The following is a 72089-nucleotide window of genomic DNA, read 5'->3' on the forward strand; positions in this document are numbered from 1 at the left end:
AGAACTAGGTCATTATGGCAGCTTTCAATGCATCGTTCAACTGTCAAGACATCTTGCTCATGAACACATAATAGTGTAACAGACAGATCCCAGTCTGTTCTTGCTCTGCCGTCACCTTAATGAACAATATGTATAAGTCAGTCACTACACACAACCTTCAGGAGAGTAACATTTAAATAGGTGACAACGACCGAATTTCTACTATTTTTGTGGTGTATATAAATGTAATATTGAAGATACATTTGTTATAATATGAATGCTGTACACAATAGAATCTACAACAACTTACACCTATTTGACATTTCAGAATGCACAGTAGAGCAGTAGACCACACCTAAAATATAATAGGCACACAATAACTACGCCTACCTCGTAATAATGAAGACTCGTTTGTGAAATTACTTTACTCCTGAACTTGGCAGCTGGCAAGAAACAAGTCGTTTTTTTTTATTCTTCCAAGTCAATCATTGAACTAATCAGTTATTCAACTAAAGAAATGTATTAACCAATTAGCATGCCTCAACCTTGATTATAAAAAAAACAAAGCCAACCAAATACCTGCATTCGTAAAGCTAAACTATTGGTGGTTACATTGGGTATATATATATGGCATCACGGGACAGTCAGGCCACTCATTTCAATCACTTTCCCTCTCATGGTTTATCCAGAACCCCAGAATTCTGCTTGTTTCCACGTCTGCACTGGGACGATTCGCTCCAGCTGCACGAAACTATCCAGCCCTCCGAACAGAGTATCCTCCAGCCAAAACCACGTATTCACTTGAATAGACCACTCTGTCCAGATTTCCACCAGCCCACATCGGCAATAGTGCGATGATCCCAACCATGGCCAGCCAACGCCATCCAGCTTCACCAGGCAATGCCAACGCCTCTCCAGCCATATCCTCAGAGCAAACCAAGAAGCTAGCCCGTCTGGTTAAACCAGATCTTTATTCCACATCAGTCAGCAAGCTACCACCCAAAACCACTTAGAGAGGGAGACACTGCCAAACTTGAATTGTGCGCACATAAGAAGTAACACGAACAAATTCCTCAAATTCACCTGCCTGCCCATTTACCTCCATGGCCTCCCGACCTTAGCCACATTTGACATCTTATTTAAAGACACAATCCTGAAGCTGTTTACCTCACTTGCGAAATACCCAAATTAGAAATAACCTCTGTGATCTTCATCCTGCTAGCTACTATTTTGTGTCTGGGGGGATGTTTAGGCTTGGGCAACAATAAGGCCCAAGGCAGAGACAGTAAGAACACTGTATGTCCCAACCATGCTCTTTCGTCTATGCCAAACTGATGTTGTATACGTACAGAATACGTATGTTGTACACGAAAGCCAGAACATTGGTTCATTGTGGGAAACAACCCGTCTGTCTAGAGAGATTATTAACCGAGTGACATTGTAGCACTTTGCTACAAAGAGTGCAAATTATTAACTTGTTTCATATTAAAGCTAAAATACATAAAATACATGATTTTACATGAAATTCCACATGTGAATTTATGTGAAGACATGTGTTTTTGGAACACTTCACATGTGATCACGTGTTCAAGTGTAGTTGAATGTTATCATATGTTGCTTTCCATACGTTGTCACACGTTATCACATTAACTTCACTAAAGATCACGTGTGTTCACATAAAAACATGTGTTTTTGGAACACTTCACATGTGTTCACATGAAATTCGTCTGGCTTGCCATAAGGGTTCAAACGCAGGCGGGAATTGTGCTGGTGTATAGCCAGGCCAAAAAGCAGATACGGCAGTGACGTTAAAGGTGACGTGCTTCCCATTTCCGACTCGTCTTCTCTGTCTCTGTCGCAACTGACGCCGGAACCCACTACAGACGTGTTAAGCTGGAGCACTGGTAAATTGCCCGGAAGCAACCCGTCTGTCACAGCAAGGGAAAAAAACATTTCCAGTGATGACATTGCCATTGGTAAGAGTAGGTCTACAGCCTCTGTGGGTTAAACATATTGATTTAGTGTTATGTTACAAGGTATCTTACCCCCCTTCGTCCACCCTAAATTTGCTACAATACCTAATGGGTCCTGATACAACAAAAACAAGCAATTGTTACATTTTTTTTTATTGTGTGGCAGTCTATAGGCTACTGCAGAAGAGTGTTTGCTAATATGCCATATAAAACAGACCCAAAACGTCTGAAAGACAGTCCACTGTCAGCAAACAGAAACACATTAATTAATCCTGATGTGAGAAGAGTAAACTCCAGATCGAGAGACGAAATAGTTTGGCTGCACATGTGATATATTTAGTGAAGCCATTGTTTGTTTTATTTAGGGAACGAATTGAGGATTTTGCCAGGCCCATAAACTGCAAGGCACATAACGTATTTTATCAGGTGTACCGTCCGGCCATGGGTTACTGTAACGGCTGTTGGTGGAAGAAGGTGAAGACCAAGGTGCGGCGTGGTACGTGTTCATCTTTTTTATTTGAACTGAACACTGAATAACAACAACAAAGAGAATGAACGAAACCGAAACAGTTCTGTCTGGTGCAGACACAAAAACAGAAAACAACTACCCACAAAACCCATGTGGGAAAAAGCTACCTAAGTATGGTTCTCAATCAGAGACAACGATAGACAGCTGCCTCTGATTGAGAACCATACTTAGGTAGCTCTTGCCCACATGGGTTTTGTGGGTAGTTAATTTCTGTTTTGTGTATTTCTGCACCTGACAGGACTGTTTCGGTTTTCGTTCATTCTCGTTGTTATTTTTGTATTTAGTGTTCAGTTTCAAATAAATAATATGAACACGTACCACGCTGCACCTTGGTCCTCACCTTCTTCCACCAACAGCCGTTACAGTTACACATTAGAGTTCTGAGGGGAATGTTGGTTGCCAATATATGCTGTAAAATGTTGTCGTATTTAGTACTTCATAAGACAGGGGAATGATTTGTTCTCTGAAAAAAGGGTCTGTGGACTATATGAGAATGTGAGAATATATTATTAGGCTTGTGGAAAGAGGAGGAAGGGAAGCGCTACTAAGGTACACAATAGTACATTTTGGTAGATAGAAGGTGCTCTTTGGTAAAAGGGGTAAATTGGTCATCAAAAAGAAAGGAGGACCAAGGCACTCTTCATATAATTGATGAAAATGCCTTTATTAGTATGGCATGTTCAATAGAAACAACGTTTTTTAAAAACCTACGCGTTTCGGTTGCATGGCCTTCGTCGGGGACGCGTCAGTTTTTAAAAACGTTGTTTCTATTGAACATGCCATAATAATAAAGGCATTGTAATCATATTATTAGGCTTATAGGGCAGCATGATGCATAAAAAGGAGCAAGGTAGGCTGAAGGGACGCTGTTTAGTGAAACCGTTAAAATTCATAAACCTCAGTCAAATGTATTAGTTCCAAGGTCTCTCGGCCTAATGCAAAAGTTTAATAAGTAGAAATGTTTGTTTTATATCCGAGCCATTAGCCGACTAACATGACTTGGCTATGTTTCGTTCTATAGCAATTTCTGTGTTTTATACACTGAGTATACAAAACATTAAGGACACCTCCCTAATATTGAGTTGAGCTAAAACAACAACAAAAGTGTTCCCTGTCCCAATACTTTTGGAGCTCACTGTATTTCCACACTATGAGGTTGTAACAACACTGTGAAATTGAGAAAATTATGATAATGCCCCGTTTAGTGTCAGAGCTGTTGAAAAAGACTGCCTGAAATTTCTGCCTGTTTTGGTGGGATGGGGTTTTGGCTTTCCATGTTGACATCACCAGGCGGTAAATTAGTTAATAGACCAATAAGAAAGATAGTTCCAAACCTCTCTACCAATTATAGCTATGTTTCAGTTTTTCTCTCTCCTCTCGAACCTCTCTCAGACAGTCCTTGCAACATTTTTGCTTGAGAAACTGCAAAAATCTTGCTAAGAAGCTGTTTTTGTTTATTTTTGACTGAAAACAATCACAGTAAGGTACTTAATTGTTACCCGGAAAGGATTTGATATTAAGATCATTTTTATTTTATTTTTATGGCTGCATTTGACCTTTTTTATGGCTGCATTTGACCTTAAAATTAAAACCTTGTTTCCCACTTTTATGTAACTTAAGCATTGCGATGATCATACCAGATGCATCATTATTTTACGAGACAACTTTATATGTGTTCCCCAAACTAGCACGTAGAGAGAACGTTTGGTAAATCCATCATTAGACCATGTGTCAAAACTGATAGGATCGAAGGAAAAGCAGCGCTGCTCTCGGATCAGCTTTCTCCATTCAAATCTTACCTTTAAACCCCCTTGAATCGATGTATGCACCTTGCATCAATCAATGAACATAATAAAAAAATCCACATCAAAAAATGTCTATTGAAGATAGAGATACAGTGTCTGATTTTTGTGTGGGCTACACCCACCTACGTCGGCCTTCCGCATCTGAGGTGGAAAGTGGCAGAGCTACAGCGTTGTTTGTCCGACCAGGATACATCCCACACATCTACAGAAAGATGAGACTCTCACAAACATGGCGGTGTTCTCGGTTTTGCTCTATGAACCCCCCCCCCACCAGCCCCACGGGACTCTTCTGACGTCGGTACCACCGATGTGCCAACTTCTGTCTGTAGCGTCCGAACTGTTTTGTCGACAAAGGGGAGACTCTCACAAACACAACGATGTTCTCCACAAGTGTATTGGGACTCGTCTGAAGGTAACCTGGTACTTGTTTTAAAAATGTATGGAAGTATGGAAGTAGTTTTGTTCCCCCCCCAAAAAAAGGGGTTAAATGTGTGTCAAATGTTTTTATAGAATTCCTGAGCTTTCTTGTATCTCCTAGATATTGGACGGACACTTAAAACCTTATTCCTTGTTATTAATTTTTTGACTGTCTGTTTTGCACATTTATTAATGTGTTATTCAATGTGTTTCTATGGGCTGTAGCAGTAAACACCAAATTCAATATTTTAACCCCAAAAAATATATATAATTCATAATCAAATAGCTAAATGATCCATGGAATGACCATCTTAAGACAATTCCATATGTTAGCTTAGTAGAACCCTGAATTACTTGTAGATGTGCGAAGGTTTTTAAAGGCCATTTTAGTAACGAAGGCTCTGGGAAACATCTCGGCTACTGAAGATACATCGATAAAAGGTTCTAACGATGATATTAATGCTACGAAGAATCTGGGAAACGAGGCCCTGTAACGTTGTGTGGGTGACTGGAGGTTGTGCTAAATGCCTTTAAAACACTGCCGCTGTGCTCCTAGTCAGCAAGGTGATTGCACTCTGCTAGTCAAGGTCAAGCAGATGCTGAAATTGTCCGCACAAGGCTTGTCACAGGCCTCTAGTCAAGAAGCCGTGTAGCCTCCCAGCTTGCACATTTTGTAATGTTCTGAAAACCATATATTTCTTAGTGCTTGGTGAGAGTGTGGTTGTCCGATGGTTATTTTTCATACAACCTTTCCACAACTTTCTGGGAATGGTGCAGGATAGTTGCTTGGCTTTGGAACATTCTCAGCACATACACTACGTGACCAAAAGTATGTGGACACCTGCTCGTCGAACATCTCATTCCAGAATCATAGGCATTCATGTGGAGTTTGTCCCCCCTTTGCTGCTATAACAGCCTTCACTCTTCCGGGAAGACTTTCCACTACATGTTGGAACATTGCTGTAGGGACTTGCTTCCATTCGGCCACAAGAACATTAGTGAGGTCGAGCACTGATGTTGGGCATTTATAGGCCTGGCTCCCAGTCGGCGTTCCAATTAATCCCAAAGGTGTTCCATGGGGTTAAGTTCAGGGCTCTGTGTAGGCCAGTCAAGTTCTTCCACACTGATCTTGACAAACCATTTCTGTATGGACATTGCTTTGTGCACAGGGACATTGTCATGCTGAAACAGGAAAGGGCCTTCCCCAAATTGTTGCCACAAACTTGTTGAAGTGTGATTCATCACTCCAGAGTACGAGTTTCCACTACTCCAGAGTTCAATATGTCGAGCTTTACACCATTCCAGCCAACGCTTGGCATTGTGCATGGTGATCTTAGGCTTGTGTGCGGCTGCTCGGCCATGGAAAACCATTTCATTAAGCTCCCAAAGAACAGTTATTGTGCTGATGTTGCTAACAGAAGTAGTTTGGAACTCGGTAGTGAGTGTTACAACTGAGGACAGACGATTGTTATGCGCAATGCGCTTCAGCACTCGGGGGTCTTGTTCTGTGAGCTTGTGTGGCCTACCACCTCGCGGTTGTCGCTCCTAGAAGTTTCCAATTCACAATAACAGCACTTACAGTTGTACGTGGCAGCTCTAGAAGAGCAGAAATTTCACAAACTGACTTGTTGGAAAGGTGGCACCCTATGACGGTGCCACATTGAAGGTTGCTGAGCTCTTCAGTAAGCCAACTCAACTGACAATGTTTGTGTATGCAGTTTGTATGGCTGTATGCGCAATTGTATACACCTGTCAGCAACGGTGGTGGCTGAAATAGCCGAATCAACTAATTTGAAGGGGTGTCCACACACTTTTGTATATATAGTGTATGAGGAACTTCACCAAAAAAATATATTTTCTTGGTATTTAAATACAATTCAATCACGGGTACATTAACCCCTTTTTTTGTTGGCACTAAACTACCTCCAATCTTCCATTCATTTTTTAAGTCGGTACCGGGTTACCTTCAGACGAGTCCTGTGACATTTGTGGGGGTTGTAGAGCAAAACAAAGATTGGGAATGTTCTCAAATCATTCAGAGAACGTTAAGAAACAACGTTTTCTGTGGCAATTTCAGTACTTCAGCATTATGTTTCCTACAGGATTCCACATGATACTATTTTATGTTTATGTTCTCAAATTGTTCCAAGAACATTCAGAAACAATGTTCTTCTGTGGGAATTTCAGTACTTCAGCATAACGTTTCCTAAAGGTTTCCTTGTGGTTCTATTTAAAGTGATGTTCTCAACTTGTTACGTGTTTTTTTTCTCCATAAAAATCACACGAAAACTTTAGAAATGTTCAGAGAACATGAATATTATTTAAAAACGTACAATCCATTCTCAGCATCAACAAAACTCTCTCTATCCTCTATGTTGTTAAGTGTGTTCAGGTGTGTTGGCCACGCCCACTAAAAGGGGCCCACTTGATCTTAATGAGTGCTTGTTTTCTTTTAAATGGGTTATGTTTGAATAGACAAAAATTAACAGCTTGTGTGCATTAAAAAAACATGGCAAGCTAGCTCCATCCTGCTGGTGCAGTGGACTAATTCCATGGGCTAAGAACAAAGGATTATAGGTTTGAATCTCACTGACATTGTGGCACAATAAAATAGAAATGTTTTTGCATGATGAATGCCTCAGGAAATACATTTCCATTTGTGCTTGGTGTTTCAAAGAAAAGTTGACAGAAAATTAGCTAGCAGTTTTATTTGAAACATTTATTTGAAAGTTTTAAGTAAGTTATTCAAAATCCTCCAAAATAACCTATAATTTCGGTTCTCAGGCCGTTAATAAAATCTCCCAGGCAAACTTTCCAGGAACCAGAGTAAAACGTTCTCAGAACCTCCCTGTAATCCCCCAAAAACGTTCCCGGAACAGTTGAAATTTTTCATTTCTGTTCTCAGAACGTTTAAAAAACATTTGCCGGTCAAGAAATGTATGGCTTCGTTCCCACAGCCAATGTGAAACCAAAAACATATGTTCCCACAACTTCCAAGGAACCATATATGCTACTGTAGCTGGGCGGCGAAAGAGACATCTACAGGTGGGAAAAGTTTAATGTTTCTGAGTCCCATCTTGCCGAAACACTATTTAAATGTTTACTTATAAAATGGGCCATTTGTCACTGCTGCACTCTAGACATCTCTTGACCAAATAACAAACCCAGCTTTGACCTTGTGCATAGGCTATGATTTTGCTGTGTCATTAATATGTAGGCCTATCGAGAATATATACATTTTTATAGTTGATTCCAATAGTGTGCTGATTTACCACTGCCAGAGTAATTTAATTGAAGAAGTACGTGTTCCTATTGTCAAGCACAGCTTTTTTGCAATGTTCAGACTTGTACCAAAGAATAATATTTAGATATTTGTTCATTAAAGTGTTAGAGAATAGGAACATTTTATGTTGAAAAAGCTCCCATCATTGCTCTGTGCTCCTGTTCTCCTGTGCTTTCTTTCTTTCTTTCTTTCTTTCTATTTCTCTCTCTCTCTCTCTCTCTCTCTCTCTCTCTCTCTCTCTCTCTCTCTCTCTCTCTCTCTCTCTCTCTCTCTCTCTCTCTCTCTCTCTCTCTCTCTCTGTAGGCTACATCACCAAGGAGAGGAAAGGGGTGGGGATTCCTGAATACTCAAATTTGCAATTAGAGACATAATATGCCCATAAAACAATAACAGCCAGGGACCCTACAGTACATCATGATTCAAGTATTTAGCAACACTAGCAAACAACTGATGTGAACACAAGAAGCATCACGAGTCTAGACCTATTCTGTAATAAAGGCATTTCAAAAAATGATGTTGCTAAGTTAACAGCTTGCGATATACAATCTTAATAAATGCCGCATGGAGAACATTTCAACGAAACCTTTTGAGCATCAATAACAACATAAGGGTCCACACTGAATATTTCATGCAATTCATAACCACGTGTGCGCGTGCATGCATAAACACTGTAAAACAAAATGTTAGGATCTGAACACATAACTTAACACTTTTCTGTAACACTTTTTAAAACGCCTCAAGGCATTTAGAACTTCAATGAAAACGCTTCACAGTGGTTAGATGTAAACACCAGTACATGTTTATTCACTGTACACTTTTTAAACACATTAACACATTTATTCAGTTCATTCAGCACAAGGCGTTTAGGTTATAAACACTAAATAATTGGGGATGTTATTTTAACAGAGAAGGGTGTAAAGCTGTATTTGCATATTTCCCAGCATGCCATTCCAGTGAATGTGAGAGATACCCACCCATTATTGTGTTTGTTAGTGACAGCGATAGGCCTGTTTCATTCAACGACTAATTTTCCTGATGCCTTATCCAACTGACTAACAAAGTAACTGTTTCAATTAAAACCAAACCATTTAATACCAAGAATTATACATTTCATAAAGCCTTTCATTATGGCCTAGTTATCCTTGTCATTGTGGTCTGAAAATCCTGGCTCATGGTCCACATCAAACCAGCAAGTCAAAAAATGATGGTTTATGAAATTATCAGTAAATAGTCATTCTTATCTGAATCCAGCTAGAGGGAGGATTTACCAGGAATTTTTATATCTTATCACCAACAACCTGCAATAGGAATTACTGCTTGGACTGAATTTTTTTTTTTTTTACCTAAACCATCTAAACTGGAACAACCATCTCAGTAATGGGAGCAATAAATCCAAACCCTTACATATTAGATTATTCTTGAAAAATGTATTTATCTTTGTATAGTATAAGATGAATCAATGTGCATGAGGAAACATAGATATTCAAACAAACTATTCTAAAACGCAACCTGCAACAAAGCATGCTGGGAAATATGATCATGATGCCCCTCACACATCTTTTTCACTTTGAGAGAGTTGAAGACTCACTATGCAAAAATCACTCCACCATTTCCTGGTTGCTAAAATTCTAATAGGTCGGCTAATTTCAGTTGATGTGACAAAACAACCAAGTAAAGTGTAGAGAGTCATTGTACTATCTAACCCCTGTGAAATATATTTTCCATAACCAAAAATATTGTATTTTCAGCTGTTTGTACAAAACCTTTAGTAAAAGACCAAAAGCTAAACGTAATATCAAAACTAAAATTCTTTGTGAATTTGGTCAGGGGTCGCCCCAAAAAATTACATATTGCAGCTTTAACGGAAATTAACTCAACACAGTCAAGTAACAACAACATGTGATTAAAATGATTTCTTGAATAAAATATCCTTTTGAGTTGAGATGAAATGTGCAGTGCATTTGTAAAGTATTCAGGCACCTTGACTTTTTCCACATTTTGTTACATTACAGCCTTAATCTAAAATGGATTGCATTATTTTTTTCCCCTCATCAATCAACGCACAATACCTCATAAAGACAAAGTGAAAACAGTTTTTTAGAAGTTTTAGCTAATTTATTACAAATGAAATACCTTATGTACATAAGTATTCAGACCCTTTGCTACGAGACTTGAAATTGAGCTCAGGTGCATCCTGTTTCCATTGATCATCTTTGAGCTGTTTCTACAACTTCATTGGAGTCCACCTGTGGTAAATTCAATTGATTGGACATGATTTGGAAAGGCACATACCTGTCTATATAAGGTCCCACAGTTGACAGGGCATGTCAGAGCAAAGACCAAGCCATGAAGTCTGTAGAGCTCTGAAAAAGGATTGTGTTGAGGCACAGATCTGGGGAAGGGTACCAAAACATTTCTGCAGCATTGAAAGTCCCCAAGAACACAGCTGCCTCCATCATTCTTAAATGGAAGATGTTTAGAACCGCCAAGAGCTGGTCGCCCGGCCAAACTGAACAATCAGGGAAGAAGGGCCTTGGTCAGAGTGGTGACCAAGAACCCGATGGTCATTCTGTGGAGATGGGAGAAACTTCCTGAAGGACAACCATCTTTGCAGCACTCCACCAATCAGGCCTTTATGGTAGAGTGGCTAGACAGAAGCCACTCCTCAGTCAAATTATTTCCTGAGTGGTGCAGCAGTCTACAGCACTGCATTTCAGTGCTAGAGGTGTCACTACAGACCCTGGTTCGATCCTGGGCTGTATCACAACTGGCTGTGATAGGGAGTCCCATAGGACGGCGCACAATTGGCCCGGTGTCGTCGGGTTAGGTGAGGGTTTGGCCAGAGTAATTGTAAAATAAGAATTTATTCTTTACTGACTTGCCTAGTAAAATTAAGGTTCAATTAAAATAAATTACAGTTTGCCAAAAGGCACCTAAAGACTCTCAGACCATGAGAAACAAGATTCTCTGGTCTGATGAAACCAAGATTGAACTCTTTGGCCTGAATGCCAAGCGTCACGTCTGAAGGAAACCTGGCACCATGCCTACTGTGAAGCATGGTGGTGGCAGCATCATGCTGTGAGGATGTTTTTCAGTGGCAGGCACTGGAAGACTAGTCAGGATCGAGGGAAAGATGAAGTACAGAGATATTCTTGAAAAAAACTTGCTCCAGAGCACTCAGGACAGGGGCGCAGGTTCACCTTCAAACAGGAAAACGACCCTAAGCACACAGCCAACACAGGAGTGGCTTCTAGACAAGTCTCTGAAAGTCCTTGAGTGGCCCAGCCAGAGCCCGGACTTGAACCATATACTTATGTAAATGTAATATTTCAGTGTTTAGTTTGCTAAAATTTCTAAAAAATAAAAAAAATAAAATGCTTTTTCATTATGGGCTATTGTGTGTAGATTGATCAGGGTGGATAACTATTTAATCGATTTTAAAATAAGGCTGTAACATAACAAAATGTGGAAAAACTCAAGGGGTCTGAATACTTTCCAAATTAACTGTAGGTAAGGTGACAGACATTCCTTACACAGATTTGAATAAAAGGTATGTAACTTCACATCAATTTATAATGATTCAATGTACTTTAAGCAGGACTATGGCAAAGTAAACACCAGTGCTTAAAATCTGAACACTTTAGGTGTTCTTCTGGTTGGAAACTGACTGGAAAAAGCTAACTATTGTGTTTAATATTGCATTCTAAACGCCTGTGTTTCAGATGAGAACACTTATTGGCAAATCCAAATGCCTAGTGTTTAAGTTTTAAACAATGACGTTTAGGTTATAAACGTGTCACGTTTCATGGTTATTCAGTGTAGGCTACAGTCTTGACCCAAATAAAAGTAGGCCCTATTAAAACATTAGTAAAAAGTAAGTCACAAAATCATGATAAGCTAATTTGGATAGGATGCTAAACTTAACCCCACAGTATTTGCAGGTGTATGTTATCTTAAAGTTAAAATGTAACTGTCGCCAATGATAGGTGTAGATGATTGGTCAAATAGGTATAATAACCCTCTGGGAAATGGGCAATTAAAGTTCCCAGGACTATGTCTTTCTTACTTTATCTTAAGGCAGTTGAAGAAAGTGTCATGCATTCAAATGTGAATATTTACAAATAAGGTGTTACTATAGGGCTACAGAAACGGTGGCAGTAGTTGTTGAATAAGCTAGACAGGGCCTAATGGTAATCAATGGTTATCCGTGATAATGAAAATTGTTTACCTCAGCTGATCTTATGGCCTATGCAGCACTATCCACCATAAAAAGTAATAATCCAAAAGATAGTTAGTTTGCACTTCTAGAATGGATAGGGCGTAACTGTCTACTAAATGTTATATAATCTTATCCAAATGAAAGACCTCAATCAATGTGTGTATGTGCGTGTATGTTTCCTCAGTTATATCAACTACATAACAACATGAAACCTTTGACACCTATATTTCACAACTATTATTTTGAAAAGGGCACTTAAAGTTGATTCAAAATCTCTGTTTTGTAGTTATTTTTCCATGTTTCCGGCATAGGCATCAAAACCACGTGATCAATATCGTTAGAAAAAGTCCGTGAACTATGCAGCCCGCCAATCTGAATAACAATCGGATTTTTTTATTTTTATTGTTGTGTTTGGAAAACATCCTCATCTCAATAAGCCTATCTCTGCACCATGCAAGCCCCCCTCTCGCCCCCCGCCCTCGTTAATAATAAAATGAGAAACTGTATCCGAGAAACTACAATGTTTAATTTATTATTATGTAAGCTATTTGGGGGGTGATTATATGGTAATTGCTCATTATTCTTGTATATTTATCGCTGTACCTTATGTCAAGGCCAAGGGAATTGTGTAGGGTTCATTCTCTCGTTTCAAGGATCAATTTCAGAAGCAATTTGTGAAACAGGACAGATCAAGTTTGTCATGACGTCAGATTCTGACAGTGCAACCGCAAGCTATAAGTATCAGCTCAAAAACATTTTCTTCTCTGACACGACTTTAGCCTACTAGTTGAGATGAGAATGTGAAATGGCAGGAGCTGACACTGTGTAGACTGCACTGTATACAATGTAAAAAAAAGTAACTACCTAACTCGTTATAGAAATTGAGTAGTGGCTATTCAAACATCTCCAACGGTCAGCGTATACAGTGAAACGTGTAATTCTAAAATAGTTTTTTGTGCTATGATGTGTAATTGATCATGGTGAACTGATATCAAAACCGTAAGACAAATTAATGAGACAGGCCAGTTCCACTATCAACAAGGTCATGTGTACGTACTAATCTTAGGGCTCTATTTAATCAGCATTGCGGAAGTCCAGTTTTACAGCGTGCTTGAAATTTAAAGGCAATGTTCCTGCTTTAGTTGAGACTACGTTCATGGAAAATGTTGCATATGTGGGCTCAATCGGAAATTACCCTTACATTTCTTTTGCGGAATATGTCATTCGTCAGATGTACAGATTGAATAGAGCCCTTACTGTCAGAGGCTAATGCAGCATCCTGTAATGCTTGTGGCTCTACCTCCAGTTACTGCAAGAGGAATAAGCAGTGTGCTTAACAATGCCTGATAAAATTTAAAATGGTCAAATACATAAAACAATGTTAAACATTAACACACAACCACTAACAATTAGCCTCCTAATCAGAACTACGTAGACCTACTGTTTACACTTGAGGAGAAAAAACTACATTTTAGTGTTCACTACAACAAATGGTGATGTTCAAGTAACTTCAATCGTTATAGTACAGAATACATAATGCAATTTACAACTTCAAAAGATACGGATGGTGATTATGCCTTCCGAGTGGCGCAGCGGTCGAAGGCACTGCATCTCGGTGCAAGAGGTGTCACTACAGTCCCTGGTTCGAATCCAGGCTGCATCACATCCAGTCGTGATTGGGAGTCCCATAGGGTGGCACACAATTGGCCTATCGTCGTCTGGTTTGGGCCGGGGTAGGCCGTCATTGTAAATAAGAATTTGTTCTTATCTGACTTGCCTAGTTAAATAAAGGTTACATTTAAAACATTTTTTTAAAGGTCACTTTTTTACTTTAAGTATTGAACACTGAAATACTTTGAGTTAGCAGAACTAATTACTTTTTTACAGCGTAGCTAGTGTCAAGAAACGTGAATGAGAGGACAGAAGTTGGCATTACCTAGTTTCAAGCAACGTGAATCCGAGTCGGACGGAAGTCGGCATGCACCACTATGGCCTAGGCCCTAGGCCTACCAGTAAATGCAAAAATGTCTTTAAAGTCTTCAAAAAGCGGATCATAAATCACACTTGATATAAGGCTGTACCATGCTTGCATAATGGTGATGAAAGGTAGCCTATATTTGTGAGTGCGAGTTATGAGTAGGCTATAGGGCCCGTGCTACTCTAACAAGAGCAGATTAGTCTCATTGCCTGTTTTATATAGTGGACTTCATCTAATGTGTGTTTGTTTTTGCAGATATACTTGTTTTCAGTGTTTAGGCTATAGCAGGGAAGTGCGTTATTGATGTGTAATGGTCGCCATCCAAATACCATTCACATTAGCAAAATCAGCGGACATATTTAGACCTACTAATTGCAGATTAGGGGGTTTGGGTCACTGGGATCATTTGATAGGACGGTTCTTTAAATGGCGGATAATAATTTCACGTCAGGTAAGTAGCCTAGACCTTTGGCTTACTTGCTATCCTTTCAGATGGTGTCAGAATCCATATTCCTCATCGAGTATTTAGCAGCCAGGAATGATCTGGCTATAGTAACTAAATAATAAACCCGAGCCATGGAGCTTTGATGATTGATCGTTTCCCAGTCCTTATTAAGGGCGGCCAAAAAAAACGTTAGCCTCTGTACCGCGGAGCAGCGCAAGGTTAAATAAGCGGGTCACAAGGTCCCCAGCACTCCTCATACACACAGCTTTATTGTTTGGGAAAGGAATCGATTGATACAGTATATGGGGTCTAGTATCTCATAACTTAACATTCACTGACCCAGAGCAAGTTTGAGTGGAGGTAGTAGTCCTACCGGAACCACTAAAGATTAACAATGACAAACAACGTCTTCACCTGCCTTGTTCAAAAAGACAGGTGCGCTTTCCTGCGCACATTGGTATTTTATCCCTTGCGTTGCTGCTTTACCTCAGTGAAAATGTAAAAATGTTAAACCCCAAGATATGTAAATCCTTGCAATTGTAGGCCTTGTAAAAAAAAAAGAGAAGGTCGAGGCTTTACGCACAGTCATAGGCCTATCCACAGACTTCTATGAAAAATATGGGCCTATCATAACCTTTATCACAAAAAAACACCGAGTTATGTTGCAGAAAAAGACACCAAATAGTGTGCAGTGTTAATCCAATAGCCCATTTGACGAATATATCCACTATAAAATAAAATACATTTCAGCATGTGTCATAAAGGCATGCAATGCACGGTTTGAATAGAAATGTCCTCCCCGAGCTCCAAATTAGCTCTGTGAATAGCCTGTATAGACCTACTTGTGTAGAAGTGCTAATGTATAGGCTATTCATGGGAACCCGTGTACATTTGAACAGATCCGGTTCTTCATTATAACATTTATTTAATTTCGCTGTATACAATAATCTGCCTTTAAATTCAAAAGACTGGCTTGTTTAAATCAAAAGAGTGTACAATTCATACAACGAGACCCAGTCATAATGAGGGGGCTGTCCTGCTTATTGAGGCACCGCGGAGGGAGAAAGTGCGCCAAATTTGTTTGCAGCGGATCAAGGCTCACCGCCTTCACTGCACTTTCTTTATCTTAATTCCAACTTGAAAATATATAATTATCTAGTTTGAACAGGACTGCTATCAAATCCTTCTTTGGGCAGGGTAGGGAGAAGCTCGAGTGGATTGCGCGCTCTGAGCCGCTCGGTGTTGCCGGAGATAGGAGTAATGAAGTTGTGGAGTCCGGAGATACAAAGGGCATTAACCTCATTAGCATGAAACCTTTTCTTCTAACTATTGTGGGACCTTTTCAGCCCTCTAATCCCCCTATTTCAAAGCTGGGTTTGTAATAAAGCTTTTAGGGTTTTTTCAAAGCTAATGGTATTCTCTGAAGATTCTTACTGCTGTTATAGTCCATGGGCCGATTAAAACTCCCCATCCATATATGGGGACCGTAGTTTGTATGTAGGCCTATAGCCCCCCCCCCACACACACCACCCCTCCGAAAAGCTCCTTTTCAAGATGTGAAACAATTATAGAAATAGACACTACACCTCACATCATACACTGTGCATGGTGGGGACTTCACATGTTTAGGAGATACATAGTGTAAATATAATACAGTTTAATTTTGCAACATTTAAAACAATTTGGTGTGCATTTTTCCCATGTGCATTAATTCATTTAATGGTTCACCCATTGATCGGGTTCCTATAAATATCTGGGCATTTGGATTGGAAAGGGTTAAAAAAAAACATGCTGATGAGCTAGTTTAAACGCCTCTCTCTAAACAGCCGGAAGCATATTGTAGTCAACTTTCCTGACAGTTCTTGACTATGGTGACACCAGTTACCAGAATGCAGCAGCCACTACTCTTAAACCGTTGGATGCTGTCTACCAAAACCCTTCGATTTATCACAGGTTGCGGTTTTAATACGCATCACTGCATCATGTATTAAAAGGTTAGCTGGTCCCCATTAAAGTCCTGGAGGTCACTTCAATATTCCCTTTCTGTTTACAAAACTCTACTACCCAAGCTTTCCGACTTACCTAACTTCGTTGTTGAAGCATAAAAACACGAGATACCAAACCCTTTCACAGAGTTGGTTAACTCTTGAGGTTCCTCGGATCTCCACCGAATTAGGTAAATCCTTTCTTACTTTTAATGCACCTCACTACTCAAACAATTCACAAAACTCATTACAATAGGATGTTCTAGTGTGGCTATGGTAATTTAAATGATTGACTGAGGATTTAGTAGTTGAGGAATATAACATTTTGTAGCTGAGCAATATAACCGTTTTTCTTAAATTGTGTTGTGCTCTATTTTTTTTTTTTTCTTTTACATTGTAGCGATGGCTGTTTTGTTTCCATATTGTATTTAAGTGTGTTACTGTGACCAGGGCACCCTTGTGAATGAGACATTGGTGTCAATGGGTTTTTCCCTGAATAAATAAATAATCAAATGTTATGTTTGAGTCACTTGTAGAAAAAAAAGACGTTGTTCTATTAAGCTCTTAGATGTAAAAACAACCAACAAATATATATAATGTATTTTTGCCGTACAAGCGTAATAGGCTAAAAAATCAAATGGGAAAAGCGTATACATGCGTTGACGCTGTTTTGTTTTTGATCAATTTGTGGGAAGAGCGCGTGTACGCATATCCCACTCGTGGCTGTCGGAGACAAGATTTTAAACAAAGATCTCATTTTGCTGCACATTGCAACCTTCCCTTATCGCTTCGTGAGGGGTAGTCAGATTGTACTAAATTATGTCCAACCAAGCCCCCTTGGATCCACGGATTAAGAGATTAAAGTGGACCACTGGGCAATGCATCCCCTTTCCCCCTCATATTACTCGCATGATAATTGCCTAAACTGATTTGCACTTTCACAAAAGCTCGTAGGACTCTTTGTAGCCTGAACAGACCAGACGCTGCCCCTCTAAATAAAAACGGATTAATGCAGTCTATCAGACTGAGGAGCAAATGAACCACCGGAAAAAACAACCATGCACTTGCCACAGACAAATTATTTTGGATTTTATAAGTTCATTTTAACAAGCCACATTGTCTGGATTTCTTCTAAAATTAGTCATAGGCCTATCTCAAATATAGGCTAATTGTGAGACTGGTTTGACGAAAATCAAGATATATGAAGCGGGTGATTGGTGGCAGCCAATAGCCTATAAAAAGTGTTAAATAATACACGGTTGAATTGAAGAGCGTAACAGGTCTCTTTATAAAATGTCAATATATGAAAGTTGATCTAAAATCAAAACCCTACTTTTACTCCGCGCGCAACATATTGATAAAACTTTATTGACAAAATATTAACAATTACATACTTCTTGGAAGTATACTTTGTGTTAAAATTGTAGCAAACTTAACACAAACACAACATTATTTACATTCTGATAAAAGAGGGTTTAACAGAAACATTAACTTTTAGTATCTCTGTACATGGATACGCTCAGTGCTTGACGTTTTCTCGCCTCTACGGCAGTCAATTCTTGCATTAGTCCTTTGTGGCAACTCTCACGGAAGGGTCAAATCCTGACAATATGCTCGTGACAGAATAACGGAGACATGGTAAAGCTTTAGGTTTAAGGAATGTCCTGGATACTTTCCCTTTAAGTACTTTATCTGTGGTTTGATAAACTTTTATAAAGTTTTCGAAATACATTTTCTTTAAAAACACTATAACGCAGCACTGCTACTTCATACTGTTCTCACAATCACTTTAACACGATAATCATTAATTAAAAGACTGCACACTTTGTAAAAAGGAAGAAGCACAACATCTCTGAGATTGAAAATAGAGTTAAAACAAAGTTGTTTTTGAGAAAATTATCAAATTAAAACAACTACCAGAAAGTCTACCATGCAATTTAAGTTTTACAAAAACAGTTGTGGATTTTGGTATCTTGAGTGGAAACGTTCATATTTAGAAACTTTCAGAAGTGCAAATGTCCAATGTGAATTGGAGATTAATTTTTGGGTGGTTCGTGGGAGATTGTAGTGGTGGGTTGATGCGTGGAACGTGGTCAGGTAGGTGGACTGCGATACTGTCAATCACTTTTGCCTGGGCAATTTGATATGGTTTGACAGACCCATGGTAGTGACAGCAGTGCCACCAATCGGATCTCTCACCCTCAGCTGCCGATCTCCGAAGAATCGAAATGTGACATTGGCTTTACCCTCTCTCTGTCTCTCTGTACACAGCATCCTTAGCCATGTCATCCTTCACGCCACACGGCTGTCCCAGGTTCAAACAATTTCGTATTTTAATCGTCTGAAGTTACATCAATTTCCTCCGGGCTTCCCGATCCTTGTTTAGTTGCGAGTCTCCATCGGTTTATGTGATGGGTCCCCTTCTTCTTCTGTTGCGAATCTGAACCCTCCTCCTCCAACTTTTGACGCTTGAACTTGGTTCTTCGGTTCTGAAACCACACTTTTACCTAAGGGAAATAAATAAAGGCTACAATAAATACCAAAATACTAAACAAAAGCTATCCATGTGCGTAAAGTTAGAATTCAAATAGCAGAATAGCAAAAGAGATACAAGCATAGACTATAAAAGGAGTGCAAAGGCCTAGCATTTTTGCATAGGCTCTCATAGATCGCTGTGTGAAAATTTGCCCAATGCTATAGGCCCTAAATTACTTACAAGTTAGGCTAGAAGTACGGTTATTTTCAGATGGGATATTGCCTAGGTCAAAAATGGCATGCATTGCATAATCTATTTTTTTAATAGTACAAACATAAGCCAATTACCAGACATTGACATCCCCTTGGTCGAAAAAAACGGGCGCAAACAGGCCCACGAATATGCAATGCATAACAAATAAATATAATTTAATTTCTAATAATTTCCCCAAAAAATGTAAAAGCCACATTGCTTGTTAATTTTAAGCCTTTTGTAAATTCATATCAATAGGCTAGTGGGCAATATTAATATATACAAGCCATCCGTCTGACAGCTTGGCTAGTGAGGTGCATTTAATGTGCTTTCAGTCAGCTAATTGAAGTGGGTGATGGTTAATTTCTCCCTCATTCCCCTCTGAAAGCCTCCGTTTAGAGAAGAGCCGGTGGTGACACTGGGACAAAAGACACCGACCGTTCCACAAGCTGATAGGCACAAATACGATCTTAAATATGGCCAGGGAAATTCATTGAGTCCGTCTCATTCTTTTTAGCGTGCCATAGATCCTTTAAAATGGTTAACTGGTTAACTGGTTAATTGCCCTCCATTTTGAATAGAAACCTTTTTTTCGCCAAAACAAAGTAATTCAACCCAACGAGGTTGTACAATGATCATTGATTTCATCCAACTAAAAGCCTCAAGGCCGATGGTGGTGTAGACATTTATTTTTGTATCTCTGAAACTGTGGGTTTACAGGTCAATCCAATAGTAGGCCTAATTTTGAAAAATGAATAAACGTGTGTTTTCATTCATATCATTTCCCCCCCTTCATTTCAATTTTTTAAATGGAATAACATTTAGGCCTGTGTGAAATTCCTGAATTTCACTTGCAATACGGATTAACCATAGCATGTGTGAAGTTTACCCCAATTGACAACACATTGTCGTGTTTTCAATAAATGAATAAATAATTCCCGTAATGTCACTTATGGGCTGGCATATGAATTTCTTATAAATAAATAGCCTATTCATAGAAATTTAGCATATTCACAGATACCGTAGCCAACACGAAAACAAGTTATTATTGTCCTATAGCCTAATGTAGGTAGGCCTACAGGCTATAAAACACCCATTGAAAAACACCCCACAAACCTTGTGCGTCATGTCAGGTCTGGTGCAACTTGACACAATCGTCTTTTAAATCCATCCCCTATTCAAAGTAGGCCTAATGCGGACTTAACGATACACTTGTGAATATTCAATTAATTTTCTTACCTGAGTTTCTGTGAGGCTAAGGGTGTGCGCAAGCTGTTTTCGTTCGGCACCTACGACGTAATGGTTTTTTTCAAATGCGTGCTCAAGCCGCAGAAGTTGGGAAGGGGAAAAAGCTGTCCGAATTCTTTTGGGCTTTCTGGCCAGTGCATTGTGCAAAAGGAAGCTCTCCGGGCTTGTTTCGTTACCTGAAAACGACAATGGGAGGGATATTAATTATGACCACTCTTACGTTGCAAACTGAGGCTAAAGAGATGATGATGCTATGCTCATAATTTGGCTATACCGCAGACTTGGGCCTTCTAACTTTTGACTAAAGTCTACGGCAACACTCAATTGAACATTGAAACCAATTTAGTCACAAGCAACACCTTGAATAATTTTAACAATAGCAAATTGATGCAGTTTATATTATTCAAATGGAAACAATAGGGCTATGCAGTGAATAAAATAAGCACCGTTTCGATACAGTCTTTGGTTATCCTAAAAACACTAGGCCTACACATACAAAATAGCAACACAATGGTCTACAATCACAAAGGGGCCTAGAAGCCTCTATAGCCTAACCCTTTTCAACTTTTCTTTTTAACATGAGCCTACAGTCACTGGTATACTGTAAGTATATGGTGGATAATTAAATAGACTACATTAGCCTAACATTTTGTTTTTGTCAGAATTACTATCAAGACCCTTATTAAAATAACCATTATGAAAACAGATCGTTCACTTATTATACAATTTGCATGGTGCATCCACCAGCAAAAATATATATAATTTTCTAATATGACAGTCCAATTTGGGGGACGATAAATTAATAGTGCGATTTTAAAATAGTGCATTGTGTACAATTTCGTAAACAGCAGTTTGGGCAATAAAAACATAGCCCACAAATACGACCCAATGCCTATTCCAAGGCACGGATGATTACAAAAAAAATTACACAGGCATCTATCAATGTAGTTAAGTTGATTTGCACTCAGTTTAAACATGAAGTAAATATCTAGGCCAAATTAAATCATTATTTATTTTTCAATAATCTTTTTGTTGTTGTTAAAAATAACAAGTCAATTAATTATATAGCCCTACACTTTCCAGTTGTAAGGTTTGATGCTTATTTTTGTTTCAATGAAATGTTTTAGACACTATAAAGGACTTTTTAAAAGTCCACTCTTTGCAATTCCTTTTTTTTTAAAACAAAATGGAAAATTATAGGCTATAGACTACCAGCAAAATACATTTGAACCCGTGTCACCACATTGTGAAATACTATGCCGTACATTAGGCTACTAAAAGTACCCTAGCCTATTCCAGTTGAACAGTGTTCGAATTATAACAGACAAAAACAGTTTGTAAAACTGTTGGAGACAAGGCGATAGCACATATATTTCCAAAATTCGATAGCTCACTGATATTTATCATTCGTTTCTTTATTCTCATAATTACATGTTATATTGGCCTACATAAATGCTATGGAACATCCAAAAAAAGGGCTTAACAGCATAAATATGTAATAAATGCGTTAAAAAGACAAATGTAAATTCAACCTACCTTGGAATCTGTGACCCAAGTACCTATATCTATGTATTAGCCATGGGTAAAAAGTTGAGGGGTCCCTTTGCTGGCTGGCAAAAAGATGGTGCGGACTATGTGAGGATGAAAGTGGGTGAGCCAACGCGTGTGGAGGTGGTACCGAATGAACTGGGACACCGGAGTTATTCTGATGTGAGACCGCCTCAGCGAACACCAAGTCCGGATTAGAGTAGACGCCCCTGCCGCTGGAATGAAACCCGTTCAGAAATGGATTCATTTGGCTGGAGTTTGCATAGCTCAGAGCTGCTGGTCGTATGGGCTCCTCAGACCTCGACACTGGTAGAGGATTATCCTTCGCTACCAACGATTCTATAGTAAAACACCTCTTCGGTGTAGGTTGAAACATGGTTTGATAGTCAAGATTCCCCAGCTTAGAGTTTAAGAGGTGCAGGCGTTCTTCGTAAAAAAAAATAGGTTACTACTCCACACCGAGAAAGTTTGTCAGCATAAATAACTTTGGAACGAAGAGTGCAGCAAGAATAGAAGCCAAAGTAACAACAAATCAACAAATAGCCATAAAGGTGGTCAACTGCGCCAGACAATCCATGGATGTGATCGGTTCCTCACCAGTTGTGCAAGCGATTTGTTAGTTCATGAGCCTAATTAGCGCTGGAGTCACATAAACAGCTTCCTCTGAAGCCTGTAATGGCATGGTGATTGGTCGCTGCTACTCGCCTTAAGGTTGAGGGAAGAGTCTTTAAGTGCGTCAATAGGAACAGGCACGGAGAGGCGGACTCAAGCAAAACGGAACGGATTCGTTCAGAACCAGATCTTCAGAACATTTTTACATAGGCTACTCAGCTGAACCAGTAGAAAAGCTCAAGGTACTTACGTTTGCATTTTTGTCTACCGATAAGGCCTGAGGACAGTCGGACTTAAAGGGGCCTTTATGTTTATCAGTGTTGAGTTTTATGTTGAAGTATGGGGCTAAGAGTCGGTTTAACATTCTTTGACATAAGTGTGATACGTTGTTAGTATAAAATGTAGCCTACACCATTGACCTGGGTGTGTTTACCAATAGCCACCACATAGTTCTGTTTAAATAGGAGTTGACCGATTTTACATTTTAGGGATACCTTTTATATTAATTTATATTTACCATTATTATGGTAATTACAGCATACCCAACTACATACCCTGGCCTCGTTTCTCCGTGTTTTCATTTTCTCCTATCAGTTTGTGATTAGTTAGGGGTTGAAGGCTCCCCAATTTCCATTGGCCGGAAGATTGGGACGATGCATATTGGATCCACACTATATTCGGTGCAGTTGGTTTGTTGTATTGACATATAAACGACCCATTTAATTTAGGCCTACGTAAATTACCCTAAACACAACTTTTTTTTTGCGTAGGCTAATTTCTGCTCAATGCAAGTCAAACATTCACTGACGAAAGGTTTATCATTTGTAATTTGAGGTTTACAAAGTGCATAGGAAGATACAGGCCTATACACACGCACGAGTTTAGAAATGTATTTGGTATGCCTTTCATTTTACCATTCATTTCGCGGAAATGTCTGTACCATAATAATAAATCCACCTGTAACATATAGCCTATTATATGCCGCAATAGGTCTCCATGTCTTCGTGATATCTTCATTATTTTGCTATTGCTGAATTCCATGAAAATGCGCATGATGGTTTTCTTAATCCAATAAAGGACCTCATTTGGAATAAGATAACTATGTGTTTCTTTTATTTCACTGTAGGTTTTTAAGTCACTGTCATAATTATGATGCTCATCTTCGGGGACATATGATTCAACCCACAAGTAGACTATAAGAAAATGCTATGGGTTGTGAGTCCAAATCTGCCCGGGCTATGAGTCTCTGTAGTTTAACTTTGTTTGCGATGTTCTGCTTTTATTAGATCTACGTGGTCAATCCGTCCTGCATTACTACAAGCCCATTACATTGATGGTACAATTATTATGAATAACAACAAATCCATTAAAACAAATGGATGATTATGATTATTAATTAGGTCAATTCATATTATGCCAAGGTTACACTTTTGCGAATTAAATCTAAGATTTACTTAAAAATATAAAAGAAAGGTATCGAAGGATGACTTCAGTTGAACACATTTTACGTCGGGACAGCTCATGTAGGCTTTAGAACCAAGTCGATCTTATGATAACATGGTAGCAAGCCATGGCTTGTACCTGAAAGCTGCACGCATTGTGTTATTTTAATAAATTATAACCCCAATAAGCATTTGTGTTGCACATCGATATTGCAACATTGCACCATTGTAGGCCGTTGTCTCCTTGCGTAGGAATATGCACTATTTCCCTCTATGTGCAGTGTCTTTGAAAAGGTCCTGTGCGTATGATTTACATTTGACCTGCTGTAGGCCTGATTTGCTTTGATTTATTTCATTCACGCTCGCAGTGCACAATACTGAATTTTGCAGAATGTACAGTTACAATTAGAGAACACTTAAAAAACACAAGATATTGCATTCAATTGAAAAGGTCCCATATGTCTTTTGAAACGTCCTGTGCATATGATTGACATTTTATCTGCCATAGGCCTGTATTGATTTATTTCATTCATACTCGCAGTCCGCAAGACTACATTTTGCAGAATGCACAGTGGCATTTAGACAATATAAAAAAAAAACACGATATATTACATTAAATTAAAAAGGTCCCATGTCTTAGGAAAAAATACACTTAAAAAAATCACAAAATCAAAGTCTGATGGCTGTGGCTGTGGTAGAATTGACCAGCCTTTTCGTCCTTGCGTTGATTTTGGACAGTCGGTTCTGGTTTCAGAGGACTCTGCCAATACTGTCTCCCTTTCTCTGTGGTAGGAGATCATGTGGAGGGTGGTCAGGTTGGTTCATGGCAGTGACCAATCTTACGGCTGCTTGCTCTCTCCGTGACTGTCGTGGTGGAAGGGTCAGTGGAACGTCTCTGTTTTTTTGTTATTATCTTGCTTGTCCTTCTCTGTACAAGGTGCAGCTTGCTGCTTCTTTGTGTAGCCCAACAGCAAGACATTGTCTGGCATACTCCAGGCATCAGATGGCCTATATATAATAATGGCCTGCATCAGTCAATGAGATAACGGACGTTTTGCAGTTACAGACTGATAAACAGTAGGCTAATGCATCTACTTCAGCACTAAGGCAGAATATTAGTGATAATAAAATAATACTAAAAAATATAACTATTATTATTATTATTAGTTATTATTAGTTCATCAGTATTATTTTCCAGAAATTATGATATTAATAGCACAATAATAACAATAGGCCACATGCCTATGTAGTAACGAATAAATATAGGTCTACTCGGTTAGATCTACTAGTGAATTGATGCTAAGAGGTAAATGAATAAAAACATTGTTAACAATATAGCTAGCAAGATTCCCTTATATTACACTGGTCTCATTCTTTGGATTGTTTATTATTGGAATCCATTCAATGAACCAGGGATGAAGGAGCGTTTCTCGTGGGTGTAGGTTCAGTAGGCTAGCTGTTCAAAACTGCGTCACCTACTGGTAGCCTTGGCAATGTAAATCTGTACTTACGCGGATAATCGTTTGTTTATCATAGATTTTTGTTGTTGTTGCAGTTTTTAAAAATTTCCGTTGCACATCTGTTTGTATAGTCCTAGATTATTTTGGTAAAACTCTTCTTTTTTTTTACAGCATCCATGAGGGATGGTTCTAAACCATTATGGTTCGTGCGACTTCTTGGTTTTGACCATAGAGATAGATAGAGGAATCTAGTACCCAAAAGCCTATCTTGTAGCATGAGCAGTGCCCATTTTGAAGTAGTCAAGTGGGTGGGACTTCCTAAGGGTTAAGGAAGAATCACATAATTCCATCCGGGTTATCAGGGGGATCATCCAATGATTTATAGATTTATACTTGTGTGCAAACATTCCATAACGTCAAGTGGCAGTAAATCAAATCACATTTTATTTATCACATGCTTCATGAACAACAGGTGTAGACTAACAGTGAAATGCCTACTTACGGCCCTTCCCAAAGATGCAGAGAGAAAGAAAATAGAGATATCATAGAAAAGTAAAACACGTTATAATAAAAGTAATAATAAATACAAAATGACCAACGATAACTTGGCTATATACACAGGTACCAGTACCGAGTCGATGTTCATGGGTACGAGGTAATTGAGGTAGATATGGACATATAACTAGGAATAAAATGACCTATTATAAACAGTAGCAGCAGCGTATGTGATGAGTCAATAAAAGTTAGTGCAAAAAGGGTCAATGCAGATAGCTCGGGTAGCTATTTGGTTCACTATTTAACTAACTATTTACAGTCTTATGGCTTGGGGGTAGAATCTGTTCAAGAATCTGTTGGTTCCAGACTTGGTGCATCGGTACTGCTTCCTGTGCAGTAGCAGACAGAACAGTCTATGACTTGGGTGGCTGGAGTCTGACAATTTCCTGGATGGCAGGGTGCTCGGCCCCAGTGATGCACTGGACTGTACGCACTACCCGATGTAGAGCTGGTTGCCAAGCAGTTACCATACCAAAGCGGTGATGCAGCCAGTCAAGATGTTCTCAATGGTGCATGGTGTAGAACTTTTTCAGGATCTGAGGGCACATGCCAAATATTTTCAGCCTCCTGAGGGGGAGAAGACATTGTTGCACACTCTTTACAATTGTGTTGGTGTGTGTGGACCATGATAGATCCTCAGTGATGTGGAAACCGAAGAACTTGAAGATCTCAACCCGCTCGACTACAGCCCTGTCGATGTGAAATCGGCCAACCTTGGCTTTATACCTGTTCAAACAACACACTGCAGGTGGCAGTATGCACCCTTTCAGTTTCTTTACCAACTCATAGAAGTAGTAGAAGAAGAAATTCAATACCTCAAAATCGAGATGGCCTCAAAGGAGCTGTAGGTACTCTCACAGACGCCATAAACGGACAGACACAAACAACAGTCCTCTATACTTCTCTATGGTTTTGACCAACATTCAGCGATGGTGCGCTGCCGGCCTCCGGTGGACATCTTGTGATAGTGCGGTAGAATTATTAGTATGCTTTTTACACCCGTTATTAAAAAGTTGCAGCTTAACTATTCTTTACTAACACTCTAAATGTGTTAATTTCAGTTACAGGAAACAACAAGAATGTGAGAAAAATGGCTGAACTATGTCTTCGAAATTGTACTCATCGAGAAACATATTATGTCATCGCTTTGTATCGTGCTTTCAGAAAGTATTCACACCCTTTGACTTTTTCCACATTTTGTTGTGTGACGAAGTGAGATTCAAATTTATTTCATTGTATTTTTTTTGGTCAACTTTCTACACAAAATACTCTGTAATGTCAAAGTGGAAGAAAACTTCTAACATTTGTATAACAACAAAAAAAATGAAGAAAAATAAAACACGAATATATCTTGATTAGATAAGTATTCAAACCCCTGAAGCAATACACGTTAACATCACATTTGGCAGCAATTACAGCTGTGAGTCTTTCTGGGTAATTCTCTAAGAGCTTTCCACATCTGGATTGTGCAATATTTGCCCATTATTATTTTGAAAGTTCTGTCAAATTGGTTGTTGGTCACTGCTAGACAACCATTCTCAGGTCTTGCCATAGATTTTTAAGCAGATTTAATTCAAAACTGGAACTCGGCCACTCAGAAACATTCACTGTAGATTTGGACTTATGTTTTAGACTCGTCCTGCTGAAAGGTGCATTAATCTCTCAGTGTCTGGTGGAAAGCAGACTGAACTAGGTTTTGTGCTTGGCTCCATTCCATTTTTTTTTAATCTGGAAAAACTCCCTAGTCCTTACTGATTACAAGTATACCCATAACATGATGCATCCACCACTATGCTTGAAACTATGGAGAGTGGTACTTACGAATGTATTGTATTGTATTTACCCCAAACATAACACTTTGTATTCAGGACAAACAATTAATTGATTTGCCACATTTTTTGCAGCATTACTTAAGTGCCTTGTTGCAAACAAGATGCATGTTTTGGAATATTCTGTACAGGACTCCTTCTCTGTCAGTTAGGTTAGTATTGTGGAGTAACTTCAATGCTGTTGATCCATCTTCAGTTTTCTCCTATCACAGCCATTAAACTCTTTAACTGTTGTAAAGTCACCATTGGTGAAATCCCTGCGGTTTAGTTCCTCTACGGCAACTGCATCTTTGTAGTGACTGGGTGTATTGATATGCCATCCACAGTCTAATTAATAACTGCACCATGCTCAAAGGGATACATTTCAACGTTTGCTTTTAGTTTTTTACCCATCAACCAATAGGTGCCCTTCTTTGCTGTGAAGCATTGGAAAACCTCCATTGTCTTTTTGTTTGAATCTTTGTTTGAAATCCACTGCTTGGCTGAGGGATTTTACAGATTATTGTATGTGTGGGGTACAGAGATGAAATAGTCATTAAAAAAAATCATGTTAAAATGTTTAATTGAATCCATTTTAAATGCAGGCTGCAACACAGAGAAATGTGGACAAGTTTAAGGGGTGTGAATACTTTCTGAAGGCACTGATATAGACCTAGCCTATTTAATTATCAAAATTGTGTGTAAAGATGAAGCATTTCAAACTATTTCCCCCCCAAAATAATAAAGTAATCGATGATTAAGTCACAACATAGGCTACGATGCATTGACATATCTAATATAGTAAGCTAATATAATCATGTAATATTTTTCCATGTTCATCATAGCACAGTTGGTAGAGCATGGCGCTTGTAACGCCAGGGTAGTGGGTTCGATTCCCGGGACCACCCATACGTAGAATGTATGCACACATGACTGTAAGTCGCTTTGGATAAAAGCGTCTGCTAAATGGCATATATTATTATTATATATTATTATCAAATTGAAACGGATGAAAATAGCTGTTGAGGCAGAATAATTCCTACAAACTATTCTAGAGTCAACATTTTTGCATAATGACTATTGAAAAAATACACGTGTAAAATATTGCTGAATGATAAGCTTTGTAAAGTAGGACTAGTATTTTCTTCAGCCTTTACGTAAAACCAATACGCTGTATCATAACATTTGCACTCTGCTACACTTTTGCGAACTAATTCTGTCGAGAAAAATAGAAGCAAACATATTGGCCAACACAACTTCCCCTATCTTCATAATCATAGCCCTAATATTGCACACTTTAATCGGCCGTGATTTTCGAAACTAAAGGTGTGCGTGTTTGTGTGACTGTGAGTGCGTGTTGACATATCCCACCTGATTTTTCAGACTACGGTGTTAGCCGACTCCTTTTAAATTGACGTGAAAAACAGTTTACCCCAGTTCCCTATAAAGGTAACTTTTTTGAAAGAAAAAAACAACCACAGATGTGTACGCAACGGAATAATATTTATGCATTTGACAGCCCTATACTTGCAGCATATATCAAACAATCTACATTAGCCCTATATTTGATGAATTTTATTTTTAGCTTTTTTCGTTTTGTATTTTTACATCACCCTTGCCTTTCTGGTTTAGGCTATGTAGCTACTTTACATGACTTTGCTTCAAATACAACTGCATTTCAATACCTCAAGAGGAAATAGTTGTAGCGCATTCCTTGCAGAGATCACTGCAAATAGCCTCCTTCCATGGTGGCAAAATAATATAACATATTCTACACGCATTTCAGACACGTCACAGTTGGCCCACCACTAATATATCAAATCAGGCCTAAGATCCAAAATCACACAAATATGTCTATCGAACTAATGAGGGGGAGTGTTATGGTTTGGGTAGTTAATAGGACGCGTAAAGAATGGACACAGACTGGTTGCATGAAAATGTAAGATTCGAAATTAAACCAACCGTAGCTTCTTTACACATTCTTATGGGTCGAATCCAAAGGTCAAACGAGTAGGCCTACACTCGATGGGGATGGGACTGGGAGATGATTGAACCCTTTGTTACATAGCCTATTCCTACATAATTGTATAGCCAGCCTAGACTACATAAACCCACAAAGAGCTTTGTTACTTGTTTTTACATTCTCAAGTAGAAACATGTATTTCCCCTACAGAGAATTAAAACTAACAGGGAACAACTTTTCTCAAATGAAGTAACCTCTGGATTTAAGATTTTCAGCCATTTCAACTGAGATAGAAGATTAAATGCGATTCTCTAGCTTTCACTCCCCCTTATGGATTTAAAAGGAATGGACTGCTGTAAGAAATATGGTGGAAACTCTCCCCAGCCATGCTCACTCGAATCCAAGGGTGTAAACCCTATCAGTCCCGAGATTCTAGCAAAAATCGACATTTCATTTATCTGACTTTCATTAATCCAGCCCTTATATTTGTCCTCACAGTGAATTGTTTTACCATTTCATTTTCAGGACAACCAGGGCTACAAGTAGAACACAAAACGATTTGATTGTTGCATTCGTGACTTTTATTTAAAAAGGACCAAGTGTAAGAAAAACTCTACAAAGAACAAGCTATGCTCTAACCAACCCTTCAGGCCTCGAGCAGCAACAGAGAAATAAACTGTTGCCCAAAGTACTTTGTTAATAAAGGCTTCATCTATAAACATGCAATATGGTTGAATGATTTAAAATAGAACCAGACACTAGATATTGACTGAGACCAATTATACCGAACAAAAATATAAAAGCAACATCAACAATTTCAAAGATTTTACTGAGTTACAGTTCATATAAGGAAATCAGTCAATTGAAACAAATTCATTAGGCCCTAATCTATGCCTGGGCATGAATTGCCCCACAGTGAATTGTTTTATCATTATATTTTCAGGACAACCAGGGCTACAAGTAGAACACAAAACAATTTGATAGTTTCATTCATGACTTTTATTGACAAATGGCAATTAAAAAACAAGGTCTGCCAAAGCAAAAGCCTGATAAAAATGAAGTCATATGAATGCTGTTAAGTACAGAAATGATTTGCTCACTGGGAAATTAATATCTAAATAGTCAGTGACAACTGTGTGGAGTTTGTGACAGCAACTAAACTGGACAGTTTTATCTCCATCTCTTCATGCAAAAACTCAATCATGGACACTCTTATTGACAGTTGTGGCTGCTTCGTGTGATGTATTGTTGTCTACCTTCTTGCCCTCTGTGCTGTTGTTTGTGCCCAATAATGTTTGTACCATGTTTTGTGCTGCTCCCATGTTGTCATAGGTCCCTCTTTAATTAGTGTTGTGGTGTCTCTCTTGTCATGTGTGTTTTGTCCTATATTTATATTTTTAATCCAAGCCCCCATCCCCACTTGAGGCCTTTTGGTAGGCCATCATTGTAAACAATTTGTTCTTAACTGACTTGCCTAGTTAAATAAAGGTTAAAAAAAGAAAAAAATAACTATGTGAGCTTATTACAGTATTATAGACACTATGTCCTGGGATTTCCTATGATCTATGTAGAAGAGCCTTACCTTCTAACGACTCTTGTGAGCATCACAGATCAAAACATGTCACGTGCAAGTTTGTGAAAGTCTCAGCTTTTCATAGATTGCTTTTAATAGTTTGTAGCTTGAACCATTCTGACTCTACAGAGGTTTTTGTATAAAAGACCTGGCCCCGGCCCTCGTCTCACAAACACCGCTCTAGTTCAGCCCCCATTAATCACAGACAAATGGTTTATCTACGGATCCAGAATAGACAAACAAAAAATGAACAAAAATATAAACGCAACATCAACAATTTCAAAGATTTTAACTGAGTTACAGTTCATATAAGGGAATCAGTCAATTTAAATAAATTCATTAGGCCCTAATCTATGGATTTCACATGCATGGGCAGGGGAGCAGACATGGGTGGGCCTGGGAAGGCATAGGCCCGCCCACAGGGGAGCCAGGCCCAGCCCATCAGAGTTAGTTCCTCCTCCTCAGACGATCCCGCAGGTGAAGAAGCCAGATGTGGAGGTCCTAGGCTGGCGTGTTTACACGCAGTCTGTGGTTGTGGGGCTGGTTGAACGTACTGCCAAATTCTCTAAAACGACATTGGATGCAGCTTACGGTAGAGAAATTAACATTACATTTTCTGGCAACAGCTCTGTTGGACATTCCTGCAGTCAGCACGCCAATTGCACGCTCCTTCAAAACTTGAGATATCGGTGGCATTGTGTTGTGTGCACATTTTAAAAGTGGCATTTTGTCCAGAGGACAAGGTGCACCTATGTAATGATCATCCTGTTTAATCAGCTTCTTGATATGCTACACCTGTCAGGTGGATAGATAATTTTTTGCAAAGGATAAATGCTCACTAAGAGGGATGTATTTGAGAGAAATGTGTATATGGAAAATGTGTGGGATTTTTTATTTCAGCTCATGAAACATGGGACCAACACTTTACATGTTGCGTTTATATTTTCGCTCAGTGTAGATACTCTTAAAAATGCACATCAAAATGGGAATCAACTACTTTTTAGGTTAAGAAGCAACTTTAACAAAATACATATTCAATGGCAATAGAGATAGTTGTTGATGAGATGACACATTTGATTTAACAATAAAACAGCTTTGCTATGCCAAAGTTTTCATCAGCTCATGAAAAGGTTAAACCACAGGCAGGCGACAATAAGGGGTACATTAGCCATTGCGGGGCCATTTTGAAGCAGATGCTTTGAGAGAGGGTGGACTCAGCGGCGGGCCACAGTGGTCCAGCCGTCATCGTCGGTCTCGTCGGTGGTCTTCTTAGGGCGACCAGCGTTCTCTTTGTCTTTCTCGGAGCGCCAGGAGCTCTTCTCTCCGTCCTCTTCACGCTCGCCCTCTCTGGGTCTGGGAGGAATCGGACGTTCCTCTTTACGCTCCTCACGCTTGTCGTCACCAGCACGGCGCCAGGAGCTGCCTCCTGTGTGCACAGAACCCCGGGGATGGCATCTTAACTCTTAAGTGTTGTTTAAAAATATCTCCTCCAGACTGGAAATACCACCACAGGACAGGGGTTACAGTGGTCTTGATTTTCATGGTATAGGCAATGAATGATAGTATTGCTGCATTAACAGGTTGATGCTTGATACCGGTTGACGCTTGCAATAAATACAGAGCAAGTGGGGACACCTGCTGGCTAAATGGTTTAAAATGAAAGCTTTATAGTAAAACTTTAAACGGTCTGCAGAGGACTGAGCTCATCTTACCTTCTTCAGGCTCTCTGCTGGGTGGGGGGCGGTCACGGTCATCTCTGCGATCAGGTCGCTCTCGACGGATAGGAGGGCGGTCCTCGCGGGCAGGCTCTTCCTGACGAACAGAGTCTCTCCAGCTTTTCTTTGGCGCCTCATCAGCACCTGGCCTTCTCCAGGCACCACCACCTCCACTACCCTCCTCCCTGAAAACAAAGAGGTCCCCCATTACTCCACAAAAAAACCTACACCTCGTCATAACACACATATGCTACTTTATTTTCACAATATCAGTGAAACCATCCACCCGTTTAGGGCCACTCCTGATCATATGGTATATGAGCCTCCATTATCACAGCAGTGCCGTTTGTAGTCCACATACTGTGTGTCTGACCTGGGTGGGCGGCGCTCTGGGAAGCGTTCGCTCTCCTGTTTTTCCTCTCTCTCCTCCCTCTCGCCCTCTTCGTCCTCCTTGCGGCCACCACCTTCGCGGGGTGGACCCCAGCTCTCCTCGCGGGCCTTTTCCCTCTCACGCCAGCCACCACCTGAAGCAGACACCAGAGCAACTGCCCATGATCCAGCACAACGTGTGAAAAGAACTGGCAACAGTTGCCACTACACAAACATTTACTATTGGAAGTTCAATAAATAATTAACAGAATTACAGGAGAACAAGTATAAGGGCGCTTTCAACAACAACACACTTACTACACAAGACAAACATGCAACCACATTAATTCAATGATCCATATTTGGAACAGATTAAATGAAAAACGCATCCATACCGGGCCGGACAGCAGGCTTCCATGGCTTGTCGTCACGGGGCCCTCCCCTCTCGTCATCTCCTCCTCTCCTGGGGCCCCAGGTGTCATCATCAGCCCCGCGTCTGGGGCCCCTGGACTCATCCATGCCTCTGCGGGGGCCATCATCGAAGCCTCTGCGGGGACCGCGGTCCTCGTCCCCTCCCCTTCTGGGACCACGGTCATCATCCCCAAAGGTTCTCCTTGGTGGACGGTCCTCATCCATGCCTCTGCGCAGGGGGCGGTCGTCATCCCCGAAGCCCCTGCGTGGGGGTCCACGGTCATCGTCTCCGCCACGGCGAGGGCCGTCTCCTCCTCTCCTGAAGGGTGGCTCTCGGTCTCTGTCCTCGCCGACATCCTCGCGGCCCTCGACTCTCCAGTCCCTAGAGAGACAGAGCGAACGTACAGCACAGTTATAAGACAGACATGTCACTTTAACCAGTGAACACAAACATACAAAGTATTTTAAACCAGGTAAAATACTTCAAATTTGCAATCTGAACGAAATCCCACTCACTTAGCCTGTACGGTGACACTGTAGAGAATAATAGACCAGTTTTTGATCAGTGAACACAAAATGATTTTTAACCAGATGAAGAGCTTCAAAAGTACATTCTGAATGAAACCACACTCACTTATCAGGCACGGGGCGACGCCTCTCTGATTCAACCTCGGTGCGCCTCCTCCATCCTCCTCCTCCCTCCTCCTTCTCAGCGCCCCAGTCCTGGAGAGGAAAAGAGTGTCCAACACGGAGTGACGGGTTTCATTACCTTTACAACATAATTATGATAATTTTATCCTACTCAATATACCTTTATCTAAGCTCATTTTCAAGTTAACAGGGTACTAAGTCAACAGGGTGAAGGACTACATTCACATTGTGACGGGTGCCTGTGCTTGTCGCTCTCAGATCGCCGATGAAATAGAAGTGCACTTCATTTCATGTCGCTCTTTGAGCGATCAATGGAGGAGAATCATCACTGAGCAAACAAAACTTTTAAGTGACTTTGTGTCCATTAAAAGCGCAACATAAAACCCATGTATTAATATTAGATATTGATCTTAACACCCCTTGAAAAGTGAGTCATCTTTGACTCAACAGGCAAAGTGAGGCTGTGGGAAAGTGCTCTGGGAGGAGATGTGTAGTAGGCTACCTTGGCTTCTCCTCTGGGTTTCTCCTCGGACCTAGCAGGGGCCCTCATCTCCTCTTCCCTGCGTCGCTCGCGCTCCTCAATCTCCTGCTGCCGGGCGCGCTGCTTCCTCTCCTGCTCCTCCAGTTTGGCAAGGCGCTCCTGGTACACCGCCTCCTCTGCCTCGCGCGCCTCCTGCTCGATGCGCTCACGCTCCTCGCGCTCTGCAACAACACATGGATAATACGTAGAACACAGGACCACTGAAGACTTATGGGGCAAGCGTCACATTGGACACCTAGACGAACAAACTCCAACCAAAAACCACACTGGACCCAAAATCTAACCTACCTAAATCTGTGCACATAACTCAAGTTTTTGCACACATCTTCAATTGACATCAATTAAACTATTCCACCAAGGCCTAAAACTAACACCTGCAAAATGCGGGCATATTTTGACATTGGAGGGTAAGACATCTATTTCACCAGCCATGTTGGTGGCAGGTCAGGGCTACACAGTGAGAACGTTTTACTCGCATCTGTGACTAAAAATAGTCAAATATGATCACATTTATAGTAAAAATAAATGCTGCAGTAGCTGTTTTCAAAGTATTTCTGCTGTTTTGTTCCATAGCTGGAAAATTAATCGCACAAAGTCAAAGAACTACGAATCCTTGGGCACGTGAAGAGCTGAGTGAAAGAATCATTTTTAGGAGCGTTGCACACAGGCATAAAAGTGGGTCTAATTTACTTGATACGAAAGCCTACTTTGTCCTTCTGTTTCTTGGTTATTTACATTGTTTTGTTCACAAGCTAGGTTGTTCTTCTAGGGAAAAGATAACGCTTCTACTAGTCAGACTCAATCTCACAGGCAAACATGACGAGGCATGTTACCACGGTAACCTCCCGTCCTTCAAGTGGCTGGTAAACATTTTTGCATCATCTGTGATATTTTGGTTAAAAGTAAAAAAATAAACAATATACCACATTACTTCTAACTAGTAATACATTTAAAAATTATATTTTGGCTGGTAAAAAAATCGCACTCGCTGGTAGATTGCCCTGTATTCCACCCTTTAAGAGAAACTCAGAGGACTAGATCTACGTTAATTTGACAGTCATTCTATATATCAAGTAATCTCTGGACCTGAGCGGTAACTCTTGAGATACCTTTCTTGAGCTGCTCCTCGTGGATGCGCTGGGCCTCCTCCTCCTTATTGCGGTAGAAGGTGTTGCGACGGTCCTCTTTGCGGTGGATCTTCCTCTCCTCTCGACGCTTCGTCCTCTCCTCCACCAGGCGCTCCTGGAACTGTTTCAGTTTTTCCTTGGAAGGTAAAGAGCAAAGACACTTTAGGCCATACGCATTCAACTCATAACATTCTTACTGAGGTGTATTCTGAATATGATGAAAAAGAACACCGGAAAAATAACTTGTGGTGGAACACCCTTGACACTGGTATTACTTTTGTTTGGTTATACCGGCTTTCTTAGTAGCGATTGATAATAGCTCTTTAATGTCATTGCCAATGGGCTTATAGAATCTGTTGTTTCATGCACCTTCATATGGCGTTTACCTCGTAGATGAAGCTGCGAGCGTCGGTTATTTTGCCCACAAAGTTCTCCTTGTCCTGCATCATTCTGGACATCCTCTGTTTGTGCTCCAAGGCCTTCTCACGCTCCACCTTCATGTTGCTGATCTACAACACAAAACACATGGACCATAAAAAAAAAAAACGATTACACAAAAAACATGGACCAGTCAGCCTGACATCACTAGAGCGCTCAGTTCATGCATCCCATCTATGATGGCTTTAGGGCTGACACGATTTAGTCGACTGGTCGATTTGGTTGATAGTCTGTTGGTCGACCGAGATTTCTTTAGTCGAGCAGTTGCTAAAAGAAATTTCGCACCTGTCTGAGATGACTGATCCATTGTGGAGGTCATGGGGATGGCACAGTCCATCAGTCTAAGACATGTGATATTGAAATTGTATATGGTTACATTACGTAAGAAAAATGGAGCAACACTAATAAAAATATGATTATTTTATAACAAAATGCGCCCTCCGGCGTTGGATAGTGGTCACTGTCCACGGTTCAGAAATACATCAGTGGGCTGTTGAATTGAGGCCCTTTTCCTTGACCATGTTGCTATGTGCATAATAGCAAAGTTAACCAGCATATTGGTATTGAGAACAATGCAGCAGCAGCAGAATGAGGAGATGTGAAAACTTGCCATTGCCTTCTTGTCTACGAAAAATGAAGAGAGGAAACCAACTTAATTAGGTCTATAATCAACAGCCTAACTGTTAAAGGTGCCTGGCTTTATGAATCATCAATAGATCTACAGAAATTATACAGATCCTGCTTTCGTTGCCTGTTTGTTTGTTTAATAGCCTACTGATACCATAAGCCAAAAACGTCACGCAACGACATTTCAAGTAAACAATTTCATCGTTTAAAAAAATATATTAAAAAAAAATGTACACTGGTATTATTTAGAACTGCTCCAAATTGTCAGAAATATTATATTTATAATAATAACGCTCCTTCCCAACCAGCTACGGATCTGGGAACAGTTTCTATCTCTTCAGCGCGATGTCTCCTTTCAATGGGGCGTTTCATTGTGAAAATCGCGCGCCCCCTCACCCTTTGGCGGGCTAAAACCTTCGGGTCATGCGAAAATACATGTACTCTCATGCGCGCGTCACGTCTGGAGCTCTCTTTGTTCCAGGATTCACCAAACGATGTCAGTTTGTCTGTTCGAGCTGAGAATTGTTTTGCACGCTTAGAACATCCTAAAGCTTGATTCTGCACTTAGTTTGACCAGTTTAGTCGACATATAATATGTAATTTTGAAGTTTTGATGCGCATCCCCTAGAATTTTGGCTGCATTTCAGCCGGAATTTGTCGCGTTTGATAACCCAAAGACACAGACTTGAAAGCCAAACGCAGTTTTTGGTAAGTATGACTCCTTCCACGACTTCTGATCGAAGAACATCAAAGGTAAGGGAATATTTATGTGGTAATTTTGTGTTTCTGTGGACTCCAACATGTCTGAGCGCCGTCTCATATTATTGCCTAGTGAACGAATTCTGTAACGTTAAAAATAAATGTAACACAGCGGTTGCATTAAGAAGCAGTGTATCTTTCTAACTATATGTAGAACATGTATATTTAGTCAAAGTTTATGATGTGTATTGCTTGTTATCTGACGGCGCTATCATAATTTCATAACATTTGAGTAGCATTTTTTGAACATGGCGTCATTGTAAACAGAGATTTATGGATATAAATGGCATATTATTGAAAAAAACATAAATGTACTGTGTAACATGTCCTATTACTGTCATCTGATGAAGATTTTCAAAAGGTTAGTGAATTATTTTTCTTTTAATCCTGCGTTTGTTGATTGCATCTTTTGTTCAACATGGCTATTCAAATTAGCTGTGTCTTTGGTGGTGGTTTGACATAAATATGTGCTATGTTTTCGCCGTAAAACATTTTAGAAATCTGACTTGCTGGCTAGATGAACAAGGTGTTTATCTTTCATTTGAGCTATTGGACTTGTTAATGTGTGGAGGTTAAATATTTCTAAGAATATTTTTGCATTCCATGCGCCACCGTTCCAGCTGAACGGGGGAGGTGGCGTTCCCCTAGGGGAACACCTCGCGTCAACAGTAACTTACTTACCGTAACTTACTTTAGCCTATATTTCAATGCTTATATAGGCTTCTGCAGCAATCAATAAGTCATAAGTCATTTATGTCATCACAAAGCATAGGAGTCATTCATGATTTGAAATGCAATCAATCATTTTTTTTAAAACTAAGTGAGCCTTGAATAATTAGCTTAAACAATAAATAAATCGTTCCATTTCGGAAATTGCATTCATGAATGAATGCAACTGTTTTTAGTCTTTGCTGTAATAAAGGCTTAGCAAAAAAACGTTACAACAGACTCTCTGGTACGCTTATAATTTATTTAGTGTTCTTAACATTGTTCCAAACGGTCAGAGAAATTATATTGTAATCTATACAGCACCTGTTTGGCACAAATAATATGCACACAGCGCTTGCTCCTTATCTTCTTTTTCTTGATCTCCAATATTTTCCACAATTAGCTAAATTTATTCCACACATCTGACTTTCCCTTTACCTCCTGAGCAACCAGTAAGCATTCCCCCGTTTCAAGTTTCAAGTTTATTTGTCAGGTCCTCTGCATTCATTTTGCTCTTACATGTGTTATGTTGTTCTGAGTTTGTTATAACCAATTTGATTATGATACGCTATAGGTCAGGCTCTATTGTGCCCTATTTGGACGGGATTAGTTTACTGGGGGAGGTTGGGTAATGTAATTATGTACAGAAGCACAAAACATCACATCTGTAATTTTTGTCCCGTCCAAATCTGCCATGTCAGTCATTTTTACATGGCAGGAAAGCAACAATTCCAGGCGGAATAGCCTTTTATAATACTAGTCCTGTGCTAATCAACATCCCTGTGTTTTGGGAGAAATGCCTGAGTTTGACAGACGTTTGCTCGCGGTTTAAACAAGAAAACAAGAAAACAATAACTGATTCGATAAATGTGCATAAGCTATATTTGAATGGTCTACATGTAGCCCATCAACTTTCACAGTGAATGCTTTTGTTTATATGTTTTGTGCATAGGAATTGAATATTGCCAAATGCATCAGTAAAACATTTTGAGGCTATTTAACCTGTTGAGTGTAGGGGGCAGTATTTTGATGTTTGGATGAAAAAATGTACTCAAATGAAACGGCCTATTTCTTGTCAGATTATGATAGAAAACACTCTTAACGTTTCCAAAACTGTCAAAATATTGTCTATGAGTATAACAGAACTGATATTGCAGGCGAAAACCGGAGGAAAATCCAACCAGGAAGTGCTGTTTTTCCTGAAACCTCTCTGTTCCATTGCATGCCTTCCATCCATTTAAAGGGATATCAACCAGATTCAGATTTCTCTATGGCTTCCACATGGTGGGAACAGTCTTTAGACATAGTTTCAGGCTTTTATTCAGAAAAATGAGCGAGAAGGATCACATTGCATCAAGTGGATGGCTGGGTGCCAGCAGAGTTTTGCATGCGCAACAGCTTGGAGCAGACATTTTCTCTCTCTCTCCTATTGAAAAAGCTACGGTCCGGTTGAAATATGATCAATTATTTATTGTAAAAACAACCTGAGGATTGATTATAAAAAACATTTGACATGTTTCTACGAACTTTACGGATACTATTTGGAATTTTCGTCTGCCCGGTCTTGACCGCTCGAGCCTGTGTATTTCTGAACATAACGCGCCAACCAAATGGAGGTATTTTGTATATAAAAAGAATCCATGGAACAAAAGGAACATTGAGTAACTGGGAGTCTCGTGAGTGCAAACATCCGAAGGTCATTAAAGGTAAGCGATTAATTTTATTGCTTTTCTGACTTTCATGACCAATCTACTTGGCTGCTAGTTGTTTGTAATATTTTGTCTACTGAGAGAGATGTCCTTACATAAACGTTTGGTATGCTTTCGCCGAAAAGCTTTTTTGAAATCTGACACACCAGGTGGATTAACAACAAGCTAAGCTGTGTTTTGCTGTATTGCACTTGTGATTTCATGAAAATTAAATATTTTTTTGTGATGAAATTTGAATTTGGCGCTCTGCAATTTAGCGGATGTTGCCGAAAATGATCCCGGTAACGGGATGGGTGCAGCATCAAGAAGTTAATGCAACCCTTGCTGTTAATAGATCACAAAACAGCATACAACTGACCTAAATGCTTGGAAATGATAAGTTAACTTTCTCATCCGTAGCCTTAAAACACATCTCAAGTGTAATTGCACTGTTTAGATCATACCTGAAGGCTAGGGGGTCATTTAGGAATTACTGCAGATCGCTAAAATATCCTAATGATTATGACCACACTTCCTCAATTCAAATGTTATGGCGACACTATACCAAAGACAGTTTGATGTGGTTTAGAAACTTCGGAAACAAGCTTGAGTTATCAGTGTGGCCTTATCTTCACGCCTAGAATAAAAACCTCCAAGCTTCAGTCATAATTGTCGATTTACATAACAAATAATCATAATTACAGGGGGCAGTTTGGAAAAAACTTATCCCGTCCGAATCATCCTTCGGAATAGCGGGCATTCTAGAGTAATAATTACATAAACCAACATTCTCTAGTAATATTAGTCCTATGTGAATAAGTATTTGGTCACATGCATGTGATTCCTACATGTGTCATGTAAAGACAGCAAGGGTTGAGGGAATAGGAAATGTTTTTCCTACATTTCGATAACTACTCAGTCAGAAATGGCTGTAATTATGTTGCAGGCTCAGCAACACGGAGAGCGCGATAAATACTGTTGATGTTCTGTGATGTTCTGTGGCTGCAGCAGGGAGGAGAGAAAGACAATGGGTGCTAGTCACACGGTCATTCGCTGTCTTTTTTTTTTATATAAACACAGCGCAAGTCTGAGCCCGGCCAAGCACAATCAAATCAATTGCTGGTCGGACTCCCTCTAGTCATTTGTGTGTCTTAATTATTGAATAAAAGAGTGTGATTAAAGCTTCAGACAAGCTCAGTGAATATAGTCGATTTGATTAAAACACATAAGATGTGTCAGTATATGGAAAAATACACGTTTTAAGAACAGATAACTCCAGTTCGACCAAGATTTTTTTTGGGGGGTCGGGGACAGCCCTAGATGGCCTAGGATTTACAAAGGCACAGACACTGAAGAAATATATTGCCATACCCTCTCCTCCTCTTGGAGCTCCCATAACTCCATGTCTTTGACACGCTGCTCCTCATAGGCCTTCTTGATCAACGGGATCTCCTCCAGACGTTTGGCACGCTCAAAGTAGTCAATCTGCAAGGACCAGTCCACACATGAAACAATGTTGAGTGAGTCATTTCACCCCCTAGTAGAGGTCTTTATGTATCACCTGTTTGTGTAACAGGCAAGACAGAAAACATGGAATCGCCTAATTTGCAGAAAATTCTGTCTTCACCTTTTTCTCCTGGTTCTTCAGGCGGTCTTGAAGTTCTCGCTTCTCCTTCTCCAGCTGCTCTACCTGCTTGGACATGATGAAGTCAGGGTCCAGGTCCTCAAGGTTCTGTACAGAGGGTGGTTAAGAGTTAATTTCATCATTGTACATCCACAATTATTTTCCAAAACCCATTCTAGATTGTATCTACATTCCAGGTTTACACTTATGGTACTGATACAAGTATGACCCATTGGGAGAAAACTTCGTCTTAACATCATTGACATAGAATTAGAATACTAGAATGAACAATAACCTTCTTATGATGGCATAAAGGTCAGCCATTTTGGTCACGGAGTTGGGCAACGATGGTTTTCCAGATGTGTTTATATAGTGTAAACTAATTCATTTTAATAATTTAGCTGCATTGTATGTTTGTTAGATAGCAAGTCAAATTAACTGCCAATAAGCCAACATTCCATTCAAACAATTATGTCAACATGATAGGATTTAGTCAATTGATGATAGGATTTAGACTAGCTGTAAATGCAACTTGGTACCGATATGGTATCATATACACTAAACAGAAATATAAACGCAACATGTAAAGTGTTGGTCCCATGTTTCATGAGCTGAAATAAAAGATTCCAGAAATGTTCCATATGCACAAGCTTGTTTCGCTCAAATATTGCACACAAATTTGTTTACACCTGTGTTAGTGAGCATTTTGGGATGCTCTGGATCAACGTGTTCCAGTTCCTGCCAATATCCAGCAACTTCGCACAGCCATTGAAGATGAGTGAGACAACATTCCACAGGCCACAATCAACAGCCTCATCAACTCTATGCGAAGGAGATGTGTCGCGCTGCATGAGGCAAATGGTGGTCACACCAGATACGGACTGGTTTTCTGATCCATACTTTTTTCCCTTTTTTTAAAAGGTATCTGTGACCAACAGATGCATATGTGTCTTCCCAGTCATGGGGGGCTGTGCTCACTAGCATGGATGCAGATTTGGGCCTAAGGAATTTATTTCAATTGACTGATTTCCTTATATGAACTGTAGAATCTTTGAAATTGTTGCATGCTGCATTTATATTTTTGTTCAGCATAATAGCACTCACAGCTTTCCAAGAAAACTAAATCTGAGACATTTATGATCGGTTACATATAGAGGCTATTTAAACAGAAAAATCGGTATAAAAGCAGTATTGTACCTTCCTAATATTGAGTTGCACACCCCCCTTTTCCCCCTCAGAACAGTCTCAATTCATCAGGGCATGGACTCTACAAGATGTCGAAAGCGTTCCACAGGGATGCTGGCCTATGTTGACTCCATGGCTTCCCACAGTTGTGTCAAGTTGGTTGGATGTCCTTTGGGTGGTGGACCATTCTCAATACACACGGGAAACTGCGGACGGTTAAAAACCCAGCAGCGTTGCTGTTCATGACACAAACCAGTGCGCCTGGCACCTGCTACCGTACCCCGTTCAAAGACACTTCAATCTTTTGTCTTGCCCTTTCATCCTCTCAATGGCATACACACAATCCATGTCAACACACAATCCATGTCATAATCTATGTCAAGGCTTCAAAATCCTTCTTTAACCTGTCTCCTTCCCTTCATCTACACTGATTATAGTGGATATAACAAAGTGACATCAATAAGGGATCCTAGCTTTCACCTGGTCAGTCTGTGTCATGGAAAGAACAGTTGTCCTTAATGTTATGTACACTCAGGGTATTTATAACTATATGACAATATTTAAGGTTGACAACTCTATTACATAACATGCCTTACTTTTATTTTCCTGCATAAGTAAAATCTGGATTATACCTCTACTGCCCTTCATTCCAATTAAGACTGGTTTGGATATCTCCCTGACCAATATGGCTGCCATTGTCACCCCATTCAGGACCTTCGAGATTTTAAAACATAGCCCCTCTAGTAATCCAAAAGATGCACTATGCAGAAATCTCTCGTCCATTTCCTAGTTGCTGAAATTCTAATAGTTTACCTAATTTCTGTTTATATGACAAAAAAAGCAAGTAGAGTCGAGAATCATTGTACCATCTATACCGCTGTGAAATATATTTTCCATAACCCAAAATATTGTGCTTTTAGCTGATGTACCACACCAAAAGTAAAAGACACAAAAACTAAACTTAATGGAAGCAGAGCACACATAGAACAGATCTACCAATTCTTAGACTTGCTTTCAATGAAAATTACAGATCTATAACGCACATTTCTATGGTGAATTTGGTCAATCAAAAAGTTACATATTGCAGCTTTAATAGGATCACTAGGGTTAATATGTTTGATCAGTGGCATAATGTACAGCTTATTTGAGCTTATGTGTAGTTTACCTCTATATCAAAGTATTTGAATGCCTTGGCTCCCAGCTCTGTCTTCTTTATCTGCTCCAGCCGCTCGCGCACCGTCTTCTTCTTGATCTGCTCGTGCTCCTGCATGATGCGCTCCTTCTCGCGTTCCTTGGCCTCCTGGCGCAGGCGCTCCTCTTCCGCTTTGCGCACCTTCTGCAGCTCCGCCTCGCGTTGTTCCAGCTCCTCCTTCTCCCGCTGGATGTTGAGGTTCTCTAGGCGCTCTTTGCGCTCCTCGATGGTCTGCCGGCGGGCCAGGATGCGCTGGTGCTCCTTGCGGCCATTCTTCAGGTAGGCAGTGATGGCCAGATGGCTTTGCTCCTCACGCTCTTGCTGGAAATGGCAGACAAGAGGGTAGAAGAGTGAGAGACAGGGACAGGTTTGTTTGAGCGAGAATTAAATGGAGCAACAGAGATTGTGCATGAATGGGGGATTCATGCGGTATCAATGTGAATTGGTGCTGTGTTTGTATGTATATGCATGGAACAATACATACAATATTGGCCCTAAATACCATAGAATAATTTATGGAATGTGCATCGGGGATGATAGAAAAGCAAGTCTTGATAATAGATCAGGGAGGACAGCGACATTGTCGACTTGACGTTTTTAGGGCTTGCAATCCATATCCAAATGCTATCTCGACAGGGGGCTGTGCTCACCAGCATGGATGCAGGCTTTATGACCTGGATCGCCTTGGCCAAGGAGGACGACATGGCTGTCAGCTGGTTCCGGATCTGCGCCGAGGGCATGTTCTGCAGGAACGGACCCACAGGAGAGTCCTCTTTGGTTGAGTAGTTCAGGTCTGAACCAAAGCTCAGGTTTCGAGTGGTGTGGTCAATTCGAACCTAGAACAGACGGTTTTTTGTTTTTTTTCACGTGTACCATTCTCACTGCAGGCTGTTGAGTGGAGAACGGCTCATGATAATAACACCTGGAAACCATGTGTTTGATGTATTTGATACAATTCCTCTGCAGTCATTAATACATGTCCGTTCTCCCCAACTAAGGTGCCACCAACCTCCTGTGACCATTCTGTGTAATATAAACAGAAGTGTTCATCTTTTAGTTGTGGAAATACTGATTGAATTCAAAGTGTATCGGTATGAAAACATAAAAACGGATTAAGTTGAAAAGTCCACTTTGTATGATTTTGCACAGAGAATCTCATTGTTTCAGGCAAAATCCATGTCCAGTACTCTACCTGCAGATCGCAGTGTCGGGCAGCATCCACAATGGAGCGCTCCAACTGGAAGGCATCCACAAATGGAACCAGGGAGGCCAGACGGCTGAACTCAATGCTCTGATAAATTTGCGCCACCTAATATCCCAATAGAATAAACCGTGTTCAGTGATTAGCTCATAGGACCACAACTTACATACAATACATTACATGTGTTACAAAGCATTTTGTTACAGTGACAACTTGCATTACACACTATAGCGGGGATGGGCAACATCTTGAGGCTCGAAGGCCATATTAGGACTGCTTTTTTTGTTGTTGACCAATTTGTGGGCTGGAAAAAGAGCAGTTAATTTAAAATACATAGAAAGTATGTAGAAGTTTTAATCGTCTCGCGGGCCTCCTGGTGCCCGTCCCTGCACTATAGAGTTACAACAAGGACAACAGACATGGTTAATAACAAAGTTCAATTACATTTTATTTGATTAGTTATTGTTTGACACATTTTCGTGACGTTTAACTATGAGTGAGATTAACAGACCATCAAGTATAAAGGGCCTAAGACAAATGAGCAATAAGTCACCTGCTGCAGCAGCCGGAGGATGGTGTTACTCTGCAGGTGGGGAACGTACTGCTGGAGGTCCGCCTCTTTCTCCGACTGGTCTCTCACCCAGTTCAACACCTAACAAGAAGAAGGGTAAATTAATCAGCCGTGTAACAAATAGCTGTCGTTTTTAGAGGAATTGTGTTTATGCATTGTACATTGTGTATTGTTTTTTTTTTGTACAGTTGCAAGTCATATTGCCCAATGTCGCGACACTATAGCTTTTCTGAATCTGAATTCAAATGTTACCTTTGCTACTCTTCCACTCAGCTTCAGTGGGTGGAAGTCCATCTCCAGCCAATTGTACAGCTCCTTCACCTCAGGTACAATGTACTGCAGCAAATTGAACCTCACCTGAAGGTAAACATAACACACACATAGCACTCAGTGAACCTCCCCCGACAAAAGCAACAGCAGTTGGTTAACGTGTTTGTTTTCATTTTCAATTATGTAGTAAACAAACATATCTGTACGTGTTGTTCACAAGACTAAAACAAGTCTAGCACTAAAATACAAACTCCTAACATTGTCTGACATTCTGTCACCTGCCTCTTATACCCAGCCTGCTCACAAACAGAAATCACCATAGTTATTTCTATACTGTTCCATGCACGTATGTATATACCATGTCATTGATGAGGCTCTGGCGGGTCGGTGGGGACTGCAGGCCCAGTAGTGTGGCCAGCCTTCGGTGTTTCTCCACGATGATGCCATCCATGTCCAACAGGCGGGCAATGTCCGTGCGCTCCGGGGTGATTGGAATGGACAGGGTGGCAAGGAGCACCCTTGTGGACATCCTGAGGAAGAGAGAGAAAAGAGAGCCAGCCGTAAGCACCTGCCTGACCTGCAACCTCGGATCTACCTATCAAACATTGACTTGTGAATGACCGTTCTAGTAATTATATTTCTACGTGCCACATATTCCAGCAGAGCAGAGACTGTTAAGGACTGGGCTAGCATACCTCTGCATCTCCTCCTGGGTGAGGTTCTTGCGCATCTCCCTGGAGAGGTGGTAGAGGCGGTGGAGGGTGCAGGCGTGGAACAGGGCGTTCCCAGACTTCCAAAACACAGTGGACACCTTGTTGTAGTAGTTGGCCATAAGTTGAGGCTTGGGAGGCTTCTTGGAAAGGGCAAAGAGACCATGGATGTCTTCCACAGCCTTGAAAGCTTCCTGTAAAAATCAAAAATCTAATTTCACCATTCATAACACATAAAATCAATGTTCATAATAAAATGTAGATGAAAAAGGGCTTATTGAAAAAAGAAAATGGACGAGGAAGTATTCTTCTCCCAGATGCAACCGTTACAATATTGCAAGCTAATTATATATGCAGTGATGGAACTCAAGGCTTTTGGGCACTGGCCAGCCGGGCTAGTAGACTAGCTAAGATGGTACTAGCCCAGTTTATATAGTCATATATGCGAGGTGAGCGCCCAGAAGATATAGACCTATGTATTTGCTTTTAAATTGGAAATGACATAAAACAGAGTCGGGCATAAAAACATATTGGACAACCTCTCATTCCCGGAACATTTCACAATGTTTAAATTATGTTGTAACTACTATTTGTTTGTCAGTTGTATTTTTTTTTTGGTGTTGGGGGTGTTTGCAAAAAAAAGATTATTATCTTTGTTGCTAGCTACCAACGACAACTATTCACACACAGCTGTCAAACGCAACAATGTTCCCATGACAACCAAATTAAGCTTGTGTGTGTATCTGTTGACCCGCCGCCGCGAAGACAGAGGATTGAAGCTAATGGTCAACACGCATGCCAATCAACTACACTGTAGCTAGCTACGTCAACATGAGCATTCGCCAGACACCAGCTAAGAAGCCCGCAGCTAGCTTGCCCGCCCACGCCAGAGCAGTAATTAGACTTTTAAGGTGGAGTTGTTGTTGTAGAGAATTTTAATACAGGTGCAAACCACAGCGGTTTATAAAACACCTTACAATGAGTTTCCCTCGCTCTCTGAAAAATACTTGCCTCAGGCGAGCAGGCGAGCTCAATTTCCATCCCTGCATGTATGACATCATACCTGCCAGAGCTCCATGGCGATGGCACTGTCCAGCTGCACCAGGCGTGTCTCCAGGTGCATAGACTGGCTCTCAGGGTTGTTCAGGTTGATGGCCGTACTCTGGTTGTGGTGGCGCTGGATCTGACCCAGATGCATGCGTAGATTGTCGCACAGCTTCCGGAACTCTGCCTTACGGGTGTACTGAAGGCAGAACTTGAAAGCTGTGGAGCACATCAGGATATGGTTAGGATGCAGAGCAATATACATATTGTTTCATTTACATCAACGTTTAGAACACTGACAGTTGTTGACTTTAGCTTTAATTATGAACCATAATAAGTTGTGATATTACATTTTTGTCCGATACCGATATCCAATATTTTATTTGCCCCCCAAAAAACTATACAGTTAACCAATATACATTTTTTTTGCTGCCTTTTAAGCATTCTAGTACATTTAAATAGTTAGACCGCTGCGTCTGTGTGTGTGTTAAGGCACTGCATCTCAGTGCAAGAGGCATCACTACAGTCCCTGGTTCGAATCCAGGCTGTATCACATCCGACCGTGATCGGGAGTCCCATATGGCAACGCACAATTGGCCCGGCATCACCCGGGCCGTCATTGAAAATAAGAATTTGCTCTTAACTGACTTGCCGAGTTAAATAAAGGTCACACACACACACACACTGACCAAAAAGTTATTTTGTTGGCATGTATGTATGTCCCCATTACCAGTAAAGCATAATGAAATCCCATTTCTTTCACTTACTTGCTGTGCTGTTTTGTTGTTCATTTGTTCAGTCGTTTCATTCTAAACCAGGATTTCTATGGAATACCGTTTGGGTCTTTGCGTCTCAAAAAAGATACACGTCAAATAACACTTTTGACTAGTCAAATAACATAACATAATCTGTTTCAGGAGCTATAGTTAGCTAACTATATAGCTAGGTGTCATCATCTAAAATAACCCCAATTTCTAAGACTTCTTATTTGATTAATGGTGGTCGGACCCATTTATGTGAAGCTAGCCACAATAAGGATTAGCAACAATCGTGGACTTTGCGGTTAGCCTTCAAAATAAAAGTGTGGCATAATTCTACTCTTTGTATTCATTTGGATCAGTCAATTAAATACTTTTATTTTGAAGGCAAACCACAAATTCCACTATTGTGCCTAATCCTTTTTGTGGCTAGCTTCACAACACACACACACGACCGGTCCGGTAGAGCCTCACTAGCCCGATGAAGCTAGCTGGCTGCTTTTAACGTTAGCTTTGTGCAACAGGGTTAAGTAGCTGGCAAGCTACTTATTTTGAAGTTCAATTTCAATAGGCGAATAACAAGTGGAAACATAGCTAATACTTACTAACAAGGATTCCTAAATCATTGCTAAGAATAATGAAAATGACTGCCGTTTCTACTGGTCATTGTTTTCAGGCTGGTTGTATTGGTGCTAGCTAGATACCAAGCTAAAGCTAGCAACCCCAGTTGCGGTCAAACAAATGATGCTTTATTACCAACGTGGTATTGTAAACACATAGTTCGTTGCCGGTGTTTGCTTATTTGCAGACTGTTTTGTACAGCTTTGACAGTGCTACTGTATCTTTTTTGACACACAAAGACCCAAACGGCGTTCCATAGTATGTATGTCGTGAAGCTAATAGCAGTGACGCTACTACTTTGTAACTTCAGTAGGGCAACATCTGAAAAATAGCGCACTTGGTAGTGTGTATCGGTGCTCGACCAGTCGAGGAAAACCAAAAATCACCCACAACAGAGAACGGTTGATTGTCAAGGGCAATGATTTCCATTATCTTGGCTTTAATGGATTTTGCCTTTGAGTTGTCTCGCTGATATTGTCTTACTCTTTCAAATGACTGCTCAACTTGTTGACTGCTCGATCCACACAGCAAACGTGGGCTAGGTTAGGAATGCTGTGTCGCACATGTAGCAAAAATGTTTACGTGCCGTTATTACGTCACGTACCTACGTTACATAGGTATGCACGGTAGCTTTGACATCGGTTTTAACACAGTGTTAAACTAGACATCGGGCCGATTCCAATTTTGGCATTTTTAGCTAATATCGGGCGATTCCTTTATATTCACCGATATATCGTGCATCCCTAATAATAACACTTCATACTGTGATATGGTGACAGAGTGTGAGTAAACCTAACATTAGGAAAAAAACTAAGTCACAGCATACTACACTTACGCATCTCAGACTAATATATATTTCTAATAACAAGTTTGTTAGATAATATCAAACCTACACTCAGACCAGGCACGGGTATGAAATGATTGTTATTTTCAAATACAATCTTTTTGGGCTTACTAATATTTTCCACCCCCCCCCTCCCAACCGTCCTCTCTGACAAAAATCTGCAGCGGCTGAATCTAGTTACCAAGCCCTCATGTACATCATCCGGGTGGGAAATGAACACCCGCTACATGTGGGTAGATTTTGGCATTGGTGGAGGAGAATTGACTATTTCCCTAGCCATGTTGGCGTTTAACACAGCATTTGGGGGGGAAATAAATAAATCCAAAACCCAAATGTAGAAGTTTAAAGGAGCAGCTGAACATTTCTGTCTCACCTACATTACTCAAATATTTGGGTACATAGTGCTTGATTGAACATGGAACACTCCAAAAACTTTTATTCATAAACTTTTAGTCATTCCTTATCATTAAAACACTCAAATAATTGCATTGTGCTCCTAAACAGACGTATGTACTCACTGTAAAAAATGTCAGCATTAGAGCCCTGAACTAATAATAATAAATAAGACTTATCACTTGATTTGTGATGTTCAGTTGTAGAACTGTGTCTGTTTTACTATTGTATCTAAATGATTGGTTAATAGACTCCGGTCACAAAAATTCAACTGAGCAATATACCACATTACTTCTTACTAGTAATACATTTATTGTTTTATAAACACTACAAAGCATGTTCATCCATTATTTGTTATTTTTGGTGTAATTAGATGGATTTTTTTTCTGCCACAGTGGCTGTTGGACCAAAAAGTTCATTTCCCACCCTGTACATCATGTTAATATTCAGATTATGCTCACCTTGTTGGGCAATGTCATGGTATAGGCGCTCCACCTTGGAGTTGTTACGCAGCAGGTCCAGGCATTGGCGGTAGGATTCCCACAGAAATTTCACCCAAGGAGTGAGCAGCAGACGGTCTGTACGATCCTGGGTGTCTTCACCACTCACAGCACTCAGAAGTACACTAGGATCACACAAGAAGTTATGCATCAATACTTGAGCTCACAGAACTGCACCGTCAACATTGTGGGGTGGCAGGTAGCCTGGCGGGTAGGTGCTTTGGGCCAGTAACCGAAAGGTTGCTGGATCGAATCCCCGAGCTGACAAGGTACAAAATCTGTCCTTCTGCCCCTGAGCAAGGCAGTTAACCCACTGTTCCCCGGTCGCTGAAGACGTGGGTGTCGATTAAGGCTGCCCTCTGCACCTCTGATTCAGAGGGGTTGGGTTAAATGCGGAAGACACATTTCAGTTGAATGTATCCCCCTAGTCAGTTATACAACTGTGGTGGTATACACCACCACTTGAATGGTTTACAGCAGAGGTGAAGCATGACTGTTAGCATGGTTACCACCATTAAAGGTAGTAACAATAAGTGTGCAGATAGTCCAATATATCTGAATTACAGTATCAGCCCATCACAATAAAGTTTTAATAGTCCCATACCTCAAAGCTATTTCCTGGTTAAATAAATACCTCTCAGGAGTCTGGATGTTGTCAAGGTCCTCAATGTCCAGGACCATCTGCTGTGACTCCCCCTTGGCGGTCTCGGTCTTCTCCTCGGCCAACTTCAGGTAGGCTCGAACCACATCCTCGAGGGATTTGATGTTCACCTACATCACGAAATAGAGGCTCATGCATAAAGGCCCAGTGGAGTCAAAAAATGTATTTTCCTATTTGTAATATATACACAGTGCCCGTCAAAGGTTTGGACACACCTACTCATTCCAGGGTTTTTCTTTATTTGACCTGGCCTCCACAATCACTTGACCTCAACCCAATTGAGATGGTCTGGGATGAGTTGAACCGCAGAGTGAAGGAAAAGAGACCAACAAGTGCTCAGCATATGTGGGAACTCCTTCAAGACTGTTGGAAAAGCATTCCTCATGAAGCTGGTTGAGAGAATGCCAAGCGTGTGCAAAGCTGTCATCAAGTCAAAGGGTGGCTACTTTGAAGAATCTCAAATGTAAAATATATTTTGTAAAATACTTTTTTGGTTACTACATGATTCCATATGTGTTATTTCATAGCTTTGATGTCTTCACTATTATTCTACAATGTATAAAATAGTAAAAATAAAGAAAAACCCTTGAATGAGTAGGTGTGCCCAGACTTTTGACTGGTACTGTATAAAATGAGGTTGGAATAATACTGTGGAAATGATGATAGTTCTATTTTAGTGTAAGAGCTGCTTGAAAAGAGCGCCTGAAATTTCTGCCTGTTTTGGTGGGGTGGAGTTTCGGCCTGGCTGGTGGCATCACCAGGCAGTAAATTAGTTAATAGACCAATAAGAAAGAGTTCCAAACCTTTCTGCCAATAACAGGTAGTTTTCAGTTTTCCAATCCCCACTCAGACCACTCCCTGACAGTCCAATCAAACTTATTGTTTGAGAAATTGCTCTTACTAAGAATCTATTTCTTTTTGACCATTTTAATTGAAAACAATCACAGTAAGATATTTATTTGATATTGAGATAAAAACGTCTGCAGTGGACCTTTAACTCCGGCAGGTGAGTGACGAAGTAGGATCAATAGTATCCAACATTTAGGGTTATCAAAGAGAGGGCTGGGTGTGCTTCCACTGACCTGCTGGCAGATGTTCTTGTACTGGTAGAGACCCTCCTTTGCCAGGTGGCTCTTGCGCAGGTCAACACAGAGCTCCAGGTACTTGACCATGATGGGCTCGTGGATCTTCTGCCATGTTCGATGCTTTTTGCTCTTGATGACATCGTACAAGACATCCAAAGCTGGCTGCTTTTTGCCAACCTCCAAGAACTCTGTACAAACACAGCAAATTACATAAAAATGGAGGCAAACAGCATAATAGGTGAGTCAGTTGCTACTAACATGTATATTCATGGGACACCAAATGGTTTAAAAACCGATCTGATAGATGAAGGTAGAGCGCTCAACCTAACCATTTAGCGAGCTACTCTTTAGCCTTTGAAAACCTGTCTTATTATACATAGGGTTTTCAGCAGTTAGCTTCCCCCACGGTTGGCTGCGTGTGAACTACAATTCCGACGCTGTATTTTAAAGTTTAGAAACATCAATAACCATTGCTTGCAAAACAAAAATATACACTTACTGTACCAGTTTTGCACAGATCCGTACGCTATGTGCCTCCAGTTGATGAACTACACTTCTCCAGTTACGCTTACACACGTGTTAAGACTGCGCTAGACAGCTAATTGGCACTGGTGACCACCTATATCTTCCATCTGTCTTCCTTAACAAAAGATCCCCGACCAGAACATACTATCCTCAGAGGCACTAAAGCAGTTAGCGTCTATGAATGGGGTAGCTACTCCCCAAACCAGCTATATGTTGACTAACAACAACTATTGGTACTACTAAGCGACAATATAACATCAAGATATGTCAACTGACTCATTAATCCTAATTAAAGGTAACTAGCTAGCTAGCTAGCTACTGCAATTGATTGATAATCTTAGTATGGCCTTGTTTTGGTTATGCAATCTTTATTTTATTTAACTAGGCAAGTCAAGAACAAATTCTTATTTACAATGACGGCATACCATACGACCAAACCCTAACCCGGACGACGCTGGGCCAATTGTGCACCACCCTATGGGACTCCCAATCACGGCCGGTTATGATACAGCCTGGGTTCAAACCAGGGTCTGTAATGACACCTCTTGAACTGAGATAGAGAGCTTAGACCGCCGCGCCACTCAGGAGCCCAAAGACAATTCTAAAAAAACATTAACCAGCAGCACCTGTTGCTTTTCAGTTGATATTTCCCGATTGGCGCAGCGGTCTAACAAGCTGACCACAGCGCTCTCCTTGCAAAATACATTTTGAAATCTATGTTATTCAATTATTGCACCCACACTGCTCGCACGCGCCAACGAACATCTGCGTTGCCAACCAATGAGGAGATGGCACGTGGGTACCTGCTTCTATAAACCAATGAGAAGATGGGGGAGGCCGGACTTTCAGCGCGATCTGAGTCAGAAATAGAAAGGACTTCTATTTTAGCTCTTTGTAACCAAACGCTGGTTGACGCCGCAAGCAGCGTGGGTGCAATAATTGAATAACATAGATTTCTCCATTTATTTTGCAACGCTCGCGTGTAGTCAGAAGGCACTGCAGTCCCTGGTTCCAATCCAGGCTGCATCATATCCGGCTGTGATTGGGAGTCCCATAAGGCGACGCACAATTGGCCCAGAGTCGTCCGGGTTTGGCCGTTGTAAATAAGAATTTGCTCTTAAGTGACTTGCCTAGTTAAATCAAGGCTAAATGTAAAAAATAAAAATAAAGTATAATAGTTAACTAACGTTACATGAGGCCTAAACCGATTAGTTACGGACATCAAAGCGAGTTTGACAAGTTGCTCACTGTGTCACTACTAGTTAGCCGCGTATTATCTCAGCTTGACGATGACGGGATAAGTTAATACGTTAGCCCTTCAGGGCTAGGATGTGCTGATGTTTAAATGTATCTAGGTCAGTGTGAGCAAAGATGGCAGGTACTTTTTTCATGTCAGTGGGACAATCTGATAGTTTGTGTGATTTTCGATTTCAAGCGGCTAATCTTGCTTAATTGGCAGGGCCATGACACATTTAACGTCATTGTGGGTGGTGGAACCCTAACTCTTAGGCCTTGTGACACTGGTGGCCTGAACGAGCGTATACTTGAAACATGGCTTCCCCGCCATGCGTAGCAAGCTGTTACGTTAACCATGGCAAGCCAACAATGAATACACATAACTTGGGCTAGCTAGTGTAGCTTGCTAGCTAGCAAGCGATGACATCTAGGAAATTACCCTCTACGACTCACCATTTGCTCGTTTGAGAGCATTCTCCGGTCGTTGGAAATATGCCGGCATTTTATGACCTTGCTCGCGGAATGAAGAGAAGGTTGGTTTAGGTGAATTTGACTAATTTCACCGGTCCATCCGAGCCAGGCATTCACCCACTCTACAAGCTCCTGGGAAAGGAATTAACCTCGTGAGCTGGGTTGCCAGGTTCGAAAAAATCCTAACAAACGACTACAAAAACTACTCAAAACCCGCACAAAAAGGCATGAAAAATAGCCTAATTTTCCCCCACAGCAAGAGGAGAGTTGCCACATGTATAGTAGTTACAAGTTTATCAAAATAATAATTATTGCAAACGATGACATGACATAATAAACTAATTTGAATATGTTGCAAGAGTAAATATAATTTGTCCTTATTAAACTCGTCAGATCATTTTCCATCAAGGAATGTCGATTTAACTCGTTTGACTGCTATGATTGAGCAATAGGGTATGGTATATGGCCAATATACCATGGCTATGGGCTGTTCTTAAGCATGACGCAACATGACGAGCCTGGATACGGGCGTTAGCCCTGTAATATTGGCCATATACCACAAAACCCCAGGGTGCCTTATTGCTATTATTAACTGATTACCAACATAAAAGTAATGTTTTTGTCATACCCATGGTATATACCACGTCTGTCAGTCAGCCAACAGCATTCAGGGCTCGGCTGTCAGCCAATCAGCATGCAGGGCTTAAACCCGTTTATAATCAAGCGATAAGGCCCGAGGGCCGCGTTGATTCGTACATACGAACAACCCTTAGCCGTGGTATATTGGCCATATACCACAACCCCTCGGGCCTTATTGCTTAATTATAAACCTTGGAGGTGCCTTATTGCAACTTTTAAAAAACTTTTAGGCTATTTTCTGGCAATTGTGCCTTTTATTATATCCCCAGTGTTAAGACTACAAACAGTTCTAAATGGCCCATTTGACTTGTCGTTTCAATAGGCATCAACTACAGACACAATTCTAGGAGTATGGTTTGCTGATGCAGGTAGCCTATAGCCCCAGATAGGCCTACATCTTATTTCAGAGAGTCTACAGAAGTCTAAGCAAAATGTAAACAAGATGTAAAATGAAAGATTTAGCTGCTTGGGGAATTCAAATGGACTCTTTTGTTCAACATGAATAGTTTGGCGATTTCAAGGTACGAAGTGCGTGTGCTTCCCAATAGCCTACTAGAATAGGCTACTGAGACTTGAGTCGTAATTTCAATTAATTATTAAATACTAATAATATGTATATGAACTGAATATGCATGTCAACAACAGTCAGTGTTTAACATTTTTTTCCTTTAGCCTCATCTGACTGACTGTTACCATCAATCTAATGCATTCTAACAACTGATCTGAAATAGCGATGGCTTTGATAACTTCCAATTTAATTAACTAAACATGTCCGTTAATAATTGCATAATAACACAAGGCTACAACAACAATACACTGAAGTTATAGGCTATTTATTAAATCCGTTTGCCAACTCCAAGTAGACTACACAAGTGGCAAAACATGTATTTACAATGACTCCAGTGATAGTAATTTAAACATATTTATTGTATCAAATGGTAGCTTACAATGGCATGTAAATCGGCAGCAACAGGTCACAGTGAAATAAAATTAAAAACATTTAAAGAGAAATGCGAAGACTGCCACGGGTCACTTAAATTAAGAGGTAAATAAAATAAAATGAAATGCTCGACCAATACATTCTCACCCGTGACATCGTTTTCTAAGTGTGCTATCACAGGATAATCACGAACATGGCAACCTTGCTCGTGAGCGGCCTACATCAGTAACGACATAAGTTCCCGTATGTACACGAAGCGCTTTTCATAGCTAGACAGGCAGTAAGTAGCAAAGTAAATAATGAAATATATAGTACCAGTCAAGAGTTTGGACACACCTACTCATTCAAGGGTTTTTCTTTATTTGTACTATTTTCTACATTGTATAATTGTATATATTTTTTCACCTTTATTTAACCAGGCAGGCCAGTTGAGAACCAGTTCTCATTTGCAACTGCTACCTGGCCAAGATAAAGCAAAGCAGTGCAACACAAACAACAGCACATAGAATAAACAAGCGTACAGTCAATAACACAATATATATATATTTTTTAAAGGTCTATATACAGTGTGTGCAAATGGCGTGAGGAGGTAAGGCAATAAATAGGCCATAGTTGCGAAGTAATTACAATTTATCAAATTAACACTGGAGTGATAGATGTGCAGATGATGATGTGCAAGTTGAAATACTGGTGTACAAAAGAGCAGAAAAGTAAATCATAGTGAAGGCAAATAGTGAAGAATAATAGTGAAGACTTCAAAACTATGAAATAACACATATGGAATCAAATAAAAATCATTGTATTGGTCACATGGACACATGGTTAGAAGATGTTATTGTGAGTGTAGCGAAATGCTTGTGCTTCTAGTTCCGACAGTGCAGTAATATCTAACAGTAATCTAACAATTCCACAACAGCTACATAATACACACAAATCTAAGTAAAGGAATGAAATAATAATATATACATATAAATATATGGATGAGCGATGACCGAGCGGGCATAGGCAAGATACAATAGATGGTATAATATACAGTATATACATGTGAGATGAGTAATGTAAGATATGTAAACATTATTAAATTGGCATTATTTAAAGTGTCTAGTGATCCATTTATTAAAGTGGCTAATGATTTCAAGTCTGTATGTAGGCTGCAGCCTCTCTGTGTTAGTGATGGCTGTTTAAGTCTGATGGCCTTGAGATAGAAGCTGTTTTTCAGTCTCTCGGTCCCAGCTTTGATGCGCTTGTACTGACCTCGCATTCTGGATGGTAGTGGGGGGAACAGGCAGTGGCTCGGGTGGTTGTTATCCTTGATGATCTTTTTGGCCTTCCTGTGACATCGGGTGCTGTAGGTGTTCTGGAGGGCAGGTAGTATGATACGTTGTGTAGACCGCACCATCCTCTGGAGAGCCTTGCAGTTGTGGGCGGTGCAGTTGCCGTACCAGGCGTTGATAGGATGCCGACAGGATGCTCTCAATTGTGCATCTTTAAAAGTTTGAGGGTTTTAGGTGACAAGCCACATTTCTTTAGCCACTTGAGGTGCATTGCCTTTAAATTGTTTAACTTGGGTCAAACGTTTCGGGTTAGAATTCCACATGCTTCCCACAATAAGAAGGGTGAATTCTGGCCCATTCCTCCTGATAGAGCTGGTGTAACTGAGTCAGGTTGTAGGCCTCCTTGCTCACACACGCTTTTTCAGTTCTGCCCACACATTTTCTATAGGATTGAGGTCATGGCTTTGTGATGGCCACTCCAATACCTTGACTTTGTTGTTCTTAAGCCATTTTGTCACAACTTTGGAAGTATGCTTGGGGTCATTGTCCATTTGGAAGACCCATTTGCAACCAAGCTTTCACTTCCTGAGGACATTTCTCCAAAAACTATGATCTTTGTCCCCATGTGCAGTTGCAAACCATAGTCCAGCTTTTTTATTGAGGTTTCGGAGCAGTGGCTTCTTCCTTGCTGAGCGGCCTTTTTGGTTATGTCGATATAGGACCCTTTTTACTGTGGATGTAGATACTTTTGTTCCGGTTTCCTCCAGCATATATAGTGAAGTATAAGTGAAATAATCTGTCTGTTAACAACTGTTGGAAAAATTACTTGTGTCATGCACAAAGTAGACGTCCTAACCGACTTGCCAAAACTATAGGGGCGGGGGGGTCGTGACATTGCTGTAACTCTTTAAAATATATATATATATATTTCACCTTTATTTAACCAGGTAGGCTGGTTGAGAACAAGTGCTCATTTACAACTGCAACCTGCCCAAGAATAAAGCAAATTAGTTCGACACATACAAGAACACAGTTACACATGGAATAAACAAACTTACAGTCAATAATACAGTAGAAAAAGCCTATATACAGTGTGTGCACATGAGGTAAGATAAGGTAGGTAAGGCAATAAATAGGCCACGGTGGCGAAGTAATTACAATATCCCAATGAAACACTGGAGTGATTAATGTGCTGAGATAAGGCGGGACTTTACCTAGCAGAGACTTGAAGATGACAGAACAGGGCTCCGGGCAGCCGAGCGGAAATGGAGGAAAACTCGCCTCCCTGCGGACCTGGCATCCTTTCACTCCCTCCTCTCTACATTTTCCTCCTCTGTCTCTGCTGTTAAAGCCACTTTCTACCACTCTAAATTCCAAGCATCTGCCTCTAACCCTAGGAAGCTCTTTGCCACCTTCTCCTCCCTCCTGAATCCTCCTCCCCCCTCCTCCCTCTCTGCAGATGACTTCGTCAACCATTTTGAAAAGAAGGTCGACGACATCCGATCCTCGATCCTTGCTAAGTCAAACGACACCGCTGGTTCTGCTCACACTGCCCTACCCTGTGCTCTGACCTCTTTCTCCCCTCTCTCTCCAGATGAAATCTCGCGTCTTGTGACGGCCGGCCGCCCAACAACCTGCCCGCTTGACCCTATCCCCTCCTCTCTTCTCCAGACCATTTCCGGAGACCTTCTCCCTTACCTCACCTCGCTCATCAACTCATCCCTGACCGCTGGCTACGTCCCTTCCGTCTTCAAGAGAGCGAGAGTTGCACCCCTTCTGAAAAAACCTACACTCGATCCCTCCAATGTCAACAACTACAGACCAGTATCCCTTCTTTCTTTTCTCTCCAAAACTCTTGAACGTGCCGTCCTTGGCCAGCTCTCCCGCTATCTCTCTCAGAATGACCTTCTTGATCCAAATCAGTCAGGTTTCAAGACTAGTCATTCAACTGAGACTGCTCTTCTCTGTATCACGGAGGCGCTCCGCACTGCTAAAGCTAACTCTCTCTCCTCTGCTCTCATCCTTCTAGACCTATCGGCTGCCTTCGATACTGTGAACCATCAGATCCTCCTCTCCACCCTCTCCGAGTTGGGCATCTCCGGCGCGGCCCACGCTTGGATTGCGTCCTACCTGACAGGTCGCTCCTACCAGGTGGCGTGGCGAGAATCTGTCTCCTCACCACGCGCTCTCACCACTGGTGTCCCCAGGGCTCTGTTCTAGGCCCTCTCCTATTCTCGCTATACACCAAGTCACTTGGCTCTGTCATAACCTCACATGGTCTCTCCTATCATTGCTATGCAGACGACACACAATTAATCTTCTCCTTTCCCCCTTCTGATGACCAGGTGGCGAATCGCATCTCTGCATGTCTGGCAGACATATCAGTGTGGATGACGGATCACCACCTCAAGCTGAACCTCGGCAAGACGGAGCTGCTCTTCCTCCCGGGAAGGACTGCCCGTTCCATGATCTCGCCATCACGGTTGACAACTCCATTGTGTCCTCCTCCCAGAGCGCTAAGAACCTTGGCGTGATCCTGGACAACACCCTGTCGTTCTCAACTAACATCAAGGCGGTGGCCCGTTCCTGTAGGTTCATGCTCTACAACATCCGCAGAGTACGACCCTGCCTCACACAGGAAGCGGCGCAGGTCCTAATCCAGGCACTTGTCATCTCCCGTCTGGATTACTGCAACTCGCTGTTGGCTGGGCTCCCTGCCTGTGCCATTAAACCCTACAACTCATCCAGAACGCCGCAGCCCGTCTGGTGTTCAACCTTCCCAAGTTCTCTCACGTCACCCTGCTCCTCCGCTCTCTCCACTGGCTTCCAGTTGAAGCTCGCATCCGCTACAAGACCATGGTGCTTGCCTACGGAGCTGTGAGGGGAACGGCACCTCAGTACCTCCAGGCTCTGATCAGGCCCTACACCCAAACAAGGGCACTGCATTCATCCACCTCTGGCCTGCTCGCCTCCCTACCACTGAGGAAGTACAGTTCCCGCTCAGCCCAGTCAAAACTGTTCGCTGCTCTGGCCCCCCAATGGTGGAACAAACTCCCTCACGACGCCAGGACAGCGGAGTCAATCACCACCTTCCGGAGACACCTGAAACCCCACCTCTTTAAGGAATACCTAGGATAGGATAAAGTAATCCTTCTCACCCACCCCCCCCCTCCTTAAAATATTTAGATGCACTATTGTAAAGTGGCTGTTCCACTGGATGTCATAAGGTGAATGCACCAATTTGTAAGTCGCTCTGGATAAGAGCGTCTGCTAAATGACTTAAATGTAAATGTAATGACCTGGAGCCAGTGGGCTTGGCGTAGTGTACGAAGCGACGGCCAGCCAACAAGGGCATACAGATTGCAATGGTGGGTAGTATATGGGGCTTTGGTGACAAAACTAATGGCACTGTGATAGACTGCATCCAATTTGTTGAGTAGTGTTGTAGGCTATTTAGTAAATGACATCGCCGAAGTCGAGGATCGGTAGGATGGTCAGTTTTACGAGAGTATGTTTGGCAGCATGAGTGAAGGAGGTTTTATTGTGAAATAGGAAGCTGATTCTAGATTTAATTTTGGATTGGAGATGCTTAATGTGAGTCTGGAAGGAGAGTTTACAGTCTAATCAGACACCTAGGTATTTGTAGTTGTCCACATATTCTAAGTCAGAGCCATCCAGAGTAGTGATGCTGGACGGGCGGGCAGGTGCGGGCAGCGATCGGTTGAAGAGCATGCATTTAGTTTTACTAGCATTTAAGAGCAGTTGGAGGCAAAGGAAGGAGAGTTGTATGGCATTGAAGCTCGTCTGGAGATTAGTTAGCACAGTGTCCAAAGAAGGGCCAGAAGTATACAGAATGGTGTCGTCTGCGTGGATGTGGATCAGAGAATCACCAGCAGCAAGAGTGTCATCATTGATGTATACAGAGAAGAGAGTCGGCCCGAGAATTGAACTCTGTGGCACCCCCATAGAGACTGCCAGAGGTCCGGACAACAGGCCCTCAGATTTGACACACTGAACTCTATCAGAGAAATAGTTGGTGAACCAGGCGAGGCAGTCATTTGAGAAACCAAGGCTGTTTAGTCTGCCGATAATGTGGTGATTGACAGAGTCGAAAGCCTTGGCCAGGTCGATCAATATGGCTGCACAGTAATTTCTCTTATCGATGGCGGTTATGATATCGTTTAGGACCTTGAGCATGGCTGAGGAGCACCCATGACCAGCTCTGAAACCAGATTGCATAGCAGAGAAGGTACGGTGGGATTTGAAATCATCAGTAATATGTTTGTTAACTTGGCTTTCGAAGACCTTAGAAAGACAGGGTAGGATAGATATAGGTCTGTAGCAGTTTGGGTCTAGAGTGTCACCCCCTTTGAAGAGGGGGATGACCGCGGCAGCTTTCCAATCTTTGGGAATCTCAGACAATACGAAAGAGAGGTTGAAGAGGCAGTAATAGGGGTTGCAACAATTTTGGCAGATCATTTTAGAAAGAGAGGGTCCAGATTGTCTAGCCTGGCTGATTTGTATGGGTCCAGATTATGCAGCTCTTTCAGAACATCAGCTATCTGGATTTGGGTGAAAGAGAAATGGTGGGGGCTTTGGCGGGTTGCTGTGGAGGGTGCCGGGCAGTTGACCGCGGTAGGGATAGCCAGGTGGAAAGCATGGCCAGTCATAGAGAAATGCTTATTGAAATTGTCAATTATAGTGGCTATATCGGTGGTAACAGTGTTCCCTAGCCTCAGAGCAGTGGGCAGCTGGGAGGAGGAGCTCTTATTCTCCATGGACTTTATAGTGTCCCAGAACTTTTTTGAGTTAGTACTACAGGATGCAAATTTCTGTTTGAAAAAGCTAGCCTTAGCTAGCTAGGACGTTTTTGTGCTGGTCAAGGGCAGACAGGTCTGGAGTGAACCAAGGACTATATATATTCCTAGTTCTACATTTTTTGAGTGGGGCATGCTTATTTGAGATGGTGAGGAAGGCACTTTTAAAGAATAATCAGGCATCATCTACTGACAGGATGAGGTCAATGATATTCCAGGATACCCCGGCCAGGACGATTAGAAAGGCCTGCTCGCAGAAGTGTTTTAGAGAGCGTTTGACGGTGAGGAGGGGTGCTCGTTTGGTCGCAGACCCATTACGGTTGCAGGCAATGAGACAGTGATCGCTGAGATCTTGATTGAAAACAGCAGAGGTGTATTTGGAGGGCAAGTTAGTTAGGATGACATCTATGAGGGTGCCTGTGTTTACGGATTTGGGGTTGTACCTGGTAGGTTTCAACAAATTAATATGAATTTATATTACATTTTTATGATACATTAATTTGCTTGGTAGGCATATGAGACAAATACAATCTGACATTTAATGTGAAATTAAAATCAGACATTGTGTGAACACATCATAGTTTAATTAAATACAATTTTAAATACATTTATTGGTGATACATTGACATTCATCTTGAGGATACAAGGAATTACAGCTCCAATATTTACATTTTGGGGGGGACCCAATCAAATCTACATAGAAAATGTATGTTATAGATCTGTCATTCTCATTGAAAGCAAGTCTCAGAAGCAGTAGATATGTGCTATGTGTGCAATTTCTATGCTTCACGTTCTTAAATGTCGTTTTTGAATTTTAAATGAGGCTTTGTACACCTGCTTCAAACAGCTGAAAATACTATATTTTTTCTCATGGAAAATATATATTTCACAGCGGTTTAGTTGGTATTAGGATTATTTCCACTATACTTGCTTGTTTTGTCACATAAACTGAAATTAGGCGAACTATTCGAATTTTAGCAACCAGGAAATGGTGGAGCGACACCTGCATAGTGCATCAAATTGCAGCATCATTTTCCCAGTTGTCTCGAATGCACTAAGGTCGAATATTTTTTATTTTAATATTGTTTTGAACGCGGCATATGGAAGCGAGCGACAACGGTTTCATTACGGTCACGTGGGTCGTCCTGGAGTACGGATGAAAAAATAAGCGTCATTAACGGTCCAAGTCGCGCAAAAAGCTTCAAAATAGAGGTCCTCCGTTTACTTGAACACTCACAAATGGTACATTTGGCTGTATCAATACGCCTTATTCTGTTTCGTTGTTCCTACCCTCCTCTTTTCATGCTATTGTAGGAGGTGTTAAGTCTTATTGTTGAGTGCTAGTGGTTACATTAAATACATTAAATAAAACATGTAATCGGTACATGTAATTATTTTAATAAGGGGACATCGAAATGTGTATTAAACAAATAGCTTTTGCAGTCTTCAATATACATGAGTTCAATATTGTTCATTTAAATTATCTGTAATAATAGTTTATTTTTCATTTCACTAGATGGCACTGTTCTCCATGCTGCTCATATCCAGGCAGGTCATGCATCTATGTCATTGCAGGTTTCCTAGAGGGGAAATAACAATAGGTCAAGTGAGTTAGATTTTCATTTTATTCACCTTTTAGTTTTGAATACAGTAAAACATCCCAGGTCAAAAATAACACAAAACACTGAATAGATTTTGTTCATAAACCATGCAAGTGGCACAATCATGAAATAAACATTGGGATTAAGTTATTTGGTAAAATTCAATGCTATCCGGGATGGGACATCCTTACCCTAAACTCTAACCCCTACCCTTACCCTACCCCAACCCTTGTGTTAACCATTGAAAATGTCTACTTCAACGGGGTAGGGACTTCCCAAGGATCCCCGTCCAAAGTTATCCCTGGACGGGGCCAATGTGAAAATGTTCTGTTCAAAACATGTTTAAATCCTGTTCTGTTACGAATTGACAGTAGTTAGAAAACCACTAATACTTCCAGCAACAGTGTTGGTATTGTTTTTTACAGGGCACTATAACGAAAAGCGTTATCATTAGGCTAATAATAATACAGTGAATCTATCTTTGTTCATTTTCAAATGTTTGAGTAACTTTTAACTATATGTTTTGTGATTTTTAAATCAGATACACGTCCTGTAACAGATTTTTGGGGGACTTTTATTTAGAAAATTTAACGTATGATCACATGATCTCAAATGCGATTGGTTCACAATGCTTGTGTGTTTTGAAAGCATCAATGTTAGCTAATCATTTATACATTTTGTAGATTCGCTAAATCCAATCGCAGATCTGGACCAGACACACGGTACAGTAACTGTACTTTCAACTTTGTGTGTCCTATACTGTAGCTAGCTAGAATCCTTAGACTGTTATCATCAAACTGTGCATAGCTTCTCAAATCAAATGTTATCACTGTCGAACTACTTGTAGCTAATCATTCATTGTGGCTAATTTGTTGATTTCGGTATAGCCTCTAACCTGCTAGAGCTAATGAACATGTTTTACTCTTCTTTCTTGCTCATCCTATCTCCAAACAGTTAGGAACAGCTAGCTAGCTGTTCGTTTGGTGAAAGTACTTCCTTGCCCAAGACAAGCTGTCATGCGTCCCTAATTGTCAACTCCCACAGTACAACAGAATTGTGATGGGATATGGCGGCACCAGAAACTCAGCTCATGTTAAGCGTTGGGTTAATTGGTAAGGAAAGACATATCCTTCCCCTTTTTAAAATTATTTTTACCCTGCTTTTTTTTGGTTGATGCGTGCCAAGTTTGCTCCTGTTCGGCTTTGACTGGCATCACATGATATCAACAAAGATTTGTTTAACTAACCCAAGACAGACCACAGCTTGTCGTTTCCAATGTGGGCAAATTAATCATAGTGGGTAAAACCAAGCACGAGTTAGCGAGATCCTATTGGCGCGTTCTAGTTTATTTCCGTTAGGGAACGCCTACGCTGTGAACTGCGTTTATGCTATAACTCAATTCGTCTTTACTCTCCTTCTAAATAACTACATTTGTAGAAACTGTGGCAAAGGGCGAAGTCTACAAAATGTTGTATGTTCTGTTCATAACAGATTCTAGTTTTGGGAACAGAACTGTATTGAGATCAAATGTTTAATTGATGAGAAGATTTGCAGAATTTCGGCCAAAATCCATCTCGTTCCAGTCTTCTCCCACTGCCCGCCAGTGGGCTTCCTCTCACTACCATATTTGGTAGTCAGTGGAAACGCCAACCGGATGCTTCACATTTATACATCCAGGGAAATATCTGTCTCATTGTTCTATCTGTGATATCAATGTGATTAAGTATTTTACCATCTTTGATTTTACTTCCTGTAAGCATGAGAACAGATTAATTTAGTTAAAGATCTGGTAATAATGATAATAAAGAGTTGTGAAAACAATATGACACGTTATTCTCATATTCTTCCCCACACAGAGAAAGATGTGAATGCAGACACCTTGTGGGTGTGGTGCTATCCCTCAGTCAGTGCTGAGCTCCGGGAGGTCCTGCTCAGTAAGTGCTGTCTCAGACAGGACAGCCGAGGCTTGCACACTTTTGTGTTTGGCCAGTTCCGCCGTACCTGGTACTACATATCCACGGTAGCGGTGCAGGAACCAACCGCTCTAAAGAAGGTACAGTTAGTTTTGAAATTCTCCATTCATTTAAATAATTTGAACCTGTAGGTCTAATGATAAATTATTTTGCTCGTATTTCTCTCTTTTTAGGTCACACATTTTTCAATAGTTGTCACAACAAAGGACTTCAACCCTGAGAAGTATGCAGCATTCAGTCGAGTACTATGCAGGTACAGCATACTACGCTAATGCACCCCCATGGCTAAATGTCTGCTTGTTTAATACTTCCCCAAAACATATTTCTTCATTCATTTCTTCATGTGTGTTTTATCATTCAGGATGTACATCAAACATGGGAGCCCCGTGAAAATGATGGAGGGTTACATTGCAGTCCTCACCAAAGGCTTCTGTCAGAGTGATGAGAATGGCTCCTTTCTCATCAAGGACTACGATGTCAGGAAGGCCTACTTAGCAGGCTCAGTGAAAGGTTAGACATGTACAAATATAAAACACTTATTACAGTATAAGGACATGATTGTTCATACAAGGTGCTTGACACTGTCCAGTTTCCTTATTGGTATGCAAAGAAGCATTTCCTTGAAGAAGCTGATCCCATTCGATTACCAGGATTAGGTAGACTATCTTGTGATTTACTGTTTCAGATGTGGTGTCCCAGTTTGGGATGGAGACCATCATCCTGTACACAGCCCTTATGCTAAAGAAGAGGATCGTGGTCCATCACCCCCAGGTTGAAGCACTGTTGGAGTTCACAAGGTGACTAAGGCAATAGAGAAAATGCACCGAGGAAAATACGGGCGACGATGTAACATGCGTTTCCCAAAACACCACCAGTGCGCAGAGAGGGAGAGTTTGCGAAGTGATGTGATCGAAAGAAACCGCTGCTTTCGGATCAGCTTTCTCCCGTTCAAGTCTTACCTTAACATTAGAATTATTCCACAATACTGATGACAGATCAGCCCCTATGAGATATTATCACCTATGGCTACAAATATTGAGGCGGCTTATTCTAATGCTTATCCTATATGCACGAAATTAAGATTTGACACATTGTTTGTGCACATGTAGGCAAAAATAACAGACAGTAGCATACAAATAGCTGGATTAAACTCAATTGAAATAACAAGAAATGTTAACAAGAAAATCATTGAAATAAAGTATAGTGCCTATACTGTATTTATTTGATACATCTAATATCCTTCGCTTGTTTGTATCATTTGCAAAGACATTGGCAACTTTCTATTTGTAGTCAAAATCGGTTTAAAGTTATCAGCAGTTACAGAAAGACAGAGAAACATCTTGATGGGGAAGGGCAAAAAAGCATCTAACAACGCACTTAGCTGTCGCACTTAGCTGTTATACTAGTGGTCTGAGGCCGTCATTAAATAGCAAGCCTTTTCAAGTGCATCTTCAGTAACGATGGTTTTGGTAAACGGCTCTGAGATTTAACAATAGTCCTATGAAGGTTCTAACGATGAAGTTAGCCTTAAGATGATTTGGGGAAACTGGGCCCAGACCTTTGACTGTTCATGGACTTCATTGTTGAAGTGGATTACAATTGATGTTTTCGAGAGAACCAGACATCTTCATATCAAATGTATGATTTTATTGTATTTTTCCCTCCTAGAGCTCTTCCGGCTCTGACATGGCACAGGAAAGACTGGTCCATTTTGCACCCTTATGTCCACCTGACTGACAGTGAGCTCGAGAATCTCAGGACGTGCACTGGTGAGGATGTCTGGTTCATTAGATCCACATTAAAGCAAACTGATTCAGACCCCAGGGTCATGTTCATTAAACACCAAAGAGAAGAACATGGACTGTAACAGTCAGGGACTTCCTTGACCTGTCCAATAGAATGTTCATTTTCTCTTGCAAAATGTTTTCCTTTGCGTGTCCTAATGAACACAACCCAGATTCCCATTGTCTCCCAACAGTCAGTTCCACACACACACACACACACACACACACACACACACACACACACACACACACAGGAAGACTCATGCAATAATCGACTTGCAGTACATTATTTTTACTTGCCTGTTGTTTTGAAAACATGTTCCTTGGAGATTCTCAACGTAGAGTTCTGTGAGTACCCCCATCTGCACTGTCCCTGAAAAGCCTTATGGTGAAGAAATGAATAGTTGATTCACCCATATGCTCACTGTCTCTGCAGGGTACGTCGCAGGATTTGTTGATCCAGAAGTGAGCAACAGATCGGACTTGTTTGACGTATATGTAAACCTCCCAGATAGTGAGATTACTATATCCCAGAGTGCCAAAGGTGGGTGTCTCAATTCTAATCTCCTTCCTATTACTGTAAAAGGCAGTCTGGCCAAAGTGAAGAATGCTCTGTATCTAAAAATATAAATAACGGAATGTAGAGAAACCTTGCTACCTAGTCCTCCCTCAAGCATCCACCATTTCTTAAACCATATGATGTCTCTCCTATCTACTCTATACACCAAAGAGGCCATGTCTATGGGAAAGCTGCACAAAGACATTGGGCTCTTCATTGTCCAGTCTGCAGAGAATGCTGATAGAACAGACGGGCAGATTATCAAGGTGAGAGTTGAAAGTACACATGACATCCTTACCATTCATTCTTCAGTGATCAGAGAAGGTGTGAGGTATGCCTTTTCAAAGATGAACAGTGTTCATACAGTAAATATGTTATTATAAGTATCCCGGTATTTAGCACAATTACGAAAAAAAGCTGTCTGTTTGGTATGATGTTTTCAGGACATTTCCATAAAGACGAGGGAGATCCTTGCTAACTTGGCGTCATTAGCCGAGGAATGTGAGAACTCTAAAATCACCCTGGAGACCTTAAAGCAGCGCCACTTCCCGCCTGCTACAGAGAACTTCCTGTTTCACTTGGCAGCTGCTGAGCAGCTCCTCAAGATATGACCCTTGATCTCCTACATCATGTAACATGCCATGTGGTGTGAGAACACTGAATATTAGCATAGGCATTCATCTATGTAATTATACATACAGTGGCGTGTTAAGGAGAATGGGAAGAACTCAGGTGTTAGGTATTGCACACAATTGCATTCCTGACTCTTAACAATACCAACAGAGCCTACTTTTCACAATGTAACAGACAAATGAGATATACAGACATTGTCTTGTTTTGACAATAATACAATAACATTTACATAGCATTCCATAGTTCAGCAATTCAATAGTTAATCTTAAAACCGCTAACAGATTAATTTGAGTTCTCAAGAACCTTGATTTAGCATGTTATATTTCAGAATTAAAGAAAGCGATCTATGTGAAATATTGTATACTGAACAAAAATATACAATAAATGTAACAATTTCAAAGATTTTTATTGAGTTACAGTTCATTTCAGGAAATCAGTCAATTTAAATAAATTCATTAGGCCTTAAAATCTCTGGATTTCATATGACTGGGAATATTGTTGGTCAGACATACCTTTAAAAAAAGGGTAGGGGCGTGGATCAGAAAACCAGTCAGTATCTGTTGTGACCACCATTTGCAGCACGACACATCTCCTTCGCATAGAGTTGATCAGGCTACTGGTCATGGACTGTGGAATGCTGTCCCACTTCTCTTCACTGGCTGTGAAAGTTGCTGAATATTGGCGTGAACTAGAACACGCTGTTACACATGCCGATCCAGAGCCTCCCAAACGTGCTCAACAGATGACATGTCTGGTGAGTATGGAGGCCCTGGAAGAACTGAGACATTTTCAGTCTCCAGAAATTGTGTACAGATCCTTGCGTCATGGGGTCGTGCATTATCATGTTGATACATGAGGCGATGGCGGCGGACGAACGGCATGACAATGGGCGTCGGGATCTCGTCACGGTATCTCTGCATTCAAATGACCATCGATAAAATTAAATTGTGTTCATTGTCCGTAGCTTATGCCTGCCCATACCATTCCACCACCACCACCATGGGACACTGTTAACATGGTTGACATCAGCAAACCGATCGCCCAAATCAAAGTTTATTTGTTACGTGCGCTGAATACAACAGTGAAATGCTTACTTACTGCACTGTTGGTTAGAGCCTGTATCTACGTTTAAAAAAATAAAGAAATAAATTATGCCATACTGTGGTTGTGAGGCCGTTTGGATCTACTTCCAAATTCTCTAAAACTACCGGCGGTTTACGGTAGAGAAATGAACATTAAATTCTCTGGCAACAGCTTTGGTGGACATTCCTGCAGTCAGCATGCCAATTGCACGCTCCCTCAACTTGAGACATCTGTGGCATTGTGTTGTGTGACAAATCTGCACATTTTAGAGTGGTCTTTTATTGTCCCCAGCAGAAGGTTCACCTGTGTAATGATCCTGCTGTTTTGTCAGCTTCTTGATATGCCACACCTGTCAGGTGGATGGATTATCTTGGTGTTGTGGAAATTACCACCAGGGGCAGCTGAAGTCAATATTAAATTAATCATTCTTTATTATCAGCAAGCTGGAGAGGTTCCAACAAACGTAATGCACCATAGTACATGTCAGTTGTGGCAGTCACGTTCTCTTATATACTGCTTACACAGACAAGTTATATTTGCATGATTTACATTACTCATAATTAATTCATAATTAATATTTGGTTCCTGTATGTGATCGACCAATACCTCACCACACGGCTTCTCTCCAAGCTGAGACCTTGAAACTGAGATATCCCTTTTGATTCCCAGAACAATGTTCTGGGTGTACTGCCAATTGGTCTGAGGAGGAGGTCACAGTCACCTGCATGAACCAAGAAAGAAGGAAAGGAGATGCTGTGTACAATTCAATGCTATCTCTTCAGACAACATTTTCCCGCACATTCCCTGCTTTTATCACTATGTGATAATTATCATTACATTTTAAGGTAAGCATCACATTATAGCTTCTATCAAAATACATAAGTAAACTACATTAATTCATAAAACCACAGACACTTTCAAACCCTTTATTCTGGGTTGTACAATCCAACTAGTAACTGATCGTAATACCATAGCCCTTACTTGTAAAACCATTGCAGTAGAATGATACAGTTACACATACGCTTCATAAAACCACAGACACTTTCATTTATGGATTCTGGAAATGGCATTTCAGATGGAGCTTTTGTTGCGATTGGCATGTTAATGACAAATTGGTATCTCAATGCATTTTTTTGTCTAAATTACTATGTATTTTGCAGTGTGCAGACCTCCACAATCAACCTGATACCCCAAATAAACCATTTTGGACAAGCCTAAATCAAATATGGGCACGGTTGACCACCACCGGTTGCCATTCCCTGGCATTCATTCTTCATTCTTCTTGCGTTTCTTCATTTTCGTCTTCAGTTT

General features: G+C 40.8%; 3 protein-coding genes and 1 long non-coding RNA gene across 8 annotated transcripts in view; 1 reads left to right on the top strand and 3 right to left on the bottom strand.

Moving 5' to 3' along the window:
• Nucleotides 1–17960: 17960 nt before the first annotated feature.
• LOC118369514 (homeobox protein EMX2-like) lies at nt 17961–23785 on the bottom strand. The gene is made up of 3 exons (XM_035753947.2): nt 22126–23785; nt 20581–20765; nt 17961–19120 (listed from the first exon to the last, which is right to left on the bottom strand). Exons 1-3 carry the CDS (start codon nt 22511–22513, stop codon nt 18947–18949), a joined length of 747 nt encoding a protein of 248 aa, XP_035609840.1. The 5' UTR covers nt 22514–23785; the 3' UTR covers nt 17961–18946.
• Nucleotides 23786–30953: 7168 nt separating this feature from the next.
• Nucleotides 30954–55633, bottom strand: LOC118369516 (eukaryotic translation initiation factor 3 subunit A-like). Of its 5 annotated transcripts, none has more exons than XM_035753951.2 (23): nt 55458–55633; nt 53241–53431; nt 52132–52268; nt 51459–51622; nt 48401–48600; nt 47323–47531; nt 46986–47157; nt 46610–46714; nt 46340–46438; nt 45778–45894; nt 45236–45421; nt 44559–44906; nt 42212–42316; nt 41956–42069; nt 36751–36873; nt 36347–36500; nt 35199–35398; nt 34680–34768; nt 34562–34579; nt 34030–34427; nt 33627–33789; nt 33263–33450; nt 30954–32976 (listed from the first exon to the last, which is right to left on the bottom strand). In XM_035753951.2, exons 1-23 carry the CDS (start codon nt 55504–55506, stop codon nt 32765–32767), a joined length of 3741 nt encoding a protein of 1246 aa, XP_035609844.1. In that variant the 5' UTR covers nt 55507–55633; the 3' UTR covers nt 30954–32764. The 5 variants fall into 5 exon arrangements, with proteins under 5 accessions (XP_035609844.1, XP_035609842.1, XP_035609841.1 ...); XM_035753949.2 differs by having other exon boundaries at nt 33639–33810; XM_035753948.2 differs by having other exon boundaries at nt 33627–33810.
• Nucleotides 55634–65323: 9690 nt separating this feature from the next.
• LOC118369517 (DENN domain-containing protein 10-like) lies at nt 65324–70097 on the top strand. The gene is made up of 10 exons (XM_035753954.1): nt 65324–65468; nt 65701–65858; nt 66603–66799; nt 66893–66972; nt 67081–67229; nt 67405–67516; nt 68388–68488; nt 68940–69047; nt 69234–69328; nt 69506–70097. The coding sequence occupies exons 2-10, from the start codon at nt 65813–65815 to the stop codon at nt 69671–69673; spliced, it is 1056 nt and encodes a 351-aa protein (XP_035609847.1). The 5' UTR covers nt 65324–65468; nt 65701–65812; the 3' UTR covers nt 69674–70097.
• A 1088-nt stretch (nt 70098–71185) lies between these two features.
• The window catches only part of LOC118369518 (uncharacterized), a 3280-nt gene continuing 2376 nt past the window's right edge, over nt 71186–72089 (bottom strand). Inside the window, exon 2 of the long non-coding RNA XR_004822621.2 lies at nt 71186–72089. This exon is cut by the window's right edge and continues 448 nt beyond it. This is a non-coding gene — a long non-coding RNA (uncharacterized LOC118369518).

This window comes from Oncorhynchus keta, chromosome 36 (genome assembly GCF_023373465.1).
Source record: "Oncorhynchus keta strain PuntledgeMale-10-30-2019 chromosome 36, Oket_V2, whole genome shotgun sequence".
Taxonomy (NCBI): Eukaryota; Metazoa; Chordata; class Actinopteri; order Salmoniformes; family Salmonidae; genus Oncorhynchus; species Oncorhynchus keta.

Coding starts and splice junctions, on each gene's coding strand:
- LOC118369514 (XM_035753947.2), bottom strand. CDS start 22,513: ATGTTTCAACCTACACCGAAGAGGTGTTTTACTATAGAATCGTTGGTA. Junction 20,766..22,125: donor CTTGGGTCACAGATTCCAAG/GTAGGTTGAATT, acceptor TGTCGTTTTCAG/GTAACGAAACAAGCCCGGAG. Junction 19,121..20,580: donor TTAGCCTCACAGAAACTCAG/GTAAGAAAATTA, acceptor TATTTCCCTTAG/GTAAAAGTGTGGTTTCAGAA.
- LOC118369516 (XM_035753948.2), bottom strand. CDS start 55,506: ATGCCGGCATATTTCCAACGACCGGAGAATGCTCTCAAACGAGCAAAT. Junction 53,432..55,457: donor TGCTCTCAAACGAGCAAATG/GTGAGTCGTAGA, acceptor GTGTTTGTACAG/AGTTCTTGGAGGTTGGCAAA. Junction 45,422..45,777: donor CCCGACACTGCGATCTGCAG/GTAGAGTACTGG, acceptor CGTCTGTTCTAG/GTTCGAATTGACCACACCAC.
- LOC118369517 (XM_035753954.1), top strand. CDS start 65,813: ATGGCGGCACCAGAAACTCAGCTCATGTTAAGCGTTGGGTTAATTG. Junction 69,048..69,233: donor TATATCCCAGAGTGCCAAAG/GTGGGTGTCTCA, acceptor TATACACCAAAG/AGGCCATGTCTATGGGAAAG. Junction 69,329..69,505: donor CAGACGGGCAGATTATCAAG/GTGAGAGTTGAA, acceptor TGATGTTTTCAG/GACATTTCCATAAAGACGAG.